This window comes from Pagrus pagrus (genome assembly GCF_965226575.1).
Source record: "Pagrus pagrus genome assembly, chromosome: 17".
Classification (NCBI taxonomy): Eukaryota; Metazoa; Chordata; class Actinopteri; order Spariformes; family Sparidae; genus Pagrus; species Pagrus pagrus.
In genome coordinates, this window is record NC_140201.1 from 3,546,452 (window position 1) to 3,600,793 (window position 54,342).

A 54,342-nucleotide genomic window follows, 5' to 3' on the forward strand; every position below is an offset into this window, starting at 1 on the left:
AGAGCAATTTTTCACTTCCGTGGACATAAATGCCACGAGCCAGCTGTGTGGCAGCGAAAAGGGACTTTTTATTCTACAGATTTTAATGAGTTATTATTTGTACGTGGCAGTATGCCATATTATCAATCTATTAGTCCGTCTGAGTATTTATGCAGCTCCTCACAGAGTAAATCATGAATATGTTATAATGACTTGAATCAATTCAAGCACTCACACTAAAATGGCATATTGTAAGCGTCTTCTGGCTTTTGGAATTACAACACAGCCATACAATATATATATATATATATATATATATATACAACCCCTCATTTTAGCCGGTGTCTGTCAGTTAATTAAAAGTATAATAAAATGCTCGTACGCGTACTTTATCCACTCAAACAAGTACGTTAAAAGGTGTTATTAACCTGCTTTTGTTCTTCAGCGCTCGGCTGGTGCGATAGGAAGATGCCCGGAGCAGAACTGAAGGAACAAGTGGAGCACTGGTGAAAACCATCGTTTCAGGAAGGACCTGCATCCCTTTCCTTGTTCATTCATACCCAAAGCACACAGCGTCTGTTGTGGCCTGTTAGCAGCTGATACAGCTGAAAGGCTTAGTGGTAATTAATCCCCGAGACCAAACAATAAATCATTTTAACAATACTACCTGTGCCGTGACATTAAAGAGAAGCCAAGAGAAATAGATGTGATTTAAGCTGTCACTTAAAATTACAATGGAAAGTGCATCTCCTGCTCCTGACTGTGGATCAGACCTGCAGAGGAGGACAGCAACATGTCTGCATATAAAGCTTTAATGTAGGAACAGCCCACAGTGAAACTGGAAGATAAACTGAGTGTAGTGTAGCTCAGCTGCTGGAGGTAAAAGCATGAATCCGTTTTTCACTCCAATTTGTTTTTTTCTGAGATGAAAGAACGCTATTTTGATCTGAACACAGTTAAGCACAAAAGCTTGTAGCATCTGATTTGTTCGAGGAAACCAGAGATCCAAAACACTTGGGTAGTGCATCTCTTTTGGCCTCCGGGCCAAGCAAGAGTGAGGAACGCTTTTTTTTTTTTAGCTTTAGAAAGAAGAATTGCTGCTCCGTGGTTTGATTGTCCAGAGCTGTGAGCAACTTAAGCTATTTGTCTTATCTGGCTCTGCAGAAATGTACAACTGTGTGTCATCGGCGTATGTTAAATTCGTTTTACGACGGACACTCTGCCATCAAGATTGACCAGATTGAACATTTGCTCCAGAATATTGTGATGAATCATGTCGAGTGCAGCGCTGAACTGTGATTACTTTTACTGTGTGCAGAGATTTCCTGCTGCTGCTCGCTCTGAACAGCGTGTGCAAAACATGGAAATATAATCATATTCACCTTCTCAAGTAAATCCCTGACAGTAAACCAGAGTATAATTATACTTATTCCCATGGGCCATTATTAAATATGGTTTTAGTTTGACCCAAATATGGAGTTGTGGCTCCAAAGTGATTTTTGTAAAAGGTGCAGTTAATGAAGTTTTCACATAATTGTCTCTGTCACTATCTACATCCTGCACAGGATGGACATTTCAACCTTTGTATAATTTCTTTCTTTCTATCTCCCTAATAGCACAGGGTCCATCAAAACAGTAATTTCACCGACAGAAAGCTGCAAAATTACACAGATATACAATATAATTTGTGTCGCCCGCAGCCACCTCAGTGGGCATCGCTGTGTCGGTGTTGTTGGCTGTTGTATCGACTTATTTTAAATCACTATGACCATTTATGAATCCCAAGATCAGCTTATTGATCTCGTTGTAAACTTAACTCTCGAAGCCGGCTGCTTATTTTGTGCTTCGTCTGTGTTGAGAGAAAAGAGATGACTCTTGCTGGCAGTGACACAAATTACACCAAGTGTTTAGCTTGCCATTGGCAAAATTGCTGCTTTGACTTGAAAATGGATGCAGAAATCGATGCACCGAGTGTCATTAGAGAGAAAGAAGCGCGCGCAGGTCTGACTACGAAAAGCTTTTTGCACAAAAACTTCATTTATTTTCTTCCACAGAAAAAGAAAAAATAACCCTGGAACTAAAGTCTCTGTTTGTGCAGATTTGGCATCACATCATGGATCGTTCCTGCTGCATGCACTCATTTCCACCACCACCATCCTGCTTCACATTCATTCTCTCATTCTGGCCCAGTGTAACCACAGTTGTCCTCTGATAGCCACAGAGCAGCTGGGGGCTAAGTTCTTGCGTGCCTGCACCTCCGCGGTAGTCTTTAAGCGAGGGGAAAGTGTTACTCATTCGGTTTCCCCCACTGGGCTTGTGCAAGGATTCGAACCCTGCCTAATTGACTACATTGCATTCACTGCGCCGTAGTCACTGCAACCTTGAAGAGGCTGCGTGAGGCAAGGATCTCATCTCCAGCTCTGAGCCTCTGACTGTGGGGGAAGAGTCACACGGGCGTTTTCTCAAACGGCATATCAAAAATTGCCTCCCTCTCCCAAAGCTCCTCTAACAATATTCAGCTCGGATTTTAGGCGAGAAGGGTATTCAGGCTGGCTGCGGGCTAATAGCCTACAAAGTCAAAAATGTACAGTGGCTGCAGGGTAATAGGCAGCCGAGGCTGAGCTGAGCTGAGCTGACGGGATGGCTGAAAAGGAAAGAAGGGAGGGAAGAGGGGAGGAAAACCAAGAGAGGAGAAGAGAGAGCAGGCAGAGGGCAAGGAAGTACAGAGGGAGGAGGAGGACGAGAGAGTAAAGAGACAAACAATCCTCAGGTGATGCAGCGCTACAGGTGCAGAACGTCCCTTTACCTTCCTCTCTTTCCTTCCACTCTCTTTCTCACCACTCGCCCTCTGCTGCTCCCCGGTGCCCTTGTCTCCGAGCGCTACATCAGAGGTGGGGTTACAGGTGCACCGAACACATCCCTCACCTCCCTCCGCCTCCCCCTCTGTCCCTTCCTCCCTCCTCCGTGGACTCCAGCCACATTAATCCGCTGATGCAGATTTACAGCGACAGGCCGGCCCGGTGAGCCCCTGGTTAGTTCACTTCAATTCCAGAATGTTCTGCTGAATGTCCTTTTGTTTTCCCCCCTCCTCCTCCTCTCATACTCCACAAGCTGCTTCCTTTCCTTGCAGCCTTTTTTTACGTGAGCCCCGACACGTTTTCTTTCAAATATCTGATGTGGCTGCTCAGATAATCCCAAGTGAGAGCTTACCGTGACACCTGACCCAGACGGTAAGAAAAACTGAAGAGGAATAGCAGCTCCACTCTGCACAGACCCGAGACCAGACATCTTTTCCTCTGAGAAAATGTTCTGCGTTGCTCTTATCTGCTGTTTAAAAAGCAGGAAACACAGCGGCAGCAGAGTTGGTGTTTGCCGAGAAGCAGCAGCCCCTAAATAGCGTTCAGTATTATGCAGACATCATTACTTTCCCTCCATTTTTTTGTTAATAAAACAGCTTGTGTCTGTTGGTTGAGGCGCATAATGCACCGTGTAAATGTGATGTCCCGGTTTTAAATCTGGCCCAGAAATGTTTCTTGCGTGTCATCCTCTCCTCTTCCCCCATAATCCTTCACTCTCTCTGTGTCTACCTTTTAAAATATGCAGCACAGGAGAAACAAATACCGAAAAGGAAAACGTAACATCTCACAGAACCTGAGAACGAGATTTTCATTGCCGGTGACGGCTTCTCTGCAATTGTTGTGGATATGACGAATAACGAACTTGAAACTTGAAAAGTGGCAGCGCCCTCAGAGGAGCTCCTTCAATATGTATTCTTAAATATTGATAATCATTTCTAACAGCTGTGCTGATCAACATCAAACGATCATCTGTGAACGGGGCAGATGATTGAAGCAACGACCAGCTGCACAATCCTAGTTACTGCTGATTGGGTGATTCACAAGTCAAAATATGTCTGTATGTCTGCTTTTTAACATGATTGATTTGCAGCCACTCCGAGCCTCTCTGCAGGTGTCAGGCAGTACTTAGTGTATTTGTGGAGCGGTGAGACGGCTCTTGCTTTGAGCCAAATGTCATCGAGACCAAGGAGAAGTTTATGGATTTCACCACGCTCAGACTGGGGGAGGACTCCAGTCATAATTCATGGGGAACCACCAGTACAGATTCCTGGCCTCTTCATCGATGACAGGCTGAGCTTTAAGGGCCGAATCAAACATTATCAAGGACTGCCAACGCGTCGGTACTTCAAGGAAGCTAAACTCCTTTGGGGTAAGCAGAAATATCCACACCAAAATGTTATAACTCCTTCATTGAAAGCATGATAACCTTGCTGGTTTCACTTCATCACGATCCAAAACAAGGAGCGTCTCAGGAGCATCGTGAACACCTCAGCTCACCCTCTCTGATCTCACTGCATGATCAGCAAACGCTCTGAAAAGCTCAGTCCATTCTCCAGGACCCAACTTATGTCCTACATAGGGCCTTCGAATGACTGCCCCTCTGGCAGGCGTCAAGTCCAGCTTGGCCCGACCTCCCTGCCAACTGGCCACCGGTCCCAGCACCACCCCCCCGACCCCTTCGCACTTAACGACTCCACCGCTGTTTGTCATGTGTTGTCAGCGCTGTATCACCGTTTGTCTATCATGTAATATCTTTATATGTCCTGTGTGTGTGTTGTGTTTACTCTGCCTGCCTCAGAAATTGCTCCGCAGGGATAAATAGTTGTTTTTTGGGTTTTTTTTAATAATTTAATTGTACATGGGACAATTCTGCAGCTCAAATAAATATTAATACATTCACAAATTGGAGTTCAAGAAGAAAAGAAACAACAAATAGCAGATTTCTAGGATATTTATTGTTTTAATAACCAGTAACCCTCCAACTGGCTGCATAGGACACGCCTCAGTTTCCCACAGATCCTGTCGTTACACTGCTACAATACCTTTTTATGCGAACAACGGTTCAAATGATTACATGTATGTGAAAGATGTCTCTGCAGACAGTTATCTGCCTGCAGGTTCACTCAGTTCTGTGGGACTTTACAGCATCTTTCACATTAACTGTTCTGGTTCCCTATCACTCTCATCAACATACTTTCAGATGCATAACACATGACATGACTCAGATAAACCCACTGGACCCATCCAGCACCAATCACAAGACAAAGATAGCGACTAGCTTGTGGACATTGTGGAGATATTCTCCTCAGGAGTTGGTGGAAACCAAAACAGAGCTGAAAGGAGACCTGAACATTGGATGTCAACAGATGGACAGAACCAGAACTATAAAGTTTATGTGAATCTGAAACTGTTCACCAGCAAATTCAAGTCACCACAGCCAGTGTTTTCTCTGCGATCGCACAATTCAATGATAGTCACCACATCTATCAAAGGACACATGATGATACACCTGAGCCGTCTGATCGAGCTGTGAGTACATAAAAGAAGTTAAAGAGAACTGACTGTGTTTTAATGTGCAGCAGGTCTGGAGTCCATTTTAAAATGCTGCTATTTAAGTGTAGAAACTGTGGATTATGTAACCAACACCTGAGAGATGTGAGGCGATAAACACAACGGAACAAACTTGGGATGCTGATCAATGACAAGCACGTTCGTCCAGATCGCCGTGTTCAGACTCTATCGAATCAATCACGCCTGCGATGTCAAATTAAAGAGCAGATTTAATTAACCCCTGTTTGAATCCATGCCTCAAAGATACACATCGTAAAGATTCACGTCCGTCTTGTGTGAACTCCATTATTAGAGAATAAAAGAGGCTGGTCATGTGTGTTTCCTTCTCCATTGTGTGTTTTCACCCTCCGACCGAGTCCACGCCTGCTGGAAACACACACACACACACACACACACACACACACTCCTGACATTGTACTGCCTCCACCAAATGGCATATGTTAACTCGGCATGCATCGATTAACTTTGACACTGCAGCATCTTGTCTCGCACAGTTCCCAGCCACTGGCTTCTTTCCACCACCGTCTCCTCGTCTTATCTCTCTTCCTTCTGACTTTCCTTCCTTCCCGTCTTCCTCTTTATTTCCACCCTCATCCTTTTGTGCACCTCCGCCATTTAGCCTTTCCCATTTCCTCTTTTCTTCCTTCCACTGTTCCTTTACCTGTTCTTGGCTTCCTTCTTCCTTTATCCCGACTTCCCCTTCCCTCTTTGTTCTTCCTCCTCCATCCCAACACCAATCTCTCCAGATCTGACACTGCAGGCCGCTGCTCCACTTAGTTTCCTCTCCACACTGTTGACAGTCGTGTGTGTGTGTGTGTGTGTGTGTGTGTGTGTGTGTGTGTGTGTGTTTGTGTGTGTGTGTGTGGGCGGGACACAGGGGGAGGAGGGGGGGAGTCATGTCCAAGCGTGATGAAACACACCTAGGGATGAATGCAAGTCCATTCATCTCCCTGTTCTCAGGCATCCATTCACAGAGGCTGATGGAGCGTGCCGATAAAGAGAGAGAATGAAAAAAAAAAAAAAAGCAGCAGATATGAATGACCATGGGAGGGAGGGAGGAGGAACGAGCGAGAGGAAGAGGAGGAGAGATGGATATAAGAGGGAGGAAGGAACTGGAGGGAGGAAAAAGTGTAGAGGACAGCGATATGGAGGAAGGAAGGAGCCGAGTGAGGAAAGAAGGAAATATGGATCAAAACGGGGAGGGAGGGGGAGAAGAGGATGAAGAAGAAGAGGAGGGGGTTATATAAGAGAACAGAGGTGAGGAAGGATAAAAGAGGTAAGGACGAAAATAATGTAAAGGTGAAGGAAAAGCACTGGTGGAGAAATGCTATGTGAATTGAATTAATGATGCAAAAAGCAATAACATAAGTTAGGAAGAGAAGGTAAAAGACCCGAGAAGGAATAAAGGGAACAAAGAGGAGAGGAAATGGAGGAAATAGTGGAAATATGAAGGGTACAGGGAAGTAAAGAGAATCCAAAATGAAACTGAGGCGAGTAAGAATAAGATAAGAAAAAAGATACTAGAGGGAGAGGGAACAAGACATAAAGGAAAGAAGAAAGGAAAGCAGGAAGGAAGTAAAGATAAAAGGGAAACGGGAAGTACGGGGAGACATAATAAGAATGGAAACAAGGAACAGAGTAAGGAAAACACATGAAGTGGAGATGTAGGGAAGATGAGAGCAGAAAGAAATAGAAGGAAGGATGGAGAGAAGAGAGGAATGAAGGAAGAAGCGGTGGAGGGAAGGAAGGAAAGACGTGAGGCCACGGGAAGGTAAGGAGAGAAGGTAGGGATGAAAGGCCAGGAAGGACGGAGGAAGGGGAAGAAGGAAGGAAAAAGGTGAGGGCACAAGTTAGAGAGAGGAAGAAAGTCAGAGGGACGGAGAGGAAAAGACAAAAGGAAGGGAGGGATATAAAGGATGGGTGAGAGGAGGGAGGAGAGGAAGCTCACACAAAGCGAATGAGCAAAATGAAACCAGAGTAAAGTCCAGCCGACTCCTGAAAAACGACCCAAAATGGCTGAACTCATTTAGCCTGCCGCAGCCCTTCAGTGGATATGATGTCACTCTCTCTCTCTCACACACACACACACATGAAGAGGAGAGTGTGTTTCAACAACACTTGGGGATTATGTGAATGAAATGAAGTATTCAGACGGCTTAGTGTCACAATTAATGTGTGTGATTGTGGCGAGGAGACAGAGACAAAGAGGCGAAGGGGCGAGAGAGGAAGACTGACAGCAGGAAGACGAGAGGAGAGAGAGAGAGAGAGAGGGACACAGACGGGCAGCGTCAGCCTTCAGTCGCTCTGTCTGCCTGCCTGTCGCTCTGCCTCGCCACCGCTACGCTGTGATGGATTGTGGGAAGTGATGACACATGACAACTTCTACTGCTGTATTCAAACACAGGGAGAGACACAGCAGAGCGGCCGGCGGCTGCCTCTCCATTCCACCTCTCCTTCCATTTCACGTCACGACGCCTCGTCCTCCCTCGCCTCTTTCTTTTCTCACGCTGTTGCTTCTCGCACTCGTCATTTTCAAGAAGCGGCACGTCCACGTACGTGCGTCACAAGCTGCTGTTAAACCCTGTCGGCGTCGCAATTTTCTAAAAAACTAATTTTTACAATCTGTTGACACAATCTACCCAGAAGTCTCGGCGGCCTCGCGGCAGTTTAAAATGATACCACTTGTTAAACAACTTGAGTCTTGTATTAGATTGGGCCTCGGTTTCTATCAGTTAAGATGACATTGCACTCAGCAAAGTAAGTGCCGAGATCTGGGGACACGGCAACAACACTAGAAGAAAGTGTGAAGGAGTGAGAGACACATGAGGACTAAGACTGGCTGTAAACAAGCCCAACACATCTTCATACCAAAACGATGTATGTTTGTGTCTGTCGACTCCCAAAAGTCCTGTTTTTTTTCAACACAACTCTCCAACCCGTCTTCCTCTCTATGCGGACACTGTCGCTCTTTATACTACCTCACCTCACTCCCTCCTTTGCAGCCGTAATAATTACTGCGGCCACAAGAGGTCGCTGCCGAGCAAAGGAACATAAACACGGGTCGTAATAAACGGCTTCTCCAGTCGAACTATATGGTCCTTTTTCCTGATGAGGACGGGCTGAGTGAGCCCCGAAATCTAAATCACTTTATCTGGAGGTACGTTTTTTACGTGAACGCACCTGAAATCAATTGGTGCAAGACTGTTAAAGTAGGAAGTACAGGCTCCGAAATGTATAAAAGTAAAAGGTATCCCTCTGAAGGACATTTCTACCGGCCATTTCTGTGCATCAGTCTTGTGATGTTTAGAAATAACAATAATCCATAATTCCTCAAATGTATTCAACCTAAATAACGAGCCTGTTTTGAAAATGTGAGGAGGAGAAAGTTCAGATGTTTGTGTTCAGATGTAGTCAAAGAGATACTCCAGTACAGTACAGATACCTGAACGAAGTACTTGTACTTTGTTTCCTCCCACCTCTGAAGTACAGCACAGTCAAAGCTGAATTGTAATTTTTAAGCTTTATTCTTTATTCTCTCCTCTGCATGAATCCGGCTCGTCTGTTGCATTGAGAAGTCCTGCCTGATCATCTAACTGATTGTGATTGTGCTGCTGCTTTTGCCGCCCTCAGCAGTTAACTCGGAGTGTAAAATGTTACTGGGATCGATGAAACAGTCAAAACCACACAAAACAAGACCGAGGCCGTAATAAACCATTGACAAGCCGGTGGATCGATCACATCGGGCCTCAAACACTTCTGTGTGCTACCATTTCTCCAACATTTACATGTACACATGGGGTAAAAAAAATATGAATCACGTAACTGATAACTGACATCGGAAACACTCGTCCATTGACCCAGTCTGTCTTTGCAGGACATCACATGTTGTGATGGTTCAGGTGAACATGTGACAGCAGAAAAACAAAGAAATCAGCAGTCCACCTGAGCAGTATTTCAGTCAGCCTCCTCATATAGACCTGAATATTATGTAAATGTAGAATATAGCAGCATTAATGTTTCGGTATCTGGGCTCAGCAGGGGAGCTGCACTCAGAGCCCACAGGTGGGTGGTGCTGTGAAGGTTGCAGCTCTTTAAAAATGCTGGCGGCGTCAACGAGGTATAGATAATCTAATATGTTCAACAATCGCATCGTTCTCTAATTATACATGCGTTAAATCAAGTTCATGTTCCCGCTTGACTCATTATTAGCGCGTCAGCGTGAGTAATGCAAAGGTGGACGAGTTTATCGTTATTTATTTTACATCAGCGCGCTCAGAAACAGGCAGCTTCTCCTCAATAACCCTCACAACTGAGGTTTAAATGGCTGTTTTGTTTGCAGAGTCCTTGAAGCAGTCTGCAGCTCATCCTGTTCAGTTAAAAAGACGTCATTACTTTGCCGTCTGTGGACATCTACTGTACATTTTATGCTCTGCTGCAGCAACTTTGTAAAAAAAAAAGAAAAAAAGCATGAATATTGTAGGAATGAGTGATCGTGTTAATTTGTTACTGCTGATCTTTACGACCCTGCAGCGTGGAGCGGCATCATCTTACAGCTAAAAGAAAAGTTGCTGGTTTCAGCCGGCGCTCTTTGGGGTAATCTGTCTGCAGCTACTGGCTTCAGCTCTCAAAAACACTGAATGAGTTTACAGAAGATGCTGATAAAAAACTTTCTTCCGCTCAAAGTTTGCTCATTAACATTCCTGCGAGCGCTACATACGGATAATTGGTGCAGGGAAATATACAGATTAGGAACAAATTAAGGGGAAAAAACGCAGCCCCAGTCACCAGGATATAATGTTCTGCAAACCACAGATACCACTTTTTACATCAGGAGGTGGAGGGGACGGAGGCGGCGTTATTTGAGTCTGCGGGGACGTTTCCAGACGTGTTTTTTGGTGATTAGAGTCGGACCATCTCCGGCCACACCGTGATGTTTTTCTGACCCTAACCAAGTGGTGTTTGTGCCTGAACCTAACCAGAGAATAAGCACAGCGGTGAGACGAGAGAGAGATAGAAAAACTGGACCTAAACAACCATAAACTTATCTGTGGATTTGCTGTAGTGTACTTAGCTAACGTTTACTCTGGCGACTGGGATGAAAAACCAACAAAGTGTCTCGGTAAGGTGTCAACAGGAGCCTCCTGAACAGCTCCAGCACTCACAGATCAGATGTGAACACCACTCTTCAGAAGATATTCCCTCATTTAGTGTCGTTCTGTGAGACTATCCTCACAGATTCATCAGTTTCACTGTACATGTTGTCCCATATGCACTTTTTTTGAGATTATAATGCCAATAAAGCTGCTTCAGGCGTTTCATGATCATTACATATCCAGTGAAGTTAATGTTTCAGTGCACTGATGTCACGTTTGATAACCACAGTTGAGGGATCGGTGCATAAAATATGTAAATATATATCTTGATAATGAAATCTTTGTACTCTCTCCTACCTGTTTCAGCTCAGCTAGCAGGGACCTGCTGACTGTGGAGGCCGTAGCATCTGATTCACATAATCACATACATTAACCCACAAACATGGAGTCAAACACCAGAGGTGCTGCTGCTGCACAACTGGGGAAAAGTTCGACTCTAAACTAATTTCTTCTGATGTTCAGGAGCTCGAGCGACGACCTGAAAACAACCAGTCGGCCCGTCTTTTGATTCCCGCGGGGGAAACCGAAGCAGAAATGTTTTCTCCTGCGACTCAGCTACAAAAAGAACCTCAATCAAATGTGGAAAACAAGAAAACCACAAGAAAATAACAACACGTGGAATGAAAAAGTTTTGCAACACGGTGACAATGGGACAAAAACAAACTGTCCATCATTCAGTGCGACTCCACCAAAACACCCGAGCATCAATACTGGATGACTCTGCAAAATCCCAGAGGACATCCAGAGGGGAACTTTCTCAAGTTCTCACTATCACGATGTCTGTGCATGGCAACTGCTGTGATTGTGGTTATGTTTAATGAAAATGTGAGCATTAATTGCAGGTCTGTGATTGGAGGAGAGCTCTGGGCTCCCGCCTGAAACTCCACTGGACGTAAATAGCGTCTGCATTTGATGTTTCTCCGCTCACTGCTTCAGATTCTTCCTTCAATTTGTCACCCAACCCTTATTTTGTCCACAAACCAAAGATATTCAGGTCAAAGACACCAGAAATGTGAATCAGAAACGTTTACGTGTCTTTTTCCTACGAAACTAGCGTAAAGATTATCCAAACAGTACAGCCACATCCACTATACACCAGCAAACATCGATTAATGGTTGCAGCTCTAAGTGACCGGTCACTGACTGCTCTCAGGTAACTAACTCAGCAGCTTCGAGAGAATAAGCAGATAGATTCAGGATCTTTCAGTCTCGTTGAGCTCAACATGTGCAGCTCCAGTCATGTTTCACTTCTCCTCCTGTTGAACCACTTTGTCTATCACAGTCAGAGCCACAGTGAGTCTGACAGCAGCTCCAGTCGCCATCTTTATCCTTTCATTTCATTTTAAAAGGCGCCTGACATGAAGAGAGCCACCCGTATCCGCCTCACTTTTCGACGAAAAGGCGGCGTGGCTGACCCGAGGCTGGCACGAAGCCTCGGCTGTACAGACGGCCTCAAAAAAAACAGAAAGGTAAGGGGGAAGCAGGAGTGAATAATGAATACGCCTCGCAGCCTTTGAGGGTCTCAGCCAGGAAGCCACCATCTTTATCCATCACACCTTGTCCGGCTCAAGTATCTAACAAGAGATAAAATGCTCGGATCGAGCCAAACAGTCCGCCGGCCCCAGAAACAGCATCACCAGAGCTCTGCTGCCTCAGCAGTCTGTGGCCTCAAAATGGTGGAAGCAGGAAAACAGTGCAGCCAAGATGCTGTTTTTTTTCCTACTACTACCAGGGGCACGAGGTCACACAAACATGTCCAAAATGTCAATCAACGCAGAGTTCAGATTGTTGGCATGGTTACTATCAGCACTGCACAGCGACTGTGTCTGGAAAACACTGACGCAAAAGGGAAAGATCGTAGTTTATATCTTAGAGACGCTGGATGTCAGATATCCGAGCAGGTGGTGTTTCAGAGGAAGAGGAAGAGAAGAAGTCTGAGAGCATCTCTGCACAGTTGTTTTCATGCATTCGAAGCACTTAACAGGTGAAGAGAGCGAGAAAATACAGGAGTCTGTTCTGCTGATTTCACACTGACCAGCAGCTCTCACTCTGCTGTGTAACTCCATCACAGGCTCCAACATACATCAGCCAGAAAACACTCACACAGGCCGCTGGATGTAGAAACACTACATGACTGGAAATTCAATTCAAACTGTTGAATCACTCTCACACACACACACACACACACACACACACACACAAGTGAAACTACATCATCATCAGTGTTTTATATTTGCTTTGAGGAATTGTGTTGTGGTGGTGGCAGGGGAGGAGGAGGATGGAGGGGTGCACGCTCCCACCACTGAATCCCAATTTCCCCTGTCTGTCCTGGGGAGTGATCTCCACACACGCAGCCTGCTGCTTGCTGGTGCACCAGCTGCTGATGTGCGCACACACACACACACACAGATACACACACACAGAGAGGGAGAGGACTGATCCTGGATCTGATAGCTGCCCTACAGCTAATAATACTGAAAGGGGGGAGGAAGAGGGGGGGAGGGGGGGGTGTTAAGGGGAGATGTGAGTCCTCTCGGTGCGGTCAAGACAGCCGCTGGAGAGGGCAGAACGCACATATGCGCAACAACCGGTTGGGAAATTGCAGAATGCAAATGCCTGCGCGGTGCAGTCACGTCTGCGGCTGTTCCCAGAAATGTCACGTCTGAATCACATCTGGCTGTTAAGTTGTGCGCTGACTTGGAGCGCGACAGGCGGACACATAACAGGCGGGATGGAGGGGATTGCGCACCGGTCCGCACATGTGTGTGTGTGTGTGTGTGTGTGTGTGTGTGCGCGCGTCTGGGTTGAAAAGACAGCCACACACACACACACACGGCCATGTCGGCACGCACGCGCATCAATGACAGAGGGGTCAAAGCCTCGCGCACCGGCCCGGCTGCGTCCTGTCCGTGACAGCGCGAGCCTGGGGGGCGAGGAAGCCCGGCTCTGCACATACATGCACAGCCGGCCCGCGGGAGAAATGCAGCAGCGGCAGCCCCGGGATGTGAAGGGCACAGCCGGAGACAGTTTGTCTGAGACGCGGCGCAACATTTTCACCTTCAGCGTGAGGAGACAGTGAGGAGCAGGAGACAAGCGCAGGGTCCAGAATGAGACAGGGAAACATTGTACTCACTGTGCTCAGGAGCCCGACTGCACTCTTCTTCTTCTTCTTCCTCTCTTTTTGCTCTCCGCGTCTTCTGTCCGTGCACCACAATCCATCCGTCCATCCTCCCTCCGCTGGACATTTCCTGCGGCATAGAGCCTGATCGATTCTAATGTTGCGGGATAACGTCCTCGGGATGAAACGAAAACATGTCACCACCTTCCTCCCTCCTCTTCTTCACCCCAAAAAAAAAAAAAAAAAAAGCAGATAATCACGCGCACAGCACAGTTTGGACCTTTTCCTCCACTCGGAGAGGCTACATGTTGCTGCCTGCTGCCTCTCTATCCCTCTCACTCACTCTCTCCTCTCCCCTTATTTTGTTAAAATTCAGTATGTACGCTCTGTCACCTAGCAACGTCTCTCTACCTCTCTCTCTCCCTCCCTCCCTCCCTCCATCTCTCTCTCTCCCCTCATCACTTCCTCGCGACACGTGTTGAATGCTAAACTAAGTTGCCCGTTGCGGGATGGTTCCTCCTCCACCTTTACGCACACGCTCCTTTATTATTGTCCTCTCTCCGTCACTCTGTCGTCTCTCTCCATCCACCCTGTCCCCTCTGTCCTCGCATCCTCTCCCACCTCCCTCTCTCCTCATCCCTCCCCAAGCCTGCCCTTCCTTCTTTCCTCTCTCCTTCTCTCCCTCCTTTCCCCCATCACTCTTCATCTTCTTCCTCTCATCCTTCCCACTTCCTTTCCTCTTTTTCCTCGCATCCTTCCCACTTCCTTTCCTCTTTTTCCTCTCATCCTTCCCACTTCCTTTCCTCTTTTTCCTCTCATCCTTCCCACTTCCTTTTCTATTTTTCCTCCACTCCTTCTCACTTCCTTTCCTCTTTTTCCTCTCATCCTTCCCACTTCCTTTCCTCTTTTTCCCCCCTTCAAACCTTTTCCTCTCATCCTTCCCACTTCCTTTCCTCTTTTTCCCCCTTCCTAATCTTTTTCCTCTCATCCTTCCCACTTCCTTTCCTCTTTTCCCTCCCTCCTCATCTTTTCCCTCTCATCCTTCCCACTTCCTTTCCTCCTTTCCCCCTCCTAATTGTTTTCCTCTCATCCTTCCCACTTCCTTTCCTCTTTTCCCTCCCTCCTAATCTTTTTCCTCTCATCCTTCCCACTTCCTTTCCTCTTTTTCCCCCTTCAAACCTTTTCCTCTCATCCTTCCCACTTCCTTTCTTCCTTTCCCACTCTCCTCAACTCTTTCCTCTCATCCTTCCCACTTCCTTTCCTCCTCTTCCTCTCATCCTCTCCATCTCCTGCTTTATTCTCTCATATCTGACGGTATTTCAAACATTTCCGTCAGCCAAACAGAAGCAAACACATTATTAAGTCAGTAAACGTAAACATACGATCTGAGGAAGTCTTGTGCTCTTTATGTTCAGGTACATTGAAAACAATTACTTCATTAATCAGCCGGTCACCTTAAAACTGACTCTAATCTTTGAACGGCCCATGACTCATTTTACAGTACGAACACTTGCTGACTGCAGCGACTGCTCGGCTGAGTTTGTTGATCTTTTGTTTGTGAACGATTATGAAAAAAAACTTTCATGGCGGCTCATTAACTCGCAGCAGAAACAAACGCGTCGAGCTCTTTTGTTTGGCTTCTCTGCATAATTACATAATGTACACAGAGTTCACGTACAAGCTGGAAAGTAACATGTCTGCTTGGAAAATATTATTAAATACTTTTTACTTGAAATCATCAGTCGGCTGTTTAATGAAGTTAAAGGTGCATTATGTAGTTTTGGGGAAGAAATGTTAATGAGAAGAGAAAGATCTTTGTTGACTGAATGACTAAATAAACTAAATAAACAAACTTTGTTTTCACGACTGAATAAACAAACTGACCTTAAAGGACAACACAACTTTATACTTTGTTTATATGTGGCGGACCCTGCCACCTTTCTAGCTTCAATCACTGTTCTATTTTCCTCTGAGAACAGCTTGTTTATTCACTTAATAAAATAAATAAACATTTCTGAGTTTGTTTTATTGTAAATATTAAAGATTTGAATTTCTTCCCAAACTGCATAATGCCCCTTTAAAAAAACACATATTTCCCTCTTACCACCTGTAGTGCTTTTAATCCATCCATCTGTCTGAGCGAGGCACCGCCCAGTAATCAGGTGCTCAGAGCAGTTTGGCGTCTTGCTCAAGGGCACCTCGGCAGTGCCCAGCAGGTGAACTGGCACCTCTCCAGCTACCAGTCCACACTCAGAACCAACCGGCAGCAAGCAGGTCTTGAACAGTCCACCATCCGGTCCCCAAGCCAAGTCCCTACAGACCGAGCTACTGCTACCCAGCTGGATTGTGGACCTTTACTGGATTACCATTAAAAGTTGAGGTTGTTCAAACATGAGGCGTTAAACCCACTTTTGTTCAGGTGCTCTGGTGAAGTGAGGCGTCGTGGCTCTGCAGCAAAAGAAGTTGGTGTTGTGAAACTGTGCACATGTGTAGCAGAAGATTAATCTGTGGGCAAAAAGTGTTTCAAACCTTATTTTTTAACTTTCAAATACAGACTAGGTTTGAGTCCTTTGCTGCATTGACAGAAAAAAGAGAGTCTGTTTTATAAAATGAAGCCTTGAGGATGAGTTCAGGAGCTTCACAGCCTGGGGAGTGAAGCTGCTGTGTAGTCTGGTGTCACGGCAGCAGATACTTCTGTATCTTTTGTCAGATGGCAGCAGGGTGAACGGACTGTAGCTCGGGTGGGTGTTGTCTTTTAGTGTCCTCTGGGCTCTGGGCAGACGTCTCACTTCACCGATGTCGCTGATGCTGTAGATGGTACCAGTGATGTTCTGGGTGGTTTAATCACCCGCTGTAGAGCCTTCCTGTCCTGGGCTGTGGTCAACCATGCCAGTTTGTGATGTTTCCAGTCAGGATGCTTTTGATTGCTCCTCTGTAAGAGCCTCCTTAAGAAGAAGAGCCTTCTACTCTCTATGATAGTAAATCTGAGGAAACACCTCAGCTCCACTGAGTCTTTGTCGAGGGGATTATGTCCTTTTAAATGAGGCCCATCATGGCCAGGAATAAATTTGAAATACTGCTTATAGATTTAGTTTTATAATCCAGTAAAAGAGCAGATAATATAAGGATGAAAGGACACTTTGCATAATCGGTACCGACTTACTTACTTTTGGTACTTTGAACATATTTAGATGTTAATTCTGCACCTCGACACTTAAAAGCATCATGTTTACTCGAGTACTTCTGTCACCACTGACCATGTGTGGTTGAAAAAGACGTGTCACTGATGGGACTCTGTTAAAGTCGTCCAGCTGTGGCTCAGGGGTAGAGCCAGCATCTTGTTTTCAGAAGGTCACTGGTTCAATTACCCTGGCCAAAGTGTCCTTGGGCAAGATACTGAACCCCAAATCTGCTCCTGACGGGCTGGTCAGCACCTTGCATGGCAGCCACCGCCATCAGTGTATGAATCAATTGCTGTTAGTCGCTTTTGACAGAAGCTTCTGCTAAATGCCCTAAATGTTAAAGTGAGGTGAGAAAATGTTTAAATTCATTCAATCTTTATGTTTGAAACATTTCAAATAACAACCAGCTTTGAAATATAAATGTTTTGGCACTTGTACCTTGTGGATTTGAATTCAATCATTCGTTCTGACGTTAGCTAACGTTGCTCTCTGTTAGCAGAGCGGAGACGAGGAACCTCGCGCACGAGCATGAAGTCACATCTTTTGGACTGTTGCGGTTAAATCTGACCCGAGACCTTCACAAAGTCATCCACAGTCTTGTATAGTCAACAGAGGGAGACGGGAGAGGTCTCATTTTTTCATGTCAAGGTAAAATCCACTCACATGCTGCCGATAAGAAAGTGCTTAATATATTAAAATTGTTACATTGAGCCTCTTTAATGACTCATTGAAGCCAATTATATGTTTATTGTCAAAAAAAGGAAATGCAGCATTATGTAACTGTTTATTGTTGGAGGCTAAAAATATGTTAAAAGACCGTTTCTTCTCTTTTTCGTCAGCTGAAAATGACTCGAGCTGTTTACCTCCTCTTCACCTCGCTCCCCCGCCCTCCTCCTCCTCCTCCTCTTCACCACACTGTCGTAAAAAAGGAAACAGTTCATGTCCCACTTTGAATGCCGAGTTTTTGAATCAAAGATGAGTAATGAACCGCTGTGAATAAACACGCACTTCACTCCTCTCGCTGTTGCTCGGATTCACATTTTGTAATTTCTCCTCCTAATTGTGGCAAACAGCAAAACTTTTTCATTCCCGCCGCCTCCCTCTGCTGCCCGGAGGGGGATGGATGATAATTACCGCTGGGGTTTGTTCTTCACAAACGAGTCTGCCATCTTTTTTCCCCCCCCCCTTCCTCCTCCTAACCCTCACACATACTCCCACTGAAGTTAATGACAGTTTCGGATTGAGCTCTCAAAAGACAAAACTCTTTTGCCAATTAGGCTTAATCTAAAATCATTTGTATCTCCACAAATTATTACCTTCCTCTGTTGTCAAGAAGACTCTCCGCCACGTGTAATTACCGCAGAATGTTCTCATCAGAAGACATTTGCATGGAAAGCGCGTCGCCGTTGTCGCTTACATGATCGTCAGAATGCTCAATGCTGCCTTTTTAAGATTTCGAGTAATTGTCAGTGCCGGAGTTTATTTTTAGTGCTTTGTAAAGAGACAGACGGCAGTAATTTTAGCTCTAAAGGGTGAAAAAACGTGCTTTCATCTATCTTTATCTGACTCAAATCCTCCTTGTTCAGGACAGCAGAGTGTATGAAATGATCTCTCATCGCTTTTATCCTCCACCAGCCCGTCATCGTTAATGGACCAGTGTGTGTGAGTGTGTGTGTGTGTGTGTGTGAGCGACCCACAAAGATAAAGACGAGAAGAGGTTGTTGTTGTTGGTGTGTGAGCTTCCTTCCCTTCTCCTCTCAACACTTGTTCCTACCCCTGCTGCCATGGTACATGTTGTTTTCCCGGGAATAAATATAGAAAAGGCGAGCAGCAGCCGGCCGGCCAGCCGCCTGGCCAGTCAGAGGGCTCCGAGACATTTAAAAATAGGTCCTAATTATCAGAGAGAGCCTCGGACAAGACAGACAGGCGGCCATCTTGGCTCTTGTTTACGCTGCGGTGCTGCTGTTGTAAATTGGACGCCGGGAAATCGACTTCTGGGCTCTAAAAAGCCTCCCTGCCAGAGTCCTAATACACTGGAGACAGACTGGTGAGGGGAAAATACAAAGAGGGTGCTCACACACACAAACACACACACACACACACACACACACACACACAGATACACACACACACACTGCAGATTAAGATGCAGCACATAGTGGCAGGCATGAAAACACAGCAAAGTATTGCATGCGCTCATATCTTTCCATGGACCAACAGAACTCACCGACACATGAGAAAGCATTTCATTTACTCATACCTCTCCTTTGTAGTGTGATTACTTTATAAGTTACTCAAGGACACAGTAAAAACAATCCCATTCAGGTCAAGTTGTCAGCCTTACAATCATACACAGTACAATAAGTCACACATCCTGTCCTGTCATTAGTTTCTCGTTGATTAGTATCTAAAGATGTGAGGAACCAGGAGCAGTCAAACACCAGACGGGCAGTGAGCTCAAAAACAGGCCCAGGATGAAGCTGGATGGTGGCGGAGGCTGGTGAGGCGTGAGCGTGGCACACCGCGGGGAATTGAGGCTGGCAAAGTCAGCGTGATGGCTGGGAGGTTTGGAGGCACGGTTGGCAGGTGAGATGATGATGCTGGAGCGCAAAGAAAGCAAGCATTAAACACGAGGCAACATGAGGAGACACTTTGACTAACAACCAGATTTTGGCCTTGACTTGTTTTTTTACAGCGCAGGTGAAAAACAAAAGTCGTGGTGGTCTGAGCTTCACTGCAGTGCTGATGGACTGATGAGGAGCTGGTGTGCAGGCTGAGAGGAGCTGTGATCTGATTGCACACAGGTGTGTTCACTAATCAGAGCTGTGGGCCAGGAGGGAGGACTAATGCTCAAAATATGAGAGAAATACAACTACCGAAGACTAAAATGTCTAAAAAAAAGACAGCTGGGTACTTACATTATCCCAGAGGTTTCCAACTATTGTCAAAGGAAGGAAGGAAGTTGGTGAACTAACTAGATTTTCATCAGCAGTGGTGGTTGTTTAACAATGAAGACAGCAACTCCCATGATTCCACTTTGTGAAACAGCATATTTCGGTTTTAGACGGCAGCACAACCGCTTTAGGAATCAGGGTTTCAATTCAGAGCAACACAGAGAGACCCAGGAATGACACACACACACACACACACACACACACACACTTCACACTGGTTTCACAGGTTTTCCAACAGGTACAACAAAAACTCAACAAGTTGATGCTTTGAGAGAAAGACTGTGTGTTCGTCCCTCTCCTGCGTTCATTCAGCGGCTGCGAGCAACAACTGTGAGAAAAAATCTCCACCGCAGCCGAAGGTGCTGCGAGAATAAATCAGACTCGGCTTTAAAAATCTCCTTCCAGCGTTGACAACACATGAGGAGAGGCCAAAGTTTTTAAACATCAGCGTTTTAGTGCTGCACTGGACCCAACATCGTCAGAACTGCCACAGGAAAGAAAACCACATGTATATGTGTCAGAAAAGCTAATGTGACGGACTCATCGCTTTCATTTGGTCTGGCTAATGTCCATAGTGTGTGTGTGTGTGTGTCCTCCGTTCACTCCTCCACCGCTGACGTAGTGTGTGTCGATGGGCGAGCACCTGGCTCTGAAAATAGACCTTCCCTCTGACCTGCAGGATGGTTTCGTAATAACAGAGTACGCTGCCGTAACAGTCCTGCAGATGATGTATCAGTGGCTGTTGGCAAGAGGAAAAGGTCTGGAGAACGTTTTTCAAAACCCCGGTTGGTTTTATGGACGGTCAAAAAACAGAGGCCAGCAGGGAGATGTGTCACCAGCCAGAGATACGGGGGTTCGAGAGGTTGTTTCTGACGTCAGTAAAGCACAGATTCTTTGTGGGTCAAATAAATGTTTGAAAGTTGACATGTGACTATTTAGATAAATGTGTAGTTGAGACAGGAATGCATTGTGGCGAGAAGACGTGTTTGGTTTTGAGTATCGTTCACACTTGATGGAAAAGGTTTGAGGTTCGGACTCAACATGAGGTGAGCTGGTGCCTTATTGTGGGAGGAGCTTTACGACCCATGAGAAGTTGTTGTTTACCTAACCTACCTGTTTTATTGAGGCAATGAGGCCAAAAACTTCCACTAAGGTGAAAAGAAACTTTGGAGACTTTCCTCTAACGCCACCATGAGGTTGTGGAGATGGAGATACACTGTTCAATTTTAGGAACTGTGTTCAAATCTAAATGAAATTTAAATTAACTTGTTAAGGATACAGTGTTTAAATGGGCCACATGCCAAGGCTCTTTTAATGATCAATAGCTGGGATAGATAACTCTAAAAGGTAAAATATGACATTTTTAAAATGATATGGGTCAAAACCTTGATCAAAGATGTAAAGCCAGTGATTTATACAATTGCATTCAATGTTCAGACCTTAAAGCTCTGACTCAGCTGCTGGGACTTCACTTGTAAAATAGATTATAAAAATGACCCATGGTACATTTTTTACATCTGCAGCAATGTCAGTTCAAAATGTTATCAATTGATGCGTGTTCCTGAATACATGTTTTGTAGTAAGAGCTAACAGAGAGGAAACTTTTCTACTTTGCTAGGTGTTGACATAACTGTCTGTGTCTTCCTGTTTCCGTTAGTGTGACTAGCTGAAATCCATGCAGGATGCAATCATTGTATCCTGCATGGATGTTGCACTGTATCCTTAACAAGTTCATTTTAATTTCATTTAGATTTGAAAACGGTTCCTAAAATTGAACAGTGTGTCTCCATCTTGGGGGACCTACAAATAAAGACAAAATTGAAGTTGCATGAAATCCTAATATGTCTAGTCAGCACTTGAGTAAATATACTTACATTACATACTGCCTTTGCCTTGGGCCCCAAATTTCTTAAATCCACCACTGGTAAACATCGACATGCAGGCAGGAAAAGATCAATTCTTAGATGCATCACAGTTCTCTCTTGAAACATTGTCTCGATGCAGAAAAGTCAAGAATCAGAAGCCTAAACCTCCAGTTCTCAACATTATAATCACCTGAAACTATTTTGTAAGACTGTGCTGTACATTTCTGACGGTTAAACCAGTCGGATGGTTGAACACGCGTCATATTTACATTCTCAGCTTCTTCTCAAGGGATCTCTTAGGATGGCTGAGCAAAGATAACAGAAAGAAAAAAACAACTGTACTTATCAAAATCCTAAATTTTGATGCATCGTGGTGCATCAATTATGGGTTTTTAATCACAATCTGATCGATTTGAATCTTCATCTGAATCGTGATGTGTGGTCATGTACGAGTAGCCGAGGCAGGTGTAGCGGCAGCCGGTGCACCGAGAAGGTGAAGTACAACTTTTCATGAAGTATTCATTCACCCTCACAGACGGCTGACATAATATGTAACGGTGTTAAAGATGATCTGAAGATATTTAAATTTGGATTCTGAGCCTGAAACCATCAGGCCGGGTCAGACTCTTGTTCCCTGAGGCTCGGTCGGGTCAAGTCTCATCTTATTCATTATATATTTCATTATTTTGAGTCAGGAGATGTGAGCTTGTGAAACCACGGTGTCAAACAAGTGGCACATGGCCCCGCCTCCGGCCCCTGCCAGCACTCTGCGTGACATTTAGGAGCTTGTCAGTTCGCCCCCTCTGTGGACTGAAAATGAAGTGAAGGGGAAATTAGCATCGTGAGAAATGTCCTCACGGCAGGAGAAGTCTGGAAGTCTGGAGGTACGGAGCAACTTTTGACATTAGTGCCGGCAGTGACAGGACGGCCGTGGGGTTTGTGAAATGTCAACAGGCTGAAAATGTGCTATTAAAAAGTGTAAGTCTGCAGAAGCATATGTGATGTGAAGTATTTAAGTTTTAATCACATTCAGGCTCATTACATGCTGCTTGAGTCTGGCCTGATCTGTAGATATTTATGTATTTATTCCCAAAAACTTATTGAGATTGACAGGAGACAAACATTTGCACAGTATATTTACATAATTATGCAGACAAAGTTATGAAGCACCCTTACAGGCTGAACAGGATAAAACAAACGTAGACTGCTTATGAGAACGTAAATAATACGAAAAACAAGATTAGCATGAAAGAAGTCATTATACGTGAGACTGAATAAACTTGATGTCAGCAAATCTGTCTTTGTGCCCTGACTCAGCAGGTAAACAGTAGCTTTGACAGTTGAGCCCGACGCAGCGCATAATATCAATATCTTCTCTGTATCAACATGAAATGCTGTTGACGGTCTTCAGTTCGCTCAAATGAAGCTGTTAAATCAAGACCACAGATACACACTCAGCATATTCCTCTCTCACAGTCCCATTATACTTTCTCTTTCTTTTGTTTAAGCTGAGTTTCAGAGTCACTCTGGACTGACTGCAGTGGATTCAGATCACCTGTGTGCAGGCTGTGGAGACTGACTCCTGATTAATGAATGAAAGCAGCTTGGGGCATTCTCCTCTCAGCCAATCAGGGTGTGACAGCACCCTTCAGTGAAGGCTTAAGAGAGGTGGAGACCTGCACACCTGGGTAATCTTCTCTCCCTGACACACTGCAGACCTCATCCAGACCTCAGGTAAACCCTGTTGAGATTTCTTTGCTGTCCTTTGTGAGCGTTATACAACCTGGTTGAGTGACGATCAGAAGTCAGCATTTAATCAGATCACCTGCATCAGGACTGGGCTTATTTTGTGCAAGTGTGTTTGTGTTGCTTTCCTTTAAATAGCCTGACGCCTGCAGGTTTCTTCTGTTTTCTGTCTAAACTGGACCCTTTGATATCCAAGCCCCTCTGTACACCTTCAGTTTTACCCCATTTTGTTTTATTGGGGACTTTAGAGGTGATAAAAGAAGACATGCATTTCAGTTTCATTATCCCCTGAAGAGGCATTTTTGAGTGACTGTTTGCATCCTTATAAATACATATATTTTGTTAATGTTTGTATGTGGTTCGTAGGTATTTTCCTGCCCGTACCACCACGTTCTCACTGCGTCATGATCATCCTTACGCATCCTTTTAATCATAGCAGTGCACTTCACGAGAACAGATTCATGATTAACACCTCAACTTCATCCAAGTGACCTACATAAGAAGACCATCTTAATTCTATAGAGTTATTTAAAAGCCCGTCATCTGGTCGGATTCCCAGTTATCCGGAAGTCATAAAATATAAAAGTATTTTCATGGCGGAGTGCTGAGGATGTACTGAGGACGCGCTCAGCCTGAAGGAAGAAGCTGCTACGTGTTGCTATGCCACTAAAACAAAGTGTACTTTGTTTCATCATCGTCACATTACAGCTTCTGCAAACGGCTGAAAAATGGTTTTAAAAAATCTGTTCCTTCATTTCAGTCTCTTCCAAAAACAAATGCACACACTAGCCAGATCCAGATGTTTACGACGTCATGATGGACAGTTTGAATAAACGATCAAAATCGATGCAGCCAAACCTCGACCATCGGAAAATCAGATTAGGGTGTGTTATGCTCGTAGCACCTATTACAGCCTCTGGTCTGGTGATGTCACTTCTCTCCAACTCCACTTTTCTGGCACATGAAGCTGCCTACTGCTGTTTTAATGTAGCTTTCCTGAGCATCCCCTTCACCACCTGTTGTCACTCCCCGCTGTGCTGAGTTCGGCGTTTCCCTGCGGGGAGTGAGGAGGTCAAAGCCAAACGCTGTACGTATTCTACATTCGCTTAATAACTCATGTAATGTGGGCTGGCTGACGGTCACGATGTAAAACAATGCTCAGACAGGAGTACAGCGTGGTGATGTTGCATTTTCGGAGAACTCGCCCGGCTGAGCGAGCGTTCAGCCGTTTTGTCAGGACTCAAATTGAAGCTGACCGAAACATTTAAGCTGCTGCGGGGACGCCCGGCGAGGAGGGGAGATGCTTTCTGGAAGTGTAATTCACTGAAACAACTCGTAGGTAGTATCTGAAGCCTCTAACACAATAGAAACTGGGCTCATATAAATCATCGTGGGTATAGATGGATGTGTGTGTGTGTGTGTGTGTGTGTTCTCTGTGCCTGATGAATAAAAGCATCACATTACCATAAGCTAATCCTAAAGCTGCACATTTATCATCTGGAAAATTTAGACGGCAAAGCGAAAGTCAAAACAATCTATTGAACTACGGGGAAATGAATTACTTTGGAGCTCTGCCACAGAAACATGAATGCCTTCCTGGCCTATTTTAAAGGATTTTTTTCAATCTATATGGAGGATTACAGAGGACAAATTAAAACAAGCATTTGCATTTTTTTCACTTAAAACGCCTCCTTTGAACACAGTCGGTATTCTTGAGACATGTCGGTGCAGCTGCAGTACATCGTCTTTTTTTAGTCTCAAACTGCTGTGGCTGTTTTTTTTCTTAGTATCAATAATAAAGTGAGGAAAAGTTAATATTTTTTATGCATTCAGTCTCTGTGAATGAGATCAGTGTTTGGGCTGGGGGGTTGTTTTTATGAGTTCTGCTTTACTGAACTCTATACTAACGATGTAAACATCTTGGCCAGAGAAGACAGATGGTTTGAACAGAGGAGGCGTCCTAAGACATTATCACCCTCCCCAGACAGCTTAAACATTCACACCTGGGCTCAACTAGCAACCCACATGAGGGCCGGCTGGGTCCATTTTGGGGGAAGTCATGATTTCATTTTTATTCCTAAATATTGCAGATTGTGCGTTTTTTGGGGGGGGGGGGGGGTTGTTGCTTACACAGCTGCTGTGGTGGCAGAAATAATCACATTTGGTTTGGAGTTGAACAGAGGGGGGCAGTTGCCAGCAAACACAGTGATAAAGTGAAGTCCTGCGTGCTCTGTAAATGGTTCCTTGTGGAGTTTAAGTGCAGAATAATTTAGTCAGCCAGTTCCTTGAGGAAGAAAAGTGCATCCTGGTGCCAAGTGGTTAAGACGTTTTATTATATACCTCCAACATTGTGGATAGAACCATGTGAAATGAATGTTATCCTCCTCTTTTCAAGCAAACTTTACTCCAAACGAGATTAAATACTGCATTTATCACTATTGTCAGACACCTTCCGGGACACTTTTTGCTGCTCTAGTGAGTATTTGTCAGCAGTGCAGTGTATGTCGGGCTGAACTACTGTGTGTGTTTTATAATGAAGGAACATGTCACCCAGTGCAACAGTGGTGGCTCACAGATGCATCTCTTTAATAAGATTGGAGCAACAACACAGCTCTGTGGAGAGGAGGAAGAAGATGTATCAGGGTTTGGATGCACACAGAATGATTGTTAAAAATCCAGAGCATGGGACTGTAAAATAACCAACCAGGTTTTCTTGGCTAAGGGAAGCCTGTCGCTGATGCGGTCATGTTGTTTTAGGAGTGACTGGAAATCAACCTCTTCAATCCTTTTGTAAATTATAAGGATGTGTTGACGACATCAGCAAACAGCCGATGTTGCCATCTGTGCTAAAATCCTTCCTCACGCTACTTCAGACGGTTTGCAGTCACGATTATCCGAACAAAACAACTCCATAGTCTTCCACACTTTTCATGAATGAGGGGACAACAATTGACTATTTTACTGAGGGAGCAACAGGAGTGATTTATTTTTACATTTTAAAACCGCCCCACAGGAGAGTACACGACTCAACCTGCTGCGCACACAGTGAATGTTATTATTGAAGGTTTTTCATTTTCCAGTGATCAAATTTCAAATTAAAATTGACAGCCCGAGGAAACACTTTTGCATGCTGATCACAACTCCTCAGAAGTTGCTCCAAAGTGCCACCGTCGGCCAGAAAGTCCCAAGGAGACTTTTAATTTGCTCTCTAGGAAATTGTTATATTGTGAAAATCTGGTGGTTTACGGTTTTAGTGGTGTTTATTCAGCTCTCGGGTCATTTTTGACGGTGGAGGTGGAGTCGCTGCGTACTACATGATTGTGTTGTGCAAATACACACTTTTCAACAAGTCAAAACACAGGCATCAAAATGTACCAACACCTAACCAAGTAGTCACAACAAATACTGAGCATTTAGTTTTTTTATCGCAGCTATTTTGCTGTATTGCATCACGAGTGAATTTTTGTGGACATTGAGTATTCGTTATTTCTATTTCCTCCCAGAGTTTTATTTGGATAAAAAGTGCCTGAACTGTTCAAAACCTCTCAGCACAGCTTTAATTATTTAGAGTACAGTAGGAATCCCTTCTGTCAGATAAGAAACGTCATTTAGGATCAAATCTCTTTTGTAGGATTTAAACTTTTAAAAACCCTAATGGGATGTCAAGTAATTATTCAGGGGTTGTACATCCTCGCACGCAACGCTTTAAGTAGAAATAATAAGGGTCGTTTCATCCTCCATTTTGGGGGCTTCCTCTGAGTGTGAATGCCTTCGTCCAGACACACTTGGCTGAGAAATCGGTGACAGAAAGCCATTTGTGAAAACGGCACGTCAGCACTCAGAGGCAGCAGCAGCAGCAGCAGAGCAGAATGAAGCCGAAGTCTAAGTCCCAGCCCAAACCAAACACGGGCAGATCCTCGTCGAGGCCGCCTCGAGATCCTTCATAATCACTTTAAACTCCCCACGGGAGCAACTCCAAGAATACCACCATCACTAACATGCTTATTCACCAGATCATCTCCACATACAGCGCTGATCTATAGGAACGTCAACAGTGAGAGTAAAATGTCAGTTAGCTGCCGGTTGATGGATTGTACTTTTTATTCCTGCTCCTCAGTGCTGTGGTTATCAGCTGCTGTGATGAAGAGTGACTCCAGGCTTCCTCTTTTGTCTTGTCAATAGTAAATGTGGTTTAAAGTGATAATCTATGATGTTACTGTTTTAAAGTGGATGTCGGCTTCAGTTCTGCAGCTGATAAAACACAACAGGCATTCAACTCTGATGTCCATTTGGTCTGTCCTGGGAAAAATCCTGTGAATACTGACGCTGGGTTGAGGATCAGCTTGATCTCCTGAGCCACAGCTTGATATCAAAGAATTCTTGAAATACAGAAGATGATATCTCTGGTCCATCATGAGTTGTTATATAAAAAGATTAACAAAAATAAACATCCTTGCTACATTTGGAGTTGGTTTGAGCTGCACTTAGATCAAATTTCCACAGATGTCTCAGTCCGCATGTCTGAACATAGAAATCCAATCTGATCACTTAAGTAAATAAATAAATAATAAAGGTCTGATTTGAGAAACAACTTTGATTTGTCGGCAGACTGAACAAAGCTTCAGTTTGTCAGACACTTGACTTTGAGCGGCATCACTTCAAATCAAGATTGACTGACGGATTGCTTTATGTCGAGCGTTGGACCCACATCTATCTGACAACTCTTACATCATGAAACTTGATCCAGTTCACCAGTGGGACTTCAACTTTGAAATTCTTGAAGAGGTTTGATCTTAACGAGTAGACACGCCGGCCTTCTACTCCACTCGCTGTGAGGTTTTGGGTCTTTATTTTTTTATTTTGAAGGATCCAGTCTCATAACCATGTGTAGCTCCTGAACTTTAGGGTCTTAAACAGCGTGGCATCATCAGCATGTGACAGATAAAACTGAATCAGAACAGCCTTTAAATGTGGTTCATGTTGATGAAGGTTCTCAGTCATCCAGGTCATGGTAATTCGAAGTGCTGTATCGTAGGCAACTGGACTTTTTCAAGACGTTTCACCTCTCATCCAAGAGGCTTCAGTTTTAACTAACTGGAGGGGAGTTGGCAGGCTTTTAAACTCTGTGTGGGAGCGTCCTTACAGAGTCGTTAGCGCTACTTGTGGGTCGTTGACCCAACTGGCCTCTATGTGAGTTGGTAGGGCTAGGTGAGCCCAGGTGTGAATGGATGTTAAGCTGTCTGGGGAGGGAATGTGGTTCATACTTCTGTTTTGGAGGGACAGATACTTTAGCCCTAGAGTCAGCTTTTATCCTTTTTTAAATATCTTATTAGCTCAATGAATACACTTGTCAATTCAGAAAAATGTATTTCTCGTTCTCAAGTTCAACATTTTAGTTTTTAATTTCATGTGTGGCCGTGCAGACCGGTTTGTATACAGTGTGCGTCTCATGAGCAACTGGTGAATTAAAGGTCATCAAGCAGATGGCTTGAAGTACACCCTTTACATGAGGGACTTTGGAGCCATAAATATGCTTCGTATAATAAAAGCACAGGAATCTGTCCGGGTGGAATTGGCAGACCTTCAGCCTACATGCCTTCACACATACTATAACTGTACATACACTATAAACAGAAGCACATAGTTTTTCTGTCCAAGCTGCAATGTGATACATTCCAGACCAGAAGTAAAAAATCTGCACTGTGAATGAGATCCTTGTTATGTTCAGTGTCCTCGAGCAAGTGAATATACAACTCTGGTGCAAGATAACTGTAGTTTGATATCATGTTTAGCTCTGTGAATGAGATGTCTTGTAGTAATACCGCAATGTTTAGTAAGAAGAGAATAAATGAATAATTAAAACCAAATCTGTGATAAGAAAATGTTGAGCGTGGAGAGGCATCGCAGATCTCATGAGCCAAATATCATGTAATCCTAAACAATGTTGCTTCAACAACCCTTAAGACTTTCTAATTGTGTGGCAGTGCATAGACCAAAGTTCAATGCATGCAGGTGATACACCTGTCCTTCCCATTAAGTTCTGTTGAAAACAGATCTGTCCAAATACCAGGCGTTAAAAATGTCAGGTGATGTAGTTCAAAGAGCGAACAAGACCAAGCGGGGCGGAGGTTGGGGTTGATGGATGGGTTAGACGGACACCTAGAAGACCAGCGTTCGTCAACATTGACCTGTTGCAAACATTTCCGTTTTTTAGATGTAACATGTTACATCACGTACAAAGTTCAAGAGTTACGTGTTTATTTGTGTTGCTATGACTGTGAAGGCCACCAGTACGCACAGGAGATGCAGGGGACACAGGACGATAACTGATATCGGGGGGGGGGAAAAAAAATGGTTGAGTTAAGGATGCAGAGCCCTTGAATTTTTATGTTAGACACGCACCTTCCCCTCCAACCTGTCGTTTCAGCATTAAGATAAACATTACATACGGTCAAATGTACTGAATATAAGTACTTTTATTGACATTTGAAAAGTCCAAGTTGCCAAAAGTGTTTACCTTTTTTAGTATTATTGAAAATAAGCAAGTTAAGGGACTGACTCTATATCAAGTGTTGTGAACATGGTAAATAAGGAGATATTTAAGGAAATTAAGCTCTTCAATGCCTAACTTTGCCTATGAAAGCGAAACCCACAGAATAAGTATTGTTCACATCGTTGGTGTTAAACAGCCACTGTGCCGTTTTGAATGTCAGCCTGCTTCCTGTTTCTAGTCGCGTCTCTAGTTCTCAGGAGGAGAGCGAACATGTATCATTACTTTTTCATCGCCGTGCGTTATTTGCCATTTTGACTCATCACGGTCATTTCAGCCAGCCGAGCTGTTCCCAGGTGTGACTGCATGTTAACTGTGTTTGAGTGAAGCAGGGCACTATGCTGGAAAAGTAAATATATGCTCAGTCAATCCCCCTTAGATAAATGAAGGATAATAAAAAAATCTATCTGCGGTCCGACCGTAAAGTACCTGTATATAATCAGCGTTATTCAACACAGTCAGAGCCAGGAGAAAATCTGTTATTCAGCCAACTTTGATGTGGACCCATGACCGGAGCGCTAAATGAGATTCCCTCCAGGCAAAAAAGGAGATTTTTGGACTCCTGTATCCTCAGACGGGGCTACTCTGCTACTATAAGTCAACACGGATCAAGCGCTGTGGGCGGATGAACAACATGCATCTAGTAAAAGTGTGTTTCTCAGTAATCCCCAAATGAATTCTTCTTTTTTCTCAAAGACGACTGTGTGTTTTCTAAATTTTCCCAGTGAGGTTTGTTTCAAGGATCTGATTTGTAGGAGTTTTTAGGTTCTCATGATGCCACAGGTAGTGAAGTACGTTTTTCTAAATCTCCCAGCCTCAGAGGACGTATCGTACTTCTGGTGCGCATGCAAAGGCGTCTCTAATGAGGCAGATGGCTTCAACAACTCTCTCCAGCTTGACTGTGATTTCACCATGTGGAGGGGGCTCAGAGATACTTTAATCACAGAACATGACAAGGTCCTGGAGCAGAAGACGCTGTGCGTTGTGAAAGCTGGCTGTCAGATTTCTAACTTCAATGTGAATTTTTAACTTGTTAATTGTATCGTTCCTCCATTCTTCTGTAATTACTTTTCTTTCTTCCACTGCTCCTCTTCTCACTTTATAATGATACTTTTCCTCTTGTTTATTCTTTTACATCCCCCCTCTATATCTGCACCAGCTCCATGAGTTTTAATTTATTAATTTCTCTTTGGTCTAAGGAAAACAAATGATATGCAAATTACTGCTTGGTGTGTGTGTTTGCATTTTCTGCTTTCACATTCCCAACATGATTACGCACTTATTGAAAGTGGAATTCAGTCAATTGGGAAACCATATATGAAAATTAAACCACTGCCTTTGATTTGTGTGTATACATGTTTACTTTTTTTCTGCTTTGTGGGGAACAGTGTTTCTTACCCTCAGAGTGAGGACCCTTTTGGAAAGTTTGTTTTGACCTCACTTTTTCGAAGGGCGGTTCAGAAAATTAAGATGTGGTTCAAGGGTTAAGCTCAAATTTAGATCATGATGGCTGAAATGAGTATCCAGTAATGTCGTTTTTACAAGTATCATCCAAGTAAAATGTGTCCGTATCCATAGCTGGCTGAAGTTTATTCATTTAAGTTTATAAAAAATGTATCTGAAGCTCCGTGGTTTTCTAATAAATTATAAATATGGCAACTTCAAGCCCAGTCTCATGCCAAGGCACTTCATGGAAACATCAATCCACTAGAGGGCAGTGTGAGTGTCACAGTTTACCTTGTCTAGGCACAAAAGGTAAATGCATGTACGAAGGTGCAATACCAGCAGGGAGTGATAATGACCGGAGCAAAGGACAAATGGAGTAAAAAGAGTCAGAAAGTTCATGAGGAGGCCTGGATTGATCGTTCATTCGTAATAGTTTCTGAGGTTATTTTAAGCTAAAATAACTAAACCTAGCAGAGTAGTTTTCATGCTTTTATTCTGAAAGTGTAACCAGACATTTGCGTTGGAATGAAAATGATTTCAAAGGTAAATTTGGCCAAACGTGCAGTCACATGGTTGACGCTTGGGTCAATTACACCGTTTGGCATGATCAACCAATATCCATTTCAGGCTTTTAATGAACAATTAATAATTAGCCACACCCATTCAAGGCTTAAACACCACCTGGCCCCGCCCATCCGAGGCCCAGGTACCGATAGATAATTGGGTTGTTTGAACAGACATGGAAACAGACGAATGGTGTACTTGCGCCGCGCTTAAAAACTGTTCTCAGACTCATCGATCATCTAGGGACAAAAATAAGGCTATTATTAATTCTAAGGCTGACATTAGAATTGAGTTATTACAGTTGGGTTTAGACCAAGGCTGGAGAAAGCGTGTGTGGTTTCGTGATGTACTTGTGATGATTACCATGAGGGTTAGTGGCCAGGGAATAATGATGTAAAAGTGTGTGTAATTTAAGATGTGAGATGCTGCAAAAAATAAGGACCTGTTTGAGAATTATGCTGCGAGCAAACTCCATCAATGTCTGTCAATTAACCAATAGTGCTGCCTCTTCTTTAATGAAACTCTCTCTATTTCCCCTCCAGCCAGCGTCAGGGATGATGGATCTGATTTCCAATGAAGTGGTTGTGTGTGCCCGACAGATTGGCTCCGACGCTTTTTTTGTAACACTCGGCCAAGATGTGGTCACAGATGTGGATCTAGTCCAGACTCGGGCAAAAATGTACTTGCATGCGTTTTGAATTAAACATGAGGCGTGCTCGATTTGTCTTATCTTGTATGCGGACACGTGCACTTTATGAAGCCGTTTCGGAGTCGGCCGGAGTGGAAAAAATGTTAGTGATGCGTCCCTTGTATTGATCCGCACGGTCTTTGCGTAATTAAAGTCTTACTCGTTTTTCAAGGCTTAATATCCCTTTTGTAACAGATCTGCTGCTTTTTATCTGTATCAGCGAGAATCACAGTTTTACCGGGATACACCTGATGGGTTTAAGAGATTCGAGCAAACGGTACAATCAGTACAACTGTTGCACTGTGAGTACAACAGTGTTTCATTTACAAAACTACACTAAACATTTAGAGACCAACTGAAGTCAATATGTTGGGACAGGGACCAGAACCTATACTCATTTTTGGTGTTCATCCACTCGACAACCCATGGTCATGAAGTGAGAACTGCAGAGCAACTTCAACTTTGACCTATTGTACCGTTTGTCAGCACAGTTCATAGACTAACTATGAGCACAAATAAAAATAAATAAATATATTTTAAAAAGTTGATTTCTGGGCAGGTAGTTCCACAATGATGACAATAATGCTGCAGCAATAACGTATTTGTGTAGGCTAACCCTGAAGTTAGCATCGCCCTGGTTCCCTCGTTAAAAAGCCTGCAGGATTTTTCAGAAAATTAGTTAATTCTACTTACACTTTGTTCAGCAAGCTAATCTCCATAGATGAACACCACTTTCATGATATTTTTAAGTAAAAAGCTAATGTTAGGCTATAAACGGACTACATTGTGTCTTACTCTACTATAAATTGTGCTATCAACAGGGTAGAAAAAGTTTGAGGTAGAATAGTTTCCAACTAAGTTGGCCTGTAAAGTTAAACTAGTGAGTACATTGAGTCTCGGTGTACAGCATAATGATGTTCAAAGGTGCAAGAAAATTGAGTCTCATTCCCAACTTGTCAAAAAGTGACGCTTTGGGGGTTGTAGGACAGGTTGGCCGCCATCCCGAACTCCACTTTTTGATGAGTTCGGGAAACCAAGAGTGTCATTATTAGACGAGATGTGAATGAGACTCAAATCAACTTTTCTTACAAATGGCACCTTTAACGTCCCGACAACCTCGGTAGTCTCATTAAGACATTTGTTAGCAACTGCCTTTTTTTTGAAGGCACGTAAACGCTTTAAAATTCAATCGTGGGGTATTTACTGACAATTTTACTTTTTGTAGAACAAAATGTGAAAATCTCGAGACCTTATTTCAGGCATTCAACCCAAAGAATACATTGAAAAGACCTGTCGACTTCGAGACGAGGGAACTAGAAGTGGAAAAATGCTAACTTATTTCCTGCGGCACCGGATAATGTCCTCAACTACGTCCTGACAAATGACACAGTTCCCAGTAACTGAAAGAAACTGTTGGTTGACTGAGATACTAAAAAACATCATGAGACTCCACATCTTTCCTTCATATTGTAGCGTTGTGGTGCATAAGTTAGACCATACAGGGATTTTTATTTATCCAGTGAAGAGTGTGTGAGCGCTCAATACAAGCTGATGTCCTCTGAGCAGCCTGGGTTCACTACCCCGCTCAGTAGCACTGTGGCAGCTTTTCATTGTGAATAACCTACATTCTCATGACTGCTCTGGGACTCAAAATGGACTCTTTCAGTCAAGAGCTCGCCTCTCTCACCTCTGTGACAACTTTAAAAAGATGAATTGAGCAGGAAAGAACAAAAGGGACAAAAAAAAACCTTCATTTCCCTTAAGGAGCATATGTCTCTGCCATTTCGTTCCTGCAGTCTCACTCGGTTCCTTCCTCTTGGAAGAAAAAAAAAAAAAAAGGCACCCGTCACTGTTCTCTTCTCCGGTCTTTGGTTGCCTGCTCCCTTGACGCCGCTGCTCAGGATGTTTATAGATCTGAGGGGATCTGAGGGGACTGCGTGGAGCTGACAGCCATAGGAGGATTCAGGCGAAAGCGACTGAAATGGAGAAGTCCCGACTGGAGCGACGGCTATAATGGAATCAGTCACTGTCTCCGTGGAATAATGATCGCAATTAGCGGTGAATAAAGGAGATTACTGAAGGAGCTGCTGCTCTTAAGAGGATGGCTCATTTTCAGTAGACTTCTGTGAGTTCGCCACCCAAACGTGATGAATCAAGTCAAAATGTCCTCAAAGTATTTTGGGTAGATAAGAGTGTCACAGATTAATTCCTCAGTTTAAAGTCCGGCGGTGTCTTCACTTCTCTGACCATTAGGAAATTAGTCCAAACACTGAACAGTCCATCCAACATCTCTTCCCCCCTCAGGTTTGCTTTTGATGTGAAGCATCAAAAAACCCAGCGTACAGTATTGAAGTTTAATTTTCAAACGGTTGCTCCTCGCTGCCACCTGGAGTAGCTAGTGTGTGAAGCTGCTGTGTATCCTCAATCCACTCAGCCCCAGTGGATCAACACTGGTAAACTCAACACATCAAATATAAGAGGTTAAATCTGAGGTAAACGCACATGAAACTCACTTTGAGAGCATTTGATGTGATGATGCGGTCGTTTGAAGCAGGAAGTTTTACTGAAGATAAGCATCCCGACAGAACGGTCCAGGCTTACTGGTCAATTACTGGTTCGTGCTAATTTAACTGACAATTTTCTTATGAATAATGAGGATAGGGGCCTTAAGGAAGGACTCAAGGTCAAAATCTAGATCCACGATTATTTTGGCTTCATGGTTGCTTGTTTCATATTCTTAAATCAGCCCGCCCCCCCCCGTTTTGACAATATTCAAAATGTGATGTTTTATGGAAATGACACCTTTTTGGAGAAAAATATAGTTGAGTGAGTTTGAATGACACTTGATAGTGTATAAACCTGGAGTCGCTGCAGGGTTAAACAGGTTAATTTCACGCTGACATTTAGTTGAATGCTTACATGTTGGGGATGAAAATGTTTCCATCTTGAGCTCGCCGGCGTGCCACCATGCTACACATACTGTACCATCAATACAAAGATGAGGGTAAAAACCGTGATATATTTAAATTTTCCACTATAATCCTGCTTACTCTCCAGTTAACAAGGTATTAATGTGATGAGAATGGGTGACATTGATTTTCTGTTTATGTGGCGCAGCTGATTAAATGTGAAGTTATGTGGATGTAAAGGAGCCTGCACTCACAGCACGAGTCAGTCTGAGGTCAGCTGCTGCTAATGGAGCTGATGCTGCAGATTAGCTTCCTGTTTTCTACCTAGGAGACTTTCTTCTTGTGGATTTAGTTGTACTATGATTTTCACACATATCGGGTGGTGTTTTCTGGATCCAGTACATTTGATACTTTTGTTTTCTTCCTGTGTGAAACTTTAGAGGTGTATTTTGATCAGATTTAAAGCCACGATGATCAAAATCCAGCCATAACCTCTTCCTTACAACTACAGTGTGTCCCTGACATCTTTGAGAGGTGCAGCGAGACCTACACTCCGTGACAAAGTCTCAGCAGTGAGCCGAGTGATGACATTATTTACTGGTTTTCTGACATCTCTTTAAAAAGAAAATCTAAGATTCACATCCTTTTTTCCCCTTTATATCCAGGCAGCTGCAGGCACCGAGAGCAGAGGAAAACCCTGCAGCTTTGTGGGGAAATGATAATGTCAAATGTGCATGATGACGTCTGTACAGCAGCTTCTGTTTCTGGCTCATATTAACATAACTTCACTGAAATAAAAGCGTTTAACTACGCAAGATTAGACCTGAGTGAAACTGCGACAGTGGCTGTACTTCTATAGGAAACTCGCAAACCTTACAGCATAAAATGTCTTTTTTTTTCTCCTAATTGATCTTTGAGATGGATCAGACTCATCATCAGAGGGTATAATCCATCATACTAATGATCTGTAGTCATAAAGGATGGTTGCTTGCATCTTATTCTCAGGTTCAGCCTTTGCGTTGACCCCAAACACGTTCAAGGGATGTCCTTTACAGTGCATTGATTGCCTGCTCCCTAATGACACAAGCACCTAATTCATAGTTTATTCATGTACAGCCAACAAAGAGCAAACAAGAAGGTATCGGAGGTAAGACTGGATTAATATGGAATTCGCAACCACTTCAGTTTAATTCATTTCAGTTTATTAACTTAAAATTCTGCATTGAAATGTCTAAAAAACAAAAAGACCTTTGTTATATATGTTTTGTTGTGTTGTGTACTTGCATCCCAAATGTTTCCAACAATGTTCAAACCAGAGAAATCCACAAGTTTACTCAAAGTAACATTGTTTCATTAGGTCGCTACTTTCTGGATAGGGTAAATTTAAGATGAACAAAACTCTAAAACATTACCTCGTCAATCACATCAGATAGAATTTAATCAGTAAAGCAAGTTTGATGGCAGCAAAGTTTGTGCTTGTTCACGTCACTCATGCAGTGTTTATCTGCCCCAAATGGCCATCTTACTTTACGGTACCTTGGCTGTAAGCTAACGTTGGTGAGCAGAGCACACATTGAGGTCAACTCTGTGAAGTCGGCACTCACCGGAGACTCTGGTTCTCTCTCTGCTTTCCCCCCCTCTCCTCTCTGTAATGTTACGGTCATGAAGTAAAGTACACTTCCCCTCCAGCTCCAGTCAGAAGTCGACATTACAGAAAACAAACACCTGAAACCAGAGGTCAGCGCCGCGGACCGCTGCTGCAGTCAGGTCGATAAACAGGAGTGAAGATAAATCCACTTTTTTAATAACAATAGTTTAAAAGTAAACTCTCAGCTCTCCTCCCGTCAGTAAACGGTTCCGGATCAGAGCAGAATCTGAGGTGACTCCAGGTGTTTATTCTCCAGAAGGTCTGGTTCTGATCCAGACTCTCTAGCCGGCTCTGAGCAGCTGAGCAGTGGCTCCCCGCTCTGCCCGGCCCTCCACAAAACTCTGCAAACATCTTTTGTTTTGTACCATATTTTGAACCATTTAGTTTTAAATCAGTTGCAGATTTTCTGTTATATTAGCATTTTCTTCATTAGCACTTTAGCACAGCGCTATTCACTGTGAATAAAAGGCAGAAAAGGCAAAGAATGAATATTCATTTAATCAATAAAGTCATCAGTGTAACCTACAGAGTAATCAAAACTGGCTTAAAAATAAATAAAACAGAATAAGGTGGTGATTGAACGGAGCGCACAGCGGATTGTGATGAGGGCTAATAGAGTGAGCGACTCTCGGGCATTTAGACGAGCCTCGTCTTTAATCAGAGTACGAACTAATAACGTCTTCTGCTAAAGACACAGGAGGATGAAAGCCACAACACACAACCTCCTTTGTTTTATTCCATCACTCATCTCGTCCCCCGGCACATTAAGGCACTCGACGGCCCTAACAAGCTCTCCCACGACATTTACTTGGGCTTAATGGATAAAAAAATGTGTGTCTAAGTGTGCGGCGTGTGTGTGTGTGTGTGTTTGTTTTCCTCTAATAATGGACAGACACCTGGCTTACCTAAACACGCTACAAGCAACATCTGTAAAAGAAAAACTAGGGTGTTTGAATTATCCTCAGACGACCTTTTGATGTGCAAATAACAGGCGCTGCTGTTGGTACAATTAGTCCTAATGTAGGGAAGACTGTTTTTTTTTGAAGAACCTACATGTTTTAATGTGAATCAACAGTAAATTCAGGAAAACAGAGCAGATATTTTTCCCTTTAAAATGTTATTTTTACATGTAGCTTATGAATATTTCATACAGCGAGTGTTCTTCATCAAAGGTGTTAGTTTTTTTTTTTCTTTAAATCCTGTTTTGGGAAATACAGAAGAATTTTTTGCATCCAAAAGCCCAAGAATGTGCCTTCCAACACCCATTTCAAAACTATTTTATTTGCACATTATATCTTGTGTTTTTTGAAGTTATTTCTTGAAAAGCAGCTGAACCAAGTGACCACATGTGGCGTTTCACAAAGTCCTATCCTCTGAGGAGTTGCCAGATTTGCACATTTTAGTGAGCCTGAAGAAAAGCCATAAAAGACACAAGACACAGCATTTCTTTTTTTAAAAAACCCATTTGCCAGAATAAAGCAAAACCAAAGATAAGTTGTTTATGTCACAACTTTACGCCTTTTCAGAATACATTTTCTATTTCACAACGCTGTGCTTATGCTCTGGTTAGGTTTACATATAAAAACCACTTGGTTAGGGTTAGGAAAACATCATGGTTTGGCTTAAATATACCTGTTTGGGTAGCCACAATCATAGATTGAGATGGTCTGCCTGTAATAACGCCACCACCATCCCCTCCACCTCCATGATGTGAAAGTCGGCTAATAAACAAATAATGTGAGTTTGGTACAAATGTCTACCTTGGGCACATCTGTGGTTTGCAGAAACGTTAACCGCTGACATTACATCCTGGAGACTGGGCCCTTATTTTCCCTTAATTTTTGATAAAAGCTAAGCTAACCATTTCCTCTCCCTTTAGGCAAGGTTAAACATGTCCCAGACTGCATGTAGCAAGCAAATACTAATTAAATAGAACTTTTTCAAACTCGAAGTTGCAAAGTTTGCTTTAATAAGATGAGAAAAAAGGAGGAAAGTGGCCTTCATTGACCCCAATCCATGCGAAAAAGAAACCTGTTCTGAAAGGTACCCAAGAGCAGTGACACCTAATTATAAGAGGGACCCAAAGTAAATAAATTAGACCGTATCCAAACTGTGGTCAACCCAAACAGAGGAAGAATACCAACACATGGCTGCAGGGTGATGCGCTCCACCTAACAAGCAGCTTTTACATTTACTTTTTACAGTGTCCCAAATTTTTTGGAATTGGGGATTGAAAACATCGCCTGGGAATCGCAGGTTGGGTCAGACTCGGTCTCGTGAAACCACAATCGCCTCGACTATTGGGATGAACATCAACCATCTTCTCCGTCTATGGTGAAACTTCAAGCAGGCTAACTTTCTTACCCTACGTCGGCTGTTCCCATCAAAGAAAACTCCACCAATTTGCGAGAATTCGACACCAGCTTAACACGATACTTTCGACGGCGCCTCGGAGCATAATATCGTATGGTGTAGTGATGTAGACTCTGGGTGTTTGAGTATTCCTTTAATGATGCAATAGCTGCTTCAGTGCATGTAGCCCTCTAACGCTTTATTACTGAAGAAATGTGGAGCTGATGTCTGACTCTGAAAACTCGAGTCAGATGTGAGAACTGCAACACTACTACTAAAGTGTGACAAAAGCTGTGTAAACCTTGCGATTTCAATAACCATCACATTTTCATGTCAAGCCAACAAACCCCATCTGACTGAGGCTTACAAAGCATTTGACACATTGTAATGGCAGCTTGTGCACCACGGCGCGTGGAAACATCGTTTCTTTTCATTCACAAAGACTTCCAGCTGGCAAAGCTGCCAGTGAGAAATGTAATTTTCCAAACCTCCCAATCTGAGATCTGCTATCAGCCAGTGATAAGCTTGGAAAGCTGTTTTCTAGGATCCCCATTCAGGAATAGACGTTCTGGCTCCCGATTAATCACTTTCTGCTCTCTCAGATGGCCATTGATAAAAAAAAAAAAAACCCCAACCAACAAATTCAAATCTCTCTCTCTCTCTTGCTGCCATGAAAAAGACTTTGTGAATTAAATATGAACACAACCTGCCATACGGACACACGAGTGGGCTGAAGAGGATGCTGACAAGTTGGAGATGTGGACAGACAGGCAGCGGCAGAGATGGGAAGACATTAAAACCGGCACCAAGATGAAGGAGCAGCGGGGGGGAGGCAGACAGTTTGACGGACTCAGAGAGACGGACAGGCAGGCAGACAGACAGCTGCGAAGGTCGACAGGTTCGCCTACAGTGAGACCGCATTACCCCGGCAACGGACAAGCGATCAGTCATTCACAGACCGCAGAGTCCAGTTCAGTCAATCTTTATTGTCCCCAGGGGATAATTAGGAAGGGCAAACAGGCAGACGCATGGGCAGAGAGACTGTGAGGACAGACAGGACGACAAGGACAGACAGACAGACATGCAGAGGTACGGCGGCTCAATGCACTGCTGGACACTCAACACACAGTCCGCCAGCTGTAGCCACGCTGCACGCCACGCTGCACGCCACGCTGCACGCCACGATGCCGCCGTCAGAACAACTGAAACTTAAAGCCCACTTCAACATCGTTCCAGAAGAAATTGGGTTTTGTGTAAACTGTTTCTGTGTACATGTGAAGTAAATTGTCTGAAATTTTATTTATGGGTTAAGTGCTCCTATAAAAGTCATTTTATTCTCACCCCCTCAAAATATTCTGGAGCTCCACAGCAAAGCAGTGTTGCAGCGTTCTCCTAAACAACTGAAGAAGCTGGAGGCTAAGCTGTATAAATCACACTGGAGTAATCACATTGATTTATAAAAGACGTTATTCACACCCATTTCGGACAGGCTTCACGCTAAGGCTTTTAGCTTAGCAGCTACTGTGAAACCTTTGGCTGAAAAATGGATCTAAATAACATCTTTTAAAATCAAATTGGGGTCTGAGGGCTTGCAGAGAGTGTCTCATAGTGACACTCCACATCTACTTCTACTACTACAACGTTTTGTGGACTACAAAACTAGAAGTAGCTGAAGCAGAAGAGGAGATCTCTGTGCAGCCAAACCAACAGAACCAAACAGTCGAATCACATCTGGACCTGAACCACAGTCGAACATAAATTGGTTGACAAACTGCTGCCGGGAAGAAAATAATAAGCTGTCTATGGCTATGCTAGCAGCACGGCTCTAGGGATGGCAGTCTGCTCGTCCACTTAAATATTTCAACAACTACTTGATGAATTGCGATTAAATATTGTACAGACATTTATGGTGCCTGGAGGAAGAATACCTATAACTTTAATGATCCTCTGACGATTTAAAGTGAAACATCTCGACGACTATTAAATGAATAACTGACATTTGCTATAGGTATTCAAAGTCCCTTCAGGATGAATGCTAAAGACTTTGGTGGTCAAAGTAAAGTATCTCAACATCTAATTAATGGATTGGCACCAAATTTTAAATGTACATTCGTGGTCCCCAGAGGATGTATTTCTGACTTTACCTGTAGCTCCACCATGAGTTGTTTTATTGAAAGAAACTGTTGGATGGATTGCCCCTTAATGTCACATCTTCATGTCCTGTTTATGACTTTCTTACAGCTCAGCGACGTGATTGTTCATTGCAATGGCTCCCTGTGGACATCGCCATATGCCACTTTAGTGGACATCGCCATTGTCCAGCTATGCGAAGGTAAGTGGTATTGATTTCCAGCTACAAACTGTCCTTGGGCAAGATACTGAACCCCACATTGCTGCTGATGGCTGTTCCATTGGTGTGTGACTGTTCGAGCGTACAGATTTCATTGGTTGGTTAGGACAGGATTCGCTGCATCGCTCTTGACGAGCAGGTCGGCACCTTGCATGGCGGCCTCTGCCATCAGTTTAGTAATGTGCATGTGACTGCATATATGTGGTAAAGGTTATCAGCACTTGGACGGTATATAAATGCAAGTCCATGTACTGTTTACCATCACCAGGTTTTAGTGCTGGGAGGTGTATCTTGTGCATACTGTATATTTGATTTGGTCCTTTTGAATTAATAACTGTGTCCATAAAGGTTCAGGCTCCTTTTACTAAAAAACGTGTTAAGCCCACAGAGGCCACCGCACTTATAGTCAAACATGTTCATGAATATGTGTAGATGCAGAGAGGTCAGAGGGTTAATGTGTGACCTGACAGGCGAGACAAGTCGATGCGATCGACAACCACAATGAACAACCCCTTGTAAATACACAGTCTGACCTTTGATCCCGTCTGCCTGTGAGTGTCTGTGTCATCTTAATGCAGCATGGAAATGGGATCTCTCTCATTAGCAGGCTGCTAACACACACACACACACACACGTACAAAGTTGAATTTAAGTAGATGTGTGATGTGACGCACACACAGGAATACTTCCACGCTAACATTTGGAGGAAGTGCACACAGATGGTGCAACTAAACACACACACACAAGCGAAGACACAACTGCAGACATGCACACAAACACTACACACTCTTTCCCACTTGATTAGCATGAGCACCTGTCCGCCTACAGCAGCACACGCTCCAACGTTCATGTTTACTGCTGCCATACGGACAATACACAGAGCTATTACAGCAGCTCGCTGACGAGCGACAAGGTAATTTCCTCCTCCCTCAGGCCTCCTATGAAGGGAAAAATAAACAATGCATGGATGCCTCTGGGAGCCGCACAATAGACCGGAAACAGCGTCTCATTCCATTCGCTGCTTGTTTTTAACGTGCATTTGAGTTTGGATGGTTCTTTTTCAAACTCTCTTCTCAATTTTGATCCGATCACTGGCTTTCACGTCGAAGTTATCATTCAGAGTTTCCTAAAACAAGTTGTGCACCACCAATCCCAGTTCAGGACAAATCATAGCTCATAGTACGATCAGGCAGACCCAGAGTGACCACATCATCAAGAGGGTCGATGCATCAAGTTTAGTTGCCAAAGAGACAGAAAAGAAACTTCATTGCAGAAACAGAAATTGCTAAATAAACAATGCAAGAGTCCAAAATCAGCAGCTGTCCTGTCAGAAGCAGACTGTCCTATAGTGTCTCAGAGGACGAGTGGCAGTTTATAAACCACTTCTCAGCAGGGGAAACGAGGACAGACGCTACAGGTGGGCTAGAGAAATGATAGATTTGTCGGTAACAGAAGGGCGTATGTGTGGAGACCAACAGGAGAAAGTAGAAAGTGCCATAATTAAAGCAAAAGCAGGACAACCAACCAACCAAATTCCCAATAATTTACATTAATGCATGAGTAGTAGTAATCTAAATATATAATTCACAGGAGACGTTTCTCTGCATCGACTGCTTTGGTTTCGGTACTTCAAGTACACACTAGTGTATGTTCCAGATGACTTGTCACTGGATTAATGAAATATAACTAAATCTTTCATGCTTGACATTCATAGTGCAGAGAAACAACAAATGATATGACTCTGATGTCGTATAAACATTTTCCGTGTGTCTGCAGGTGTGCTCACCTGACTGACTGAGTGTGTAGGTTGTTCCAGGGAGCTGATTGGTTCTGGCCTTAAAGCTTGTGATTTAAAATGCCTGTGCTTCCCCCACAGCTCCCGCGGGCTCTGCTCTCCTCACTGATATGTTTCTGTGTGAAAGATTTTGAATAATCCTTTTTTAAATGTGCTGCAAATCCTTTATGTCTGATGTTTCTGAGGAGCTGGGGAGAGAGAAGTCTCATTTTTCCATGTTGCGCCAGGGTCTCCCTTCAGCTGGGTCGTAACAAAATGAAATGTTATCAGCACGTTGATAATTTTAATAATTAGTCAGCATTTTATTTCTTAACTAGGACTGATTTTTATTGGAGTTCATGTGGCCATTTTTCTCTTTTGTCTTTTTCCTTCTTTGCAGTGAAACTCCACTTCCATAGAAGTGTCTCTACAGCCATGTTTGCAGGGAGTTCAGTGGGGATTATTTCTTGTAGAACAAAGCAATCTGCCCTTTTCCACTATGGTGGTATTACAGAAACAGATAAGGATTGGTTTGAACAAAAAGCTTCAATAAAAATGGATCCAGTAGCATCTTGTGGGATATAACGGGAGAGGAAGCAGATATTCTATCCTGCTTTTGCAGTATTCCCCCGTAAATCTATATAATTTTGAGTTTGATATTTCTGATGGACCCAGACCTGACAGACGGATATATCTTCACTCTCGGCGCCTCGGTCATCCAGAAGGTGCCATATTGCTTCCTCAGTTGGAAGACGGATTTACACACTCCGTCGAGCGACAGTCCATGATTCTTGAAATCCAGGAGGGTGTCAACATGTCCGTCCTTGGCCGGCCTAACTCCCCCGCCGAGCGACTCTGCGTGGACTTTGTACCGAGGCCGACGTTTGTTACGCCTCGTCAGTTCGCTCTATTGTCAGGCACCACTGCGTTCTGGCCCTTCTCTCTCTCGTTAATCTTGATTAACATTCTGCTGGAAGCCTTTCATTACCGGCTACCTCCCAAACACCTGTGGTTCTGGACCCCCTGACACATCTCCATCAATTCCCCCCGGCTAACGGAGAGGATGAAAGGAAGAAAGAACAGAGAGAAAGACATAAAAGAGGCAAAGTAATCGCACATCATTTCAGGTTGTTACAGTGACAGAGTAAAGGTTAACTAAACTTTAGCTTCAGAGTAGATTTTTGTCCATTTTCACGTACAAATGTGGGACGAGTTTCACCGCAGATGTTTTCCCACAACAGTTTTCTTGTCAGAGTGGAAAATCCTCTGAACACGTCTGTCGTGGGACATCAAAACTGTGCACTGAAACCAGATGAAAGAACATCTGGAAGCAAATTTAAAACTCATTAACCATTTTTACAGAATCTGAATTTTGCATTTGAGATAAGTAAACTTTAATCTACCACTTTATGTGTACTAAAGATAGAGGTGGTGGACATAGTACAGTTTCTGAGTCGTTCTCTGGCTGGACACATTTCATGCACTTCATGATCCAGTGCATCAGTGGCGACCTCTCGCTGTTGCACCTCTTCGCTCCTACAAATCCTCTGTCTATTCAGTGAGATTTAAAATGATGCTGCACATTCACAGTCAGTTTAACGGCAGCTGTGTTTGAGGCGTTGAGGTGCGAGAAACACAGTTTGACACCTGCTCACAGAATGATGGATTGCAACAAAATTCTCAGGGACATTTTGAAAATGTGGCAAAAAGATAGCTTTCTTCTCCTTTAGTCTTTTTATTTTTTAATATTTGGGGAGATGCAGACTCATAACTTCAGGTCAGGGTTTTTAAATGTGCATTTGTAATAATCTGTATTTTGTCTGACTTGATTTGTTTTGGTGCAAACATTTTGTATAGTGCGTCTGCAGCTGAATATCGAGATAATGCCAGACAAGAAGACTAACCAAGGCTTTTTTATTCCATCCATCCATCCATCTTTAATCCATTTTTAATGCTTCTTGTCGAGGGCCACAGTAACAGTGGCAGCAGGGCAGGCAGATCAGCAGGCGCCCTCTTCCCCCTGCAGCCTCCACCAGCTCCCTCCACCTAATACATTATACAACATATACAATAAACACGGCAACACAAACTGACAGCACAGGTATATTTTGAGTTGAGCGGGAATGTGCCGAGGTTTGCACTTCTCGGATGAAAAGAAGTTCCTGACAATAACACGTCACTTTTGTTTTTTTTAAAAAACAAGTTCAACACACTCGCTCGCCTCGTGGCGTTCATTTGCAGTGCGTCCCGGAGCCCATTATTGCCTCTTCTGGGCAGAGGTAAACGAAATGAGACACGATCCCTGTACAAACCCTTGTTTAATCTTCTAGCGATGGGAAAAGAAAGTGCTGATGTGGAGAAGTAAATGAATCCGATACGTAGCAGCTCTCCGGCCTCTGAAGGATCTCGTGTTTTGTGCCAGGAATAATAACTTCTAAAGGAAAAAGAGCTTCTACAAATTCATAACCCCTGCAACAAAACTTTTAAAACTCATGCACATAAATCTGCAGTGTGTTCTCATTAAGTCAACAGGGAGCTGGAGAAAGTCACACGGATGGTCAGACAAGGGTCGAGTTTCACCGGAGTGTTGCTTCACTTTAAATAACTGCAGTAAAGCCACAGAGAGTTGTTGGGAGCTTGGCTTTTTTTTTCTGATTACCAATGTGTAGCTGCTTCTGGACTTCTGTGAGTCCATATTTTAGACTGGTCTGCAACAGGGATGGGAACTGATGAGGATTTATTGATACCAATGCTAGTATCAATTCTGCCTGTTCTTTATTGATTGCCTTTTTGATTCCTGGTCAGTTCTCCATGTGGTGCTGATGTTCAGAATGGAAAAAAGTACCAAAACGTCGTCATACTTGAGTAAAATATCTGTCTTTACGCTGATGAAACTTTCTTTTATATTGTTACATTATTAACGTCAAGTCTGTTCACCCTGCTGCCGTCTGACAAGCACAGAAGTATTATTTATTCAGTAGTTTGTGTAGTTGAGTAACTGCTGAATTCTTCCCCAAGATATTTCTGCTGGAGTGAACAGAGCCGAGCAATCTGACATGGCAACCCTCGTTTTTTAGTTTGGAAAAAAAAAGTTTAAATATACCCAGAATTCTCAGCATCTTAGTCCTACGCAAGTCCAGAAATATACGTCTTTGTGCAACTGATACATTTCAACTTCTACCTGAAGTCTTATATAGTCATCAAGTCCATCTTTGTGAAATCGGACCTGAACCCAAGTCGGACTTAAAGCTGCTGTGAGCGCTTCTTCCTGTCTGACACACAGTAGCAGCAAACAAGAGGATCCTGCTCAGTGATTACTGTTGGACTATAGAGCTGTGTAACACTCATTTAAATAAGTAAAAAAATATCACTTACAGCAGCTTTGAGTCACTATGAATGAAGACTTTGGAGTTGACTGCTGTGACATTGACTCCCTAAACGCCCGACTCGTCCTGACACTTCAAAGCTAAGACATTTAAGTCTCAACCGTTCAGATTTTAGGAACATTAAAACACTAAATTATAAGGCAACAGTCAGATCTTCAATATCCATATACTGTATTTATGACCGACGCAGTGAAAGAGCCTCGTCTCAACTACGTATAAAAACAAGTGACAGTTTTGATTGAATGTTGTGTTACTGAATGATTTGCAACTTACACTTACACTTAAACTTACACTTACAACGCTCTGCTTGACTTTTTTCAGTCCTCAGTGCAAGACCTGATTTCAACTCCTCCATCTTTCAGCTTTGCCAAACTTTAATTGATGTAATCAATAAAGCCCCATTTTCAAAAGAGAGGAAGCGTGTAGTTGGAAATTAAAGGAAGGTCTATTAAAGAGGTAATTTATCATCACTTTTTCAGGCAGAAATGTCCAGTTGTTGACTTCTAGCAGGGCAACTTTATTTGAATTTCCATTATAATGTCAACAGTAAGGTGTAGAAACGTAATATAAAACAATATTCAAAGACAGAGTGAGATCCGATGAAGGAATACAGCAGTAATGGAGTAATTAAACACTCCAAGTGTGATAATAAAATAAATAAAAACACTCATCATTGAAAACACCAGCTGGAGAGAGAAGTTGACTCAAAATGAATAAAAAAAGACCCAAAGGCGAGTCTGTACTCCATCACACCCCACGGATGCGGCCATTTTGTGTGTTGCTAAGGGGCAGTTTAAACCGTTTTCATCGCTCTCTTTATTTCCTGTCGACACTCTTGAGTGGACGTTTTTCTGTGACGGGAGGCGGTCGAGCTCGGCGCTCTACGTACTCGTGATAAAGGGAAAATGCCTCTGAGGGGACTCCACCATTCGCAGCAGATTTGGGGATTCCAGTTAAAGTGGAGGGGCGGATGGGCAGGTGTGTGTGTGTGTGTGTGTGTGTGTGTGTTGTAATGAGTGCAGCTGCCCCGGGCCCGGAGCCCAGAGGAGCACACGACGCAGAATCAAAATCACTTGAATTCGACAAGCACAACTAATGAAGAGTTTCACTGCAGAGGAAGACATCTGTCGCTTGAATTAGTGCGAGCGTTAGTAAATCTGTTGAACAAGCACGCGACGACAACACGGCACACTCGATCCATTCAGCTCCACTTTAACCACCCCGAAAACTTTTGAAGGCTCACTCAGGGAAAGTTGTAAAATCCCCACTATTGACACTTTTTTTTTACCAAAACTGTGAAATCTCTCTCTTCCTCATCCAGTTTCCAACGAGGACTGACATTAAGTTTCACCTCAGATGAGAGATTCCTTGTCTGGACACAAGTCTTCATGTTTAAACGACCACTCTGGTGGTCTTACACCGAATGTGCGCAGCATCAACTGACATTTATTACATAGTTTAGAGCTGTTTTGCCGACGTCTTTCACATTTCTATTCACAGCCCAGTTAGATGTAAGAGATGCCTCCCCTGCTGTATTGAATATGACGATCCTCTGTCATTAATCATCGTAACGTCACCACAGTCGATCTCGCAGCACAGCTGTCATTAACCTGTATTTCGTTTATTTTGTCTGACGACTTTGTGATCGTTAAATAATGATTTCTTGTGCAGCTCAGCAGCTTGGTAATGACCGCTGGTCAACATGGTATTTATGAGCCGTGTTGCAGAGAGGGAGAGAGGCCGTCACCCTCCATGTAACATTTATCTCAGTTACCATTAAATACCTCAAACCTTCGACTTCGATGAAGAAGAATGAGAGTATAACATAACAACGCATGTCAGATTTTGCTGGAGAGAGTATCAGCAGTACACTGACACTGAATCTTGTTAATAGTGTCCATTCAATCATACACTACTACTACTACTACTGGCATGGTTTGTGCACGGCCCAGGACAGGAAGACTCAACAGCCGGTGACTAAAACCACCCAGAACATCACTGGTACCATCTCCAGAGCATCATCATCGGTGGAGTGAGATGTCTGCACAAAGCCCGATGGACACGACGACACCCACACAGCTACAGTCTGTTCACCCTGCTGCCATCCGGCAAAAGATATATACATATATATGAGTATCTGCTGCCGTAACACCAGACCACAGAGCAGCTTGTGATGCATCACTGCATAATCGTTACTGTCCAACACTGATGTTGAGTAGAGCTGCAACGAAAAGCCAAAATGTCAAACATTTGTTGGTTCCAGCTTCTTAAATGTGAGGATTTTGCTGCTTTTCTGTGATATTTATAACGCTAAATGAAAAATCTTTGGTTTTTGGAGTGTTGTTGAAGGAGCCAACACATCCTCATACATAAGTGATGGAATAGGTCGATTGCCAGTGATTTTAAAACAACATTTATCAACTTTCAACACGACCGTAGCAGCGAGAGCAATTGGTAGTTGCAGCCCTCAAGTTAAGATCGTTAAACTTCTTGGTAAAGACTGTTTAAAGGCTCATTTTAAGCCTGTTAGCAGACAATGGATGCTGTTGTTCGTCTGCAGTGACAGTCTCGAGCCCACCGGTGTGTCCCATCCTTCAGCTCAGCCTCCCAGCTCTGCTTCTTCTTCTCCTCCCGGTTGCATTTCCCTGCACACCTGTGGCAGTGAGTCGTGCTCAGAGTCCTTGTCCTACCTGCTGTATTTACCACCAGTGTTGATTTACAAGGACATCAATACTCCACAGCATGCTAATGCTCTCAGCGGAGATTTACACTGATGTCAATACACAATGCTAATGAGGTTGGGTGATTGTTTGCCGACAGCGTGTCATGACGGCTCGCAGGAGATTATTTCAGGGGCAATTTATCAAGGTGTCCTCTGCAGCTAAACAGGTGAAGCTCGACAGTAACGCCGCCGGAGTGTAAAGCTTTAATTCCCTCAAAAGTTACTGTATTTTTTTCCCGCCGCAGAGCCGAGCGCGTGCGGACGTGCCTCGGCGAGGCTGTCGAGTTTTTTCATTAAGCACTACTTGAACTGTACATCTGAAAATGGCTGACAAATTAATTTCTAAAGGTCAGCAAATGGACCCAATTTGCTTCTCCTGCAGCTACTTTTCAATTCAGTTGCAGCGGAAGATTGATTTTTCCATTTCACATTTCCTCCAACAGGGACTGCTGCTGGAAACTTCTCTCTCTCGTTAGCAGAATTACTTCACTGGTTTTCCTCGGAGAGCTTCTCATTACCATATGTTTAATGTATGGTTACATCAAGAGTATTACTACTATTAAAAAGTACGTTTTAAAAAGAGATTTGGATTAGCTTCTTCAACATCTTTTGGCATGTAGAAATATTTTAATGAACTATATTTTGAGCGCAGGAGCTCTCAAACTTAAAAAGATGATGACATTTTTTTGCCCAATTTAGGCAAAGTACACGCTGCACCTGACAGGATGTCAGTCCGCAGGACGAGTTTACTCATTCCTACCCGACTCCCCCGACCCTCGTCTATTAGGCTGAGGGCTGAGCAGACAGGCGGCCGGTCCCATCTCCCAAGTCTTTGGCATAATTTGGTAATGCTTCAATTTCAGGCCAGTGTCAGAACATGTGCTGTATAGTCGACAGGAACTTTTAAAGTTACCTTCGGAGATGAACATACGTCAGTCTTCCTACACAGATGTCAACTGTGTCGCAAAAAAAATGGGAAATTCAAACCAAAATATGAATTCTGCTCAAGCACACACAAACTAAAGCAGCTTTATCAGCATATTTTTCCATTTCTTTCAAAAGGGGACAAAGCTGGTTTTGGATACATTTGCAAGAAACGGTGTCAAAGCTTCCAGTTTTAAGAGGACCTTTTTCTTTGCAGTGATTTGACATCTGAAAAGAGGCCCACAAACATTAAAACATGCCTTTTATTCCCCACTTCATTCAAAAGCACACTTAAGTCTTATTTGCACGGGCAGAGAATCACCAGGGGACCTCTCCATTTAGAAATTATCACCCCACGTTTGTGTTTTGTGTGGTGCATTTCGCCTTCCCGTGAAAAAGAGCCAGGACAAAAAGAGCCGGAAATGTCTCCAGGTGTTTAAAAATATCCACTGGTGTTACTCGAACTGCTGTAATAACCTTTTTGTTACCGGAGGACCCCAAGTAATATTAGTCGTGTGCAGACATGGCTATAAAGTTGATAATCAACCACAAGCCGTCTGTCCTTTTATAGCATTTGACCCACTGTGACGTTAAGTTTGTTAGGTGAAACTAGCGAGCTCGGCTAACCACCTAGTTTCCCCTCTGAAAGCGGACAGTGTAAGATGGTTTACCCAGCTTGCTAATATTAGCCATTAGCCCCTTTACCATACACATGTGCTGGCTTTGTGCGGCGTAGCGTGTTAGCCGAGATGTGCATCTCCATCATCCTACAACAGGTCCGTCCAGTCTTTAATTGATAACACGCTCGTCTTCAGTCGGTGACATTTAACAGCAGCACTACTCTTCATCTCATCATCGTGGATTTCCCAACTGGCGTTTGATTTGTCTTGGCTTCGACCGTTTATTGCTTGAAATACAGAGAAGGGCTGACGACATGGATTTAGAGGAGGAAGAGGAAGCTGCCATTTGTCCGTAAATGTAAATGAAACCCACTCAGAGGCATTCAACTCGGCACAATTTGGCACTTTTAAAATGGTAATGGAAAGACGGATCAGCATGGCGTGACTCGGTGCAGCCAAAAGTGCCGGTGGAAAAGCCCCAACTGGCAGCTCATCGCTGCCTTCATCCAAAAAAGTGTGAGTCCAGCGAGCATCAACTGTCTCACATGGCTCCAGATGCACTGACGGTAAATGATCGACACGTTTGTTTGTTTTTTTCAGAAATCAAGCAGAGGAAGACTCAATTAATAAAAACATACAGCGGTGATGTTTTTAAAGCTTTAGTGCCCTCAGCCTTCTGAACAAGACATCAGCGCCATTAGCATGCAGAGAGCACGCAGGATAATTATCTCAATCATTTGGTCCAAAAGTTATGTGCATCTCCACGAGTCACACACACACAATAAATCACACACACACACACTATCCTGCGGCGACAGCCTAATACAAAATATTAAATCTCACACGTAGTCTCTCACACACCCACTCGCACACATTCCCCGACTGCGGTCCTCTGGTAAACAAAGCCATCATCTCCCATTAGCATCCTGTTGACCTGCTCATATCTGATATTAATCAGGCGATGATTATGTGATCAAGTGAAGAGCGCTCTCCTGCCAAAACCAAAAAAAAAAAAAAAGAAAAACCTCCCCACAGCTCCTCTGGGCTTTTGAAGGTTGCTTTCCCAAATGTTATCTGATTGTATTTCATCGACCGGCCGTGCGGTTCTGATTCTGCTTTCAGGATCCGGCTGCTGACTGTGCTCTTATTTTCACCACTCAACACACTTTTACACATTTACACATGGATGCTCTCCAGTATCACCACAGTCCGACTGATGTGCACGAACCAGCGGTGGAAAGTAACTAAGTACATTTACTCTGGTTCTGTCCTTAAGTACAGTTTTAAGGTGCTTGTACTGCAGTATTTCCATTTCCTGCTACTTTTAACAACAGTTAATTCATCTTTCAGCTACTGGTTACTAACATTTGGTTTGTACAGAGGCAATATGATCTTATTATAAAAAATCCAACCTAACCAGAATAAATGTTGTGTAAATGGCGATGTACGTTTCTGCAAACCACAGATATGTTGCAGCTTTATGTCTCTTTAAGTCCAATGTTATGTTGTGACACTGCTGTGATTAAAGGCAGGTGAGGGTTTGGCACAAAATAACTTGTTTAAGTTCAGGAAACGATGTCTTGGCATAAAATTCTTGGTGTTGTTGCCACAAATATGTCTGGGAAGTGTCTCCTTAAACATTCCCTTAAAATACCGACAGACCTACAGTTTGACACTTCGCCGTCTCACGTTTCATACATATGACACTGACTAATTTGAACACTGGTTTGCAGAAGTGTAGATTCGTGGCAGCTGAGCTGGACCGCTTACAAGAAGCTGAATCTGCTTCTGGCCCCGTCACGTCTCAGATATCTGTGTTTTTTTTAATGAAATATTTGAAACTGCTTTGAACTCAGAGATCAGTGACTCCAGTAATGATCTCATCACCCAACAGATTTATCTTGTGACCCTTAAAAATCTCATTTATGCTCAATGTTAGATACAGACACAGACAGAGACCTCCTGACTCTGCGTTTTATGCATCTATATTTTGGGCATGTTTTCTGAAAGCTTGCAGATGTGGATGAAATGAAGCAGCAACAAAGGAAATCGGGAGGATTTTAGAACAACTGCGGACGTCTGAAAGTCCTGGAAAAGACATTAATCATCAGTCTCTCTTATCGGTGATAATAGTCAAGAGTTCAACGTGTGTCTTCGATCGCATGGACGCATGTGATCGAAGAAGTTTAATGAATTACATCCTCTTCATTGTAATCTTGCTACTTTTATTGAAGTATCTGAATACTTCCAACTCCGACCAACCACTCAATCACAGAACAACTCCTGAAAGTGCAGCTCTGAAATCTATTAAGTTATCCAACGGCAATTAAAGACAAGTGTTTTATAATGTGGAATAATTATCAGCTTGTAATTTCATGACAGAAACGCTTCCATCGCACAATCACAGCACTTTTGTTCTCGTCCTGTATTTTTCATGAATCCTTTTTTGAAAAACTATCTGATCCGGTGTGATTACGGGTGTAATCACGTCAGACGCTCGTCGTGTTTCACTGATTCAAAAGCCTCTCATCCTCAAAACACAACTGGGAAAGAGACGCCACTCGTGAGAGGGTGTAGCTCTTTATTCGTAGTTTTAAAGGGCTTTAACTTATTTACTGTAATATAATCAGTGTCTGGATCCATTCAAACAGAAAGTCTAGTCTGGTTTTACTATTGTTTTAAGGTTTTGTTCACCCACATTTTTATCTGTGCACCAAACCTGAACTTGGATTGAAAAACATCTTAATATATTCAAATCGAATCATTTATCCTGAATTTTTGCACCTTCACTGGTGATCTTTAGTGTTTTTTGACGAGTTTTTCTGTGTATTACAATCCAATAACTCATCTCATGAGTAAAACTGTTACGAATCTCTTTTTTAAATATCCTAAACTTGCACCTGAAGCTACTTCACACCCTCTCCACACACCACAGTCCTGCTCATCACATTGATTCCTGAAAAATAACATGTTGATATTCAGC

The 54,342-nt window shown here is 43.4% G+C and overlaps 1 long non-coding RNA gene across 1 annotated transcript; it reads left to right on the plus strand.

The window, feature by feature from the left end:
- The first annotated feature begins 23,387 nt into the window (after positions 1-23,387).
- Positions 23,388-50,387, plus strand: LOC311273001. The gene is made up of 3 exons (XR_014624630.1): positions 23,388-23,414; positions 41,825-41,915; positions 50,259-50,387. It is a non-coding gene; the product is annotated as an uncharacterized lncRNA (long non-coding RNA).
- Positions 50,388-54,342: the final 3,955 nt, after the last annotated feature.